The 72,089-nt window shown below is 35.4% G+C and overlaps 1 protein-coding gene, 1 long non-coding RNA gene and 1 other non-coding gene across 3 annotated transcripts; all 3 read right to left on the minus strand.

Moving 5' to 3' along the window:
• Positions 1-22,160: 22,160 nt before the first annotated feature.
• Positions 22,161-24,219, minus strand: LOC133779777 (uncharacterized). The gene is made up of 2 exons (XM_062219690.1): positions 22,359-24,219; positions 22,161-22,171 (listed from the first exon to the last, which is right to left on the minus strand). The coding sequence occupies exons 1-2, from the start codon at positions 24,217-24,219 to the stop codon at positions 22,161-22,163; spliced, it is 1,872 nt and encodes a 623-aa protein (XP_062075674.1).
• Positions 24,220-28,927: 4,708 nt separating this feature from the next.
• LOC133777950 (uncharacterized) lies at positions 28,928-32,875 on the minus strand. Its single transcript, XR_009868926.1, has 3 exons — positions 32,264-32,875; positions 30,767-30,836; positions 28,928-29,196 (listed from the first exon to the last, which is right to left on the minus strand). It is a non-coding gene; the product is annotated as an uncharacterized LOC133777950 (long non-coding RNA).
• A 6,766-nt stretch (positions 32,876-39,641) lies between these two features.
• LOC133781171 (small nucleolar RNA R71) lies at positions 39,642-39,748 on the minus strand. Its single transcript, XR_009869964.1, has one exon. It is a non-coding gene; the product is annotated as a small nucleolar RNA R71 (small nucleolar RNA).
• Positions 39,749-72,089: the final 32,341 nt, after the last annotated feature.

Here is a 72,089-nt window from a genome sequence, read left to right on the forward strand (position 1 = left end):
ATACTCATTGTACCAATAAATGACCATAGAGTCACACAAGTATGTGTCACACTCCCATTCATTCATATGGCATCCGAGCCAATCAAGTGCATAATGCACTCCTAGGGTGGCTTAGCCATAACAGCTTGCGCTCAGCACACATAATGTCGATCACGACTGATAAGTCGAGCCTTGCAAACTCTTGACTCATAAGTCTAGCCTTGTGAACCCTTCAACTTATAATTGGGCCTTGTAATCCCTCAACTTATAAGCCGACCCGGTAAATCCTCGACTTATAACCTGACTTTGTAAATCCTTAACTTATAAGCCGATCTTGTGATTCCTCGACTAATAAGTCGAGCCTCATGAACCCCTTTACTCATAAGTCGAGCCTTGTAAAACCCTTGACTCATAAGTCGAGCCCTTTTAGTCGCTCTGCTTATAAGTCGAGCCCTTTTTGAATCAAATATACCCTCGACTAGCAGGCCGAGCTTTAATCAAATGCAACAAACAAATTCTCAGCTTATAAACCGAGCTTCCTAGAAAGAACAAACATCCACATAATACATTCATCATACACACAGTTACAATGCATTACAGTATACTAAAGCATATATACCCAGGCATAATTATAATTATGCCCATTTGCTGGGCCTGAGCCCTAATCATGTTTACATTTACCAGTTGGCTCAATCCCCAATCATATTACATTTAACAATTGGGTCGAGCCCCATTAATATTACATTTAACAGTTGGTCCGAGGCATAATCATATTAAATTTAACAGTTGGGTCGAGCCCTAATCATAATACATACAACAACGGGGTCAAGCCCTAATCATAATACACTTAACAATTTGGCCAAGCCCCAATCATACTACATTCAACATTTGGGCCAAGACCTAATCATAATACACTTGACAGCGGGGCCGAGCCCTAATCACATATCTCATGCATCGAGTGTAGTTTTCTTACCTCGATCCTCGTGCGAATAATGAAACAACCCCGAGCGCTAATCCTGACCTGAGCCTAGCAGATACCCTAGTCACAACATGAATATATGCTCATCAGGACTTAACCTCAGAACTTGAGTTCCAAACCGAACTCTAAATCTTAAAACCATGGTTCCAGTTAACAGGGCGCTAAAGATGTCCTACGAGCCCCCAAGCGGGCTCCCAAGTCAGATTCCCCGAACCCCCCAGCCTAGCCCTAAAATCAACATTTCATCATTTCGGGGCCCTTGGCGAAGTCGTCCCTACCCTTGGCACAGTCGCGCCCACATAAATATTGGGACTTCTGGGACGTAGGCGCGGTTGCGCCGCACAACTCGAGCCCCTAAATTGGAACCCAATTTCCCCTTTCTGGGACACTAGCGCGGTCGCGCTAGGTCTCCAGAACCTGAAAATACTCCCAAAATAAATGTTCTTCCCCAAATTGCAAACCCAGCAATTTCCAACAATTTCAAACCCTAATTTCAACCAATCAAGATGGTTTTAACAGAATTCAAGCCATAGAAACTATTTACTAAGTCTAGGCAATAAAACCCACTAATCAAACCACCCCAAACACCCCTAGACACTAAACTAGGAATCAAAATCATAAAAAAATCAAGAACACCATTGAATACCAAAACAGGGGAAACCTCACCTCTGATTTCGAATTCCTTGAGGTAGATGACAGCCCTAGTAGTCCCTAGACCCGAACCTCAGCTGCTACTCCACACAAATTGGCTCCAACTTTCACCAAAAATCCAAAGCTTGATTAAGTCTTAGATTGCCTTATGTGCTCTTCAAAGGAAAGGGCTCTCAAACCAAAGAGAAGAGTGTTGTACGTGAGTGAGCTAGGTACCCAACTGCTGGCCTAGTCTATTGACCCATGTGGTCAAATGACCACAATGCCCCTTGCCCCATTCAACCTCAAAGGTTACCCCTAAGGGCAAAATTGTCATTTTCCATAATTCCCGCTAATCTCAAATTATCTCATACAATCCCAAACAATATATCAAACCAATATTTAACTAATTAATTCCCGTTACTCTATAATTCCCTATAATTTTTCCAAACTACCAAAATACCCCTAAGCTCTCCCCGAGCCAGGTATTTTACCCCGTTGTGACTTTTTTGCTAACTAGCTCCCTGGGATTGCCTCATGCCGAGTAACTTAAATATATCCACATAATAATGTGGTCGCAATCATATATCACACATATTTACAATTTTACCCTCAACAGGTAAAAATTATGAAAATGCTCTTCTAATAAGAAACGGGCCCACATGCATATTTAATACACTTAAACATGCAAGCATAATCATATCGTAATACTATTAACATAATAAGATGCTCATAACTCCTAAGCATCTAATTAATTCAATTATTTCCTCTTGACCCCCTAATTCAGACACTAAGCCATATTAGGGAAATTGGGGCGTTACAATTATCCCCTCCTTACATGAATTTCGTCCTCAAAATTTTACCTGAACAGCTCGAGATATTAATCCCGCCCGTTGGATTCTCACTCCCAGGTCGTCTCCTGGACCTTGCTGTTCCTCCATAATACCTTAATTAAAGGTATGGTTTTGTTTCTCGGAACCATGTCCTTCCTGTCTAGTGTCTGGACTAGTTGTTCCTCATAGGAGGGATCTGCCTGAAGCTCTAGACCCTCGTAACTCGATACATGAGTCATGTCTGATACATACTTCCAAGGTGTCAAAACATAAAGTACGTTGTGTACAGCCGACAGCGCCGAAGGTAAGGCCAATCTATAGGCCTCTTAACCGATCCCCTCCAGGATCTCATATGGTCTCACAATTCTAGGGCTCCGCTCGCCCTTCATCCCAAATCTCCTCACCCCTTACCATGGTGAGACTCTAAGGAAGACATAGTCTCCCACTTGGAACTCCATATTCCTGCGTTTCATATCAGCATAACTTTTCTGCCTAATTTGAGAAGCGAGCATCCAAGATTTGATCTTCTCGTTAGCCTCATTGGTCCTGTATACTGCCTTAGGACCCAAGTTTCTACGTTCACTCATCTCATCCCAGTGAATGGGTGATATGCATTTCCTTCCATACAGCATCTCGTAAGGAGCCATTCCTATGGTCACCTGGTAACTATTGTTGTAGGAAAACTCTATCAGAGGCAAATACTTACTCCAGGACCCTTCAAGGTCCAGCACACATGCTCACAGCATGTCTTCTAATATCTGTATCGTCCTCTCAGATTGTCCATCTTTCCGAGGATGATAAGCTGTACCAAACTTCAACTGCATGCCCATCACCTTCTGCAGACTTCCCAAAAACTTGGAAGTAAATGTGGGGTCCCAATCTGACACGATCGACATCAAAGCTCCATGAAGGTGTACTATCTCTCTTGCATAGGGATCTACATGTTGGTCAACTATATAAGTCATCCTCACTGGTAAAAAAGTGAGCTGAATTGGTGTATCGATCTATGATATCCCACATCGAATCGCGTTGACCCACCGTCCTGGGAAATCCCACCACAAAATCTATGGTGATGTCTTCCCATTTTCACTTTGGGATATCCAAGGGCTGTAATACCCCTGCTGTTCTCTGATGTTCATCCTTGTCTTGCTGACATATCAGACACTTGGCCACATACTTGGTTACATCCATCTTCATCCCCAGCCACCACTATAAAGTCCTCCAGTCCTGCCACACCTTTGTGGTGCCAGGATGCAAGGAGTATGGAGTAGTGTGAGATTCATCCAAAATCTCTCGTCTAATAACAATATCCATCGGAACACAGATCCAACCTTTATATCTCAATAAACCTATATCTAATACTGTATAGTCTCTAGCTACCCCAACTAGGACATACCCTTTGATCCTCATTAGCTGTGAATCACCCAACTTACCTTCCTTTATTTCTCCAATAGTGTAGACTGTAGCGTAATGTTGGCCAACTGGCCCACTAGCAACTCTATTCCATGTAATTGATCAAACAGATCATCTATCCTTAACAAAGGAGACATATTCGTAATGATCAACTTATTTAGTTCTCTATAGTCTATGTACATCCTCAGACCCATCCTCTTTCATTACAAATAGAATTTGGCGTACCCCATGGCGAGAAACTGGGTATGATAAAACCCAAGTCTAACAACTGCTACAATTTTATCTTCGGTTCTTTCAACTATATTGGGGCCATTCTGTAAGGTGCCCTAAACACTGGCCCTATTCCAGGTGTCAGTTCAATAACAAATTATGTCTCTCTATGCGGCGGCAACCCTGGTAATTTCTTTGGAAACACATCTAGGAATTCACAAACTAACCTAGTCTCTTCTGGTACCACTGTCACAACCTGAGTGGTATCCACCACACTGGCCAGGAATCCTATGCAATCTCCTCACAATAGGTCTCTAGCCCTCAATGCCGAAAGCATAGGTACTCGGGGTTCATGCACAGTGCCAACAAATACAAAGGAGTCCTCACCCTCGGGCTCAAAGGTTACCATCCTTTTCTTGCAATATTTGGTTGCCCCTTACTTCTCTTAACCAATCCATACCCAGAAATCATGTCAAAGTCGGTCATAACCAACTCTACTAGGTCAACTGAAACCTCTCTATCATCTACTATCACTGACAGTGATCTAACCTGTCTCCTGGATACTACCAACTCCCTCAGATGACGTCTTCTACATCTGGTGCACTCTAGATATGTCCTCTAGTTCTCGTTGTAGCTCTAGCGGCCAGTCTGTACACCCCGTGGCCTCTTATCAGGACCAGAAGCCAACACAGTATCTAAGGTATTCCTTTTTTGGTGACTAGGGCCTCCACCCCTACCAGATCATGTAAAGGGAGTTCCCATTCTCCCGGTATCCCTTATGGTCGCACTTTCGCGCCAGATCTTGCTGTTAGTGCCCTCTACAGTTAGGGTTCCTTTTACTACCTGAGCGTATATCGACACTTCGGGTGCTGTTGTAATTCTGACATCCCGAGATATCATAGACTATAGCCCCTGAAGGAATCTTTTCTTCCTTGTCCCATCAGTGGGCACCAAGTCTGCAACGAACTTGGCTAATCTATCAAACCTCAGTACATACTTTGTTACTGCCATATTGCCTTGCAACCATTTACTGAACTCTTTAGCTTTTGCCGCTCTAACTGCCTCATTATAATACTTTTCATTAAACTGAGTTCTAAACTCTTCCCAATCCAAGGTATTAATGTTCCCAGTCAGGGATACTACCTCCCACCAAATTCGGGCATCCTCTCGAAACATATAAGTGGCCCAGGCCATTCTCTTGTCACCCACAATCCTCATAATGTCTAGGATGGATATAATGATACTCATAGACTCAAAACCGAAGGGTGCTGTTTCCTGAACCGTTCACATAACAACTCCCAACGGTTCTCTATCTCAGACCGCTGCTATACGACTGGTACTGTAGCAACAAGTGGTGCCACTGAGGCAGTGTTCCCTGTCAGAACCTACTGTTGTCCCAACTGGAAAATCTCTTCTTCCTGCCTTTGTAGCCTAGCTTGCATATCAGCAAGCACCTATTGTCAGTTTCCAGGAGCTGGCAGAGGGGTCTGGCCCTAATTATCATTTTCAACCTGTATTCCCTAGGCAACTCGTAGATCTGACTACCCTGGAAGCATACTTCCAAACGTGTATCTTGCTCCAGTAATCAATTCGGCTAGTTAGGTAGTAATTACTACACCTCTTTCCGCCCTATGACCCAAGACCGAACAAACAGATGTTCACACTCAACAATCATGCTAATAAGCATGTTAATTCATATTCATATCCAAACATGGTGCTAACAAGCACTTCCTAACATTTATAAACAAGTAATGATGCTAATAAGCATTTCTTGGCACTTATAGACAAATAGCAATGATAATAGGCCTTTCTTTAACATTTAACAGTGCTATTAAGCATTTCCTAGCATACATGTATCTATAACAGCGCTAGTGAGCGTGTCCTGACCTACATGTCCATATAACAATACTAATAAGTACTTCCTTTTGCATTCACAAGCAATGTCAATGCTAATAAGCATCCCTATATTCTCACACATAAACAGTCATGCTAATAAGCATGGTGATTCATAATCATGCTCAAACAAAGTGCTAATAAGCACGTTCTTAACATTAACAAGCATTAACAATGCTAATAAGCACGTTCCTGGCATTCATATACATAACATAATGCTATTAGGCATTTCTAACATTCAAGAGTAATAATGATGCTAATAAGCATTTTCTGGCATGCATAGGCAAATAGCAATGCTAATAAGCATTCCTTTTAACATTTTAATGGTGCTAATAAGCATCTCCTGGCATATATGCACATATAGCAGCGCTAATAAGCATTTCTGACATTTAAGAGCAATAATGATGCTTATAAGCAATCCTACAACATTCACAAGTCACTATTGTGATAATAAGCACATCTTTAATATGCATACAGCAGTCAAGGGTCAGACCCTATCAGAATAGCTCATGCTTTCTATTTTAACAAGCAGGTAAGGCATACATATTTCATTTAATCAATTGCACACATAACTATATTAATAGTTACCGAACCCTGAGTCGAGCTTGTCTTTAGCGGCGAGTGTACATGCCCAGTCCATCATCAGGAACCCTTAAACCTAGGTAGCTCTGATACCAAGTTGTAACGCCATACTAATTAGGTTTTGTTACCACGTGTATTTAAAATTAGTGCTGGACTCGCTAAACAAGTCATTTGGACTAAAACATGTGACTAAGCCACTACGAGTTCATGTATTAAAAATCTTAGTCAACGAATAAACATTTCCATTAAAATAAAACTTTAGTCTTTACATGGGATCCAAAAATACAAGTTTAAAATTTTTGTTTAAAACTCAGGGATTACAAAATAAGTCGACCTAAACGACAAAACAGGATCCAACCCTAGTTCCCCTGTGATACCTCGGCTGTGGCAGTTGAGCAGACTGCATATGTAAACATTGCGGCTAATGCTCTCCAACTCATGGATGGCCAAGTTTCTCCTTGCCCTTACCTGCACCACAAAGCACCCGTGAGCCAAAAGACTTAGCAAGAAGTCATACTAACAAAATTAGATAGCCAACAGAATATAACAACATGCTTGACAATGATAACTGAAACCAAGCATACACACTATACCAGTAAGTGAACATAGGAGTACAAGAGTGTGTGTCGCACTCCCATTCATTCATATGGCATCCGAGTCGATCAAGTTCATAATGCACTCCCAAGGTGGCCTAGCCATAACAGCCTGGGCTCAGTGCGCATAATGCCGATCACGATTGATAAGTCGAGCCCCGCAAACCCTCGAATCATAAGTCGAGCCTTGTGAACCCCTCAAATTATAAGCCAGTCATGTAATCCCTCGACTTATAAGCCAACTGGGTAAACCCTCGACTTATAAGCTAACCTTGTAAATCCTCGACTTGTAAATCCTCGACTTATAAACCAATCATGTAATTCCTCGACTTATAAGTCGAGCCTCATGAACCCCTTGACTCATAAATGAAGCCTTGTAAACTCCTCGACTCATAAGTCGAGCCCTTTTAGTCCCTCTGCTTATAAGCCGAGCCCTTTTTGAATCAACTATGCCCTCAATGTAATGCCCCGAATTCTCCGATGTGGTTTAATGGCGGGATTAGTAGGCCGGGAGGGCCATACTTGCTTAATTATGCCATTAAATGATATTATGCATGTATATGTGAATTGTATTATAATATGATGTTAAATGCATGCATGTGGGTCGACATTTTAATTACAGGGGTGTGATGGTAATTTGGCCCGTTGAGGGTATAATTGTATGCATGTCAACGATATGTGTTGGGACTACATTATAATGTGGGTTGGTTCGAGCCATTCGGCATGAGACGATCTTAGAATATTGATTAGCAGTTTAGTCACAACAGGTTTAAGTGCCGGGGCTTGGGTTGAGTCTCGGGGTGATTTTTATGATTAGAGTGTTACCGGGTATTAAAGGGTAACGGGATGTGAATTATTGGTATTGAGATTAACGAGATAAGAGGGAAGTACCAAATATGCCCTTGGGAGCCTTTAGAAACAATTAATTGACCTAGGGGTAAAATGGACATTTCACCCCTAGGATAGATATACTTAGTGTTGGCTGAAGAAGATAGTGAAAAACAGAGCATGTTTAAGAGTTCTCCTGTACCTTCTTCTCCTCACCTTTCTTTGTGATTTTTGAACCAATTTTGAGGATTCAAGCTTGGGAAGCAAGCCTTGGGAGTTAGGGAGTGTGTTCTACCATTGAAGAGCATCATAAGCTGAGCTTTGGGTAAGTTTCTAACCATAGATTTCTCTGGTTTACTCTGTTTTGGTTTGGTTTTGCAGCTAAGATTTCTAGGGTGAATTCTTGGTTTTGTTGGGAGTTTTGGCTAGGGTTCCCATGCTTGTGATGTTTTGGGTGTGTTAGGATGGTCTTTGGGTTCATTTGGCATCAAGAATGGGATTTGGAAGCTTGGGAATCAGGTTAGAATCGAAGGAGTTGAAGAAGGTCGGTTCAGGGGAGTGCTAGTCTGGAGGTAGTGCTATAGCGCCCACCCTAGGGCGCTACAGCGCTCCTCGGGAGGCTTTTTGGCATGTTGGTGGTTCTGAGTATAGCGCTGGGGCGCTAGGGGTTGAGCGCTGTAGCGCTACCCTGTTCCTTCTAAGTCCCGTTTTGAGTGTTTTTAAGGGTTTTTGACTTGAGGTTTCAATCCTTAAGGCCCGGGATCGAATCTACTCACCGTGTGGGCATGTTTCGAGGTCCCAAGAGTGGTGCTTAGGTTAAGACCCTATTCATGTGGATTCTCATTAATGGGGGTTACAATTGGTTGTGATTAGGTAACCGCTAAGGAACTAAAAGATCGATCGTTATCAAGGGTCGTCCTTATTATACTTCTCGCTCGAACCTGAGGTAAGAAAACTGCACTCTGTGTATATATGACATGCGTGTTGGCTATTGAGGCATGTTGATTGATGTATGTGGACATGGATTGCATATTAAATTCTAGTGAATGTTGATTACTTGTATATGGCACTGACTAGTCAAGGACACTGACCTAAGAGTCAGAAACGGCATGAGCGTCCTGAACGCAAGGCCGAATGAAGATTAGATCTAATCGATATTAGTGCTGAATGGCTCTAAGGCATTAACACTGGATCGACCCTAAGGTTGATGAACTTATAAGCGCTTGGCTAGTCTGAAACTAGTTATACAGAGCCAGGGCATATGGCCCCAGTGACTGCTTGTCACATGGCTAGGGAACGCTGTTCCATAGATATGACTCTAGAGTCAAGAGGAAGGTTATGTTGGTGACTAATCACCATGCACCTATCCTGTTAAAGCTAGTGAGATACTCACTTATCTGCTAAGCCCTGGTGATCCTATCATCACATGGTTAAAGGGTGTTGTTCCCATACTAGTGACTTTTGCGACTGTCACCTATTTGTTTGGACTGTTGGTCCTGAATGATTATTACGGTCATTGTTGATATTATATCATGCTTTATTATGATTTTCTTGCTGGGCCTTGGCTCATGGGTGATATGTGGTGCAGGTAAAGGGAAAGAGAAGCTCAGCTAGCCTTGAGTGGAGAGCTTAGGTGGTGATGTGTACATATGCGGCCGCTTGACCACCACGGCCAAGGCGTTCTCAAAGGAACTAGGGGGTTTACCCTATTTTGCCACCTAGGTCGGCGGGATTGTAAATTTGAAACTGTAATGAGTATTTTGTACTGAGAACAACTTGTAAATGTTTTGATTAGCTCTGCAGAGCAGTTTGTAATGAAAATATCCATTCCCTTTTTTATAAGTTTTCCACCTTAACCTGTTAATCATACTTAGAGCACGTTTTTGACCAAAGGACTCGGGTGGCGGGTAGAATTTTCGGTCCACCGTTCACCGTAACTGTTCTGGGGTAACCAGGGCATTACACTCAACTAGCAAGTTGATCTTCAATCAGATGCAATAGACAAATTTACGGTATATAAATCGAGCTTCATAGCAAGAACAAACATCCACATAATACATTCATCATACACACAGTTCCAATGCATTGCAGTATGCTAAAGCATATATACCCAGGCATAATTATAATCATGCTCATTATCTGGGCCCGAGCCCTAATCATGTTTACATTTACCAGTTGGGTCAAGCCCCAATCATATTACATTTAACAATTGGGTCGAGCCCTATTCATATTACATCTAAGTTGGTCTGAGCCATAATCATATTACATTTAACAGTTGGGTCGAGCCCTAATCATAATGTATTCAACAACGAGGCCAAGCCCTAATCATAATACACTTAACAATTGGGCCATGCCCCAGTCATATTAGATTTAACGTTTGGGCCAAGCCCTAATCATAATACACTTGACAGCGGGGTCGAGCCCTAATCACATATCTCACGCATCGGGGGCAGTTTTCTTACCTCGATCCTCATGCAAATAATGAAACGACCTCGAGCGCTAATCCTGACCTGAGCCTGGTGGATACCCTAGTCACAACACAAATATATGTTCATCAAGACTTAACCCCAAAACCTAAGTTCCAAACCGAACTCTAACTCTTAAAACCATGGTTTCCAGTTAACGGGGCGCTAAAGATGTCCCCCGAGCCCCTAAGTGGGCTCCCAAGTCAGATTCCACGAGCCCCTCGGTCTAGCCCTAAAATCAACATTTCATCATTTTGGGGCCCCTGGCGCGGTCGTGCCTACCTTTGGCGTGGTCCCGCCCACAGAAATATTGGGACTTTTGGGACGTTGGCGCGGTCACACCCCACAACTCGAGCCCCTAAATTGGAATCCAATTTCCCCTTTCTGGGACACTAGCGCAGTCGCGCTAGGTCCCCAGAACCTGAAAATATTCCCAGAATTGATGTTCTTTCCCAAATCGCAAACCCAACAATTTCCAACCATTTCAGACCCTATTTTCAACCAATCCAAATGGTTTTAACAGAATTCCAGCCATAGAAACTATTTACTAAGTCCATGCAATAAAACCCACTAATCAAAACACCCCTAGACACTAAATTAGGAATCAGAATCATAAAAATCTCAAGAACACCATTGAATACCGAAACAGGATAAACCTTACCTCTGATTTTGAATTCCTTGAGGTAGGACAGCCCTAGAAGTCCCCAGACCCGAACCTCAGCTGCTACTCCACAAGATTTGGCTCCAACTTTCACCAAAAATCCAAAGCTTGATTAAATCTTAGATTGCCTTATGTGCTCTTCAAAGGAAAGTGCTCTCAAACCAAAGAGAAGAGTGTTGTATGTGAGTGAGCTAAAGACCTAGTTGTTGGCCTAGTCAATTGACCCATGTGGTCAAATGACCACAATGCCCCTTGCCCTATTTAACCTCAAAGGTTACCCCTAAGGGTAAAATTGTCATTTGGCATAATTCCCGCTAGTCTCAAATTATCTCATACAATCCCAAATAATATATCAAACTAATATTTAGCCAATTAATTCTTGTTACTCTATAATTCCCAGTAATTTACCAAATTACCAAAATACCCCTAAGCTCGCCCCGAGCCAGGTATTTTACCCCGTTGTGACTTTTCTGCTAACTAGCTCCCTGGGATCGCCTCGTGCCGAGTAACTTAAATATATTTACCTAACGGCATTTAAGACCCCCATTGGCATGTCACCTCATGCAAGTAGCTAATTCTCTCCACTAAGGTAACTCAGCTTACCTTCAAGTGGATTTTTGGGATAAAATTCAAGACTCCATAAAAGAAATAAATCAGGGTCAAACACATAATCGCATCATGAATATTTATGCTCACTCAGAGTTTTATGGCTCTTAACATTATCATAAGCATATACTTAAATTAAACAAAGCTCTTACATACTAACCATTCGTGTGTGGCTTGTCTTGTGGCGAAACTTAGTAGTGTATCTTGTCACTAAAACATATTCTTCTAGAGTCTACAGAACCAGCTAAACTCTAGCTCTCATATCACTTGTAACGACCCACTACGTCGGGTACATCTGTCGAACACTTATAGGACAAATCCTACAAATATGCCAGGCATCTAATACTAAAAACCATAACTTAAAGTCTATAAAAATGCGAAAATTTTAAATTTCTAAACTTTAATAACACTTGGTTATTTACAAAGTCGAATTACAAACTAATCTTATACAATAATACTGGACTTCTGAAAATCTTATTCATCAAAGTCTTTGCTACTAAGTTCGAAGCCCACAAAATGTCCAAGTATCAAGCCACGCCTGAAAAGGGGGAAACAACAAAATAATGAGCTAACGCCCAGTAAGTAAATCTCGAGCAATGCATGAATGCATACACAATTAATTGCAATAAAAGATGCATGACAGAATACAATCATAATCACAATGTGAAAGGACAACTATAAAAGTCCACATTTCGTCAACATTGTCTTAGACAGTCAAGTGCTTGCACGATAAGTCAGTGTATTCTCATATTAGCTACTAAATAACATAATCTCCTGATTATCTCTCTATCACAAAACTAAGTTCAAATTAAGCTGTAAAACGCCCTTAACTATTACTTAAAAAACATTCACATTTTCATTGGTCTATAAAAGAAAGCCACTTATTATAAAGGTTTCAGTGGGGTCTTGCTTAAAAACATGCAAGTTGGGCCCAATAGTTTTTAAAAGAAAATATCAGTTTTTATGCAAAGTTCTAAAACAACCAATAATTCAAGTCCCACTGATAAGTTAAAAAAAGTCTTATAAAACATAACATTATTAAAAATGGTGTTTTTTTTTAATTGATCGTTTTATGTCCATAGGATGCCCCCACGCCATACACACCAGGACGATAGAACTTCCCACATCACCACGCGTGCCACAGAGAAAACCTATTTGCTACCTGGAAGGGAAAGTAAGGGGGTGAGCTAAAAGCCCAGTAAGGAAGTACAAACAACAAGCAAGTAAGATACAACAATTTACAAACATTATCATTCGTTTTATACATCATAGCATCATTATAAAATTGGCATCAATATCATAAACATAAACATAATGCCACCATCATATCATAAACATCATGACATCTTAACAAAATCATAAACATCATAACAAAATCATAAACATCACCAAACATCATAACACATTCATAAACATCACCAAACATCATAACACATTCATAAACAATTCCTTGTGAACATGGCCCGCTAACTTGTCCATGCCACCCTTTGAGGTAAACAAGAGTCTCTGGTCCTTGAATAACCTCGGCACGTCTGCCCATGGAGTTACGTCTTCATATCCTTAGTAACTCGGGTTACGTCTTCTTATCCTTAGAAACCCATTTTGATGTGTCGCGTACATCATGCTAACATGCATTCATATCATACAACATTCATACAGGCCATCATATCATCACATTATGGCATTCATAATTCATAACATTTCATTCACACAACAGTCTTACCATTCATAATATAACATTCATAAATTCAATCTAACTTCCTTACCTCAAGTCCAAGCTAAGTAAAACCACAACTTCTCAACGAGCCTATACCATAATCAAAACGACATTTCTTAGCTTCATATAATTACTATTTTGCCCTTTCATACAACTCATGTGTGCATGGGCCATGCACACATGGTGAGAGTTACACACAACATACAAATATGCTTAGTTACACATAAGGTCATAAAAAGAATAATGTTCATTCTACCTATATTGCATGCATGATCCTTCTATAAAAACTACATGATTGCATAATAGACATAATTTTGGACGTAAAAGTGAATTTGCATGTAACATGCATACGTGGGAACGTTGCGTAATTGTGGCGTTTAAAACGATAATTCTATGCATCTTACTTCTATCGTTTTAAAAATAAAAGACTTGTAGCATGTGTTGTTTACCATTGTTCATCTTCTAAAAATTACTAGATTGATTAAATCTCCCAAAACATTCTTTTTATTTCATAAAAACAATTTTATTTAGCCATTAAGAAAATATAAAAGACTCGTTTATTATTTTCAAATTACAAAGAAAGCAAAGGCATTGGAAATTATTTTAAAAAGAAAAAAACACCTATGATTACCATGTTGCCTTAGAAAAATAACAATTTAATTTAAGTTAATAAAATTTCATAATTTGATGTGAGAAAAATAATAATATTAAGTTTGGAAAAAATATATTTTATTTGAGTTATTTTTAATACTTAATTTTATGGAACACAAATTCATATGTGAAAATTAAATAACTATTTAAAACTTTTTAAACTAAACTTTCAGCCATTATTTAAAAATCACAAGTGAATTAAATCCAACATTTTTCTTAATCCAATTAAAGAAAATCATAACTTGTAAAATAACCACTCATATTATATTAAAAACATCACTTTTAAATTTTACCATTGTTTAGGTTATTTATTTATTTCAAAATACCAATCAAATTCATGTTATTAAAACACACTTTACATTTTTAAACAAAAATTCCAGCAATCAAATTTATCATTAAAATCATCATCCTTATTTTTAAAACTCATATTTTCTCAAAAATATAACAAAATATTTGTAAGTAATTATTTGTGCAAAAACATCATTTTAATTGTGAATTAATATATCATTTTATTTTCACAAACACCACTTATCATTAGAGTCATTATTATGCATACATATCCTTATTTCATCAATCTTTTCACCATTTATTCACAAAATCAGCAAGCATAAATTACCATGAATTTTATCTATTACCTCATACCTCATAAAATTCATACAAGATCATTCAGGTTTCATTAACACAATAATTCACAAATCCTAACATGCTCTTATTATACAAATAATTCAAAGAACATATCTAACACATATTCATATTCAACCTTATAAAACCTTATTCTTTTTTTCTAATGAGTTCATGCATGTAACCCAACAAAATAATAATACAACATGCATGAATATCATAACACAAATCCTCATATATGCTTTTATATTAAACCTAACATGTTCCTATTATTTTTCATGCATACCATAATATATTGCTACATAATCTCATATACACCCTATCATGTTTCTAGATTCACAATTGATCTAAAACATATAAGAAAAACAATCATGCTTGAACATCACCCCTAGGCTGAAACACCTAGGATATCCAACAATAATTTACACAAAAATCCTCATCTATAAACACATGAAACCTAGCATGTTTCTAACATGTAAATGTGACACAAAATAAAACAACCCAATATGCCCAAACCACATAGGCCGAAACATACATACATAAAATCATAGAATATCATCAACATCATATTTCAATAGTCATCTCATTACACATATTATGAACATACAACAAAATCAAACCAACCCATAAACTGATAAGTATATTTTTGTATAAAGTTTATCTTTCTACTTATCAGATTTTGTGTTCATAAGTAGTGTGTTTGGGGATAGCTAGAAGGGATAGCTAGAATCGTTTTGTTAATTTGATTCATTTAATCTAAATTATTATTTTTAACGATAATTGTATATTTTTGATGATTTTTGGTTGAATGATGATTTTGTAGGATTCTAACCATTGGAGTAAAGTGTTAAAGAGGAGAAAAATCGAGAAAAGAACAAAAGTACAGAAATCTGAAAGCTTGCCGCTACAGGGAAAAGTCCCTGCCGCTACGAGGGAAATCAGAAAGGTCCTTGCCGCTACAGAGAAAAGTCCCTGCCGCTACAAGAGAAACAGAGAGTCTCGTGCCGCGGCAAGGAAAGTTGCATACCGCGGCACGCAAAGCCCATATCGCATATCTGAAGCCTCGTGCCGCGGCAAGGAAATATGGATGCCGCGGCACGCGTTAAAATTCAAATCCAAATTCGATTTTTCTTAATTTTTAGACGGGAAATAAAAGGGGGATTAGGTCATATTCGTGAATTAAGTTTTAGATACACGATTTTAGAGAGAGGAACACAGAGAGAGCGGAGGAGACGAAGGAGGATCGCATTCAACCTTTTCAATAGTTTTCTTCTTCTCTAAACTCTTTTATTCTTTGATTCTGGTTATGTTTTTAATCATGATTGTTGGCTAAGTTTCTTTTAGGTTAAGGGTTATTCAAAACCCAGACATGAATGTTTGAATTGAGATGTGAATATTGTTCTTGATTTCCATAATGTTAAATTGCTTCTATTCTTCTATGCCTATTGTATGAAATATTGTGATTCCTTGTTAGGGTGTACAACTAATTAGGGCTTGCATTATTTACTGTCATCTTAGAATTTCTATTCACCTAATAGTTTAGGATTCTAAGTGTTTGTGATAAATTGCAATTGATGATGTGGTCAAAAACATTGTTGATTGTGATGAAGAATAGAACCTAGGTTAAATGAATTAAATGCTTCATTGATTTATTGCCTAGATTAACCTATCTCCACTGTTGTTAATGCTTTTACTAAATTAAATGAATCGTATGCTTAATAGGTTTGTTGTTTGGTAAAAAGAATTAATTATTGAGCGCTTAGCCGTAATTGATTGTGATAGGGAGATTGAGATAATTGACTGCTTAAGCGTTATCTGTAGGGTTAATAGTTTAATTGGGAATCGGAATAATATTCATTATTGATATAATTGCATGACTGTCTGAGGTGGAGAATAATTCTTAACCATCTTTAAAATCGTTGTTAATCTCTTCTTGCTATCAATTGTTTTCTTAATTTTTGCTTTTACTTTTACTTTCCAAAACCACCCTTTCCAATTTAACTTTGTTAAGCTTTTGTGAATAATAAACTGAATATAGTTCCCTTGGGTTCGACCTCTATTTGCCGTTATACTAAATAATTGGTTTGAGAGTAAATAAAATATTTCTTAAATTTGGTACGCAATACGACACGCATCAAATTTTTGGCGCCGTTGCCGGGGAACTATTTAATTCTTTTTATTATTCATATTGGTTTACGCTTACTAACTTGATTTCTCTTGGCATCTCAGAGTTATATGTCTGGCGAAGACACTCAGAATAGGTTGGAGGCAATCAAACAGTATCTTGCTACTTCATCTTCTTCTCGGACTTCGCGGACTATTACTGATAATCCACTCTTTCAACGTCTTGCTCATCAAGTGGATCCTGTGAAAGTGCCCTTACCATCTCACGACTCAGATTCAGACGATTCTATTACATCTTACAGAGATATGGCACAAAATAGGACGTTGAAAGAGTTGGCTGCGCCAGATATTGATCAACAACCGCTTTGCATTCAATATGCACCTCTTGATGTGAATTTTGAGCTTAAGTCGGGCCTCATTCATCTATTGCCATCATTTCATGGGCTGCCTGGTGAGGATCCGAATAATCATCTCAAGGAGTTCCATATTGTATGCTCCAGTATGAAGCCAGCCTCAGTGACAGAAGAACAAATAAAACTCCGAGCTTTTCCTTTCTCTCTAAAGGATTCAGCAAAGGAGTGGCTGTATTATCTCCCCCCTGGTACTGTTGAGACCTGGAACACTATGAAGACCTTGTTTTTGGAGCGGTATTTTCCAGCGTCTAAAGTGGGGAGTATAAGGAAAGAAATTTGTGGCATCAGGCAGGCTGTGGGAGAATCACTCTACGATTACTGGGAGCGCTTTAAGCGGTTGTGTGCTAGTTGTCCTCACCATCAGATCAGTGAGCAACTATTGATTCAATATTTCTATGAGGGATTACTGCCGTTGGACAGAAGTATGATTGATGCAGCCAGTGGAGGGGCACTAGTGGACAAGACTCCTGCAGCAGCCAGGAGCTTGATTTCTAATATGGCAGCTAATTCCCAACAGTTTGGTATTCGCCAGGAGCATATGTCAACTTCAAGAAGGGTTAACGAGGTGCAAACTACTGTTGATAATCAACTTGGTCAACAGATAGCTCAACTGACTTCAGTGGTACAACAACTAGCTTTGGGCCAACAGGTGCGACCATGTGGAATCTGTCAAGTAGTGGGGCACCCTACTGATACGTGCCCCACTCTAGTAGAGGGAGAAACTGAGGGTGTTAACGCTGTAGGAAATTTTCCTGGTCAATTACGTCAGATGTATTATGAACCATTTTCACAAACCTATAATCCTGGCTGGCGTGATCATCCAAACCTTCGATATGGGAATCAACAACAACTAGCTCCACAACCAACAGCAGCAAGACCACCTGGTTTCACTACACAACAGAGGTCTCAAAATAATTATGCACCTAGACCATCACAACCACCACAGGCTGCTCCACCACCAAATGCTAAACCTTCTACTGAGGATTTAATCAATGCTCTTGCCACAAATACTCTTCAATTTCAGCAAACCACCCAAGCTTCCATCAAGAGTTTGGAGAATCAGGTGGGACAATTAGCGGCATCATATAACCGGTTGGAGGCTCATCTGTCAAATAAATTACCTTCACAACCTGAGATGAATCCCAAAGAGAATGCTAGTGCAGTGACTTTGCGTAGTGGGACGCAATATGATCCACCTAATCCTCCAGTACCCAGTACATTGTCATCCAAGCCACAAGTTGATTGCTCAGTCAATGATGATGTTCCACCAAAGCCAACCACCCCTACACAACTCAGCCCTAAGCCTACTATTGTCATTCCACCTCCTTTCCCAAGCAGACTGAAAAAGACTAAAAAGGAAGAGGTTGACAAGGAGATTCTTGATACATTCCGAAAGGTAGAAGTGAATATTCCTCTTCTTGACGCTATTAAACAAGTGCCACGCTATGCCAAGTTTCTAAAAGAGTTGTGCACTAATAAGCGTAAGTTGAGGGGTAATGAAAAAGTTAGTGTGGGGGAGAATGTTTCCGCAGTTCTACAAAAGAAGCTTCCACCAAAGTGTAAGGATCCTGGTACTTTTACTATCCCTTGCACTATTGGGAATAAAAGAATTGAGCGGTGTATGTTGGATTTGGGAGCCTCTATCAATGTCATGCCATTCTCCATTTATGCTTCATTGAATCTCGGTCCACTTGAAGAAACGGGGGTGATTATTCAACTTGCTGATAGGTCGAATGCTTATCCCAGGGGTGTCATAGAAGATGTTTTAGTTCAAGTTAATGAATTGGTGTTTCCAGCTGATTTTTATGTTCTTGATATGGAAGATGAATCTATTCCATGCTCCACTCCAATTTTGTTGGGAAGGCCATTCATGAAAACTGCGAGAACTAAAATTGATGTGCATGACGGTACGTTGACCATGGAATTTGATGGGGAAACTATTCGATTTAATATTTTTGAGGCTATGAGATATCCAAGTGATGTGCACGCTGTTTACTCTATTGATGTGTTGGATAGTCTTTCTCAACGAGTTTTAGATTTGCATAGTGAAGATGATTTGGAGGTTGTGTTGAGGGAGCATCTTGTGTTGACCGATGAAGATTTGTCTCATGAGATCATGGATGTCATAACCACACTCAATAGTGGTTTTGACAAGACTTTTAAGAAGGTTGCATTTCTTGATTTGCCGATTTCTAATGATAAATTGCAGCCATCAATTATTCAAGCTCCTACACTTGAATTGAAGCCTCTTCCGGAGCATCTCAAATATGTTTACTTGGGGAAGAACGAGACACTTCCTGTTATAATTGCAAGAAATCTTAACCAAGGCCAAGAAGACAAATTAATGAGAGTACTCCGAGAGTATAAAACAGCCATTGGTTGGTCTATAGCGGATATTAAGGGGATTAGCCCTTCCATGTGCATGCACCGAATCTTACTTGAAGAAGGGTTTAAGCCAACACGTGAGGCGCAACGGAGATTAAACCCACCAATGATGGAAGTTGTGAAGAAGGAGATTCTGAAGCTCCTTAGTGTGGGTGTGATTTACCCAATCTCTGACAGTAAATGGGTGAGTCCAGTTCAAGTGGTACCCAAGAAGTCTGGCATTACTGTGGTGAAGAATAATGAGAATGAGTTGGTTCCAACTCGAGTTCAAACAGGGTGGCGGGTGTGTATTGATTACCGCAAGCTAAATTCGACAACTCGAAAGGATCACTTCCCCCTACCATTCATTGATCAGATGCTCGAGAGATTGGCTGGCCACCCCTATTACTGTTTCTTAGATGGTTATTCGGGGTATAATCAGATTGTCATAGCCCCAGAAGATCAGGAGAAGACGACTTTCACATGTCCCTTTGGCACATTTGCTTTTCGGAGAATGCCATTCGGTTTATGCAACGCTCCTGCTACATTTCAGAGATGTATGGTTAGTATCTTTTCAGATTACATTGAGAGCATTATTGAGGTATTCATGGATGATTTCAGTGTATATGGCGATTCATTTGATAAATGCTTGCATAATCTTACTTTGGTTCTCAAACGCTGCATTGAGACCAATCTAGTTTTGAATTGGGAGAAATGCCATTTTATGGTACAGCAGGGGATTGTTTTGGGACATGTTATCTCAGAAAAAGGAATTGAAGTGGACAAGGCCAAAGTTGATCTCATTCGGTCTTTACCACCTCCATCTAGTGTCAAGGAAATACGGTCGTTTCTTGGTCATGCGGGTTTCTATCGACGATTTATAAAGGACTTCTCTAAAATCTCTACGCCACTGTGCAAGCTCCTCCAAAAAGATGTTAAGTTTGAGTTTGATGAGAAGTGTCTACTGGCCTTTAATATATTGAAAGAATCTTTGACTACAGCTCCTATTATCCAGCCACCGAATTGGGAGTTGCCTTTTGAGCTTATGTGTGACGCTAGTGATTATGCAGTGGGTGCAGTCCTAGGGCAGCGGGTTGGTAAGCTTCCTCATGTGATTTACTATGCTTCTAGAACTCTAAATGATGCACAGTTAAATTACTCTACCACTGAGAAGGAACTATTGGCGGTTATCTATGCTTTGGAGAAGTTCCGTTCTTATTTGATTGGGACGAAAGTAATCATATATACCGACCATGCTGCTCTTAAATATTTGCTAGCAAAGAAGGAGGCAAAACCAAGACTTATTCGGTGGATTTTATTGTTACAAGAGTTTGACTTGGAGATAAAAGATAAAAGCGGCTCGGAAAATCTAGTGGCTGATCACTTGAGTCGGTTGATTCGGGAGGAGGAGTTCTTACCATTGCATGAGCGGTTTCCAGATGAGCAACTCCTTGCCATGCAAGAAGTTATTCCTTGGTATGCCGACATTGTAAACTACCTTGCTTCAAAGGAGTTACCAAGTGATCTCACACAAGCACAACGGAACAAGATTAAGCATGATGCTCGCCACTATATATGGGATGAACCTTATCTTTGGAAGTATTGTACTGATCAAATCATTCGTAGATGTGTACCGGAATCTGAATTTCGTTCCATCCTTGCTTTTTGTCACGCTTATGCTTGTGGTGGACACTTTGGACCTAAGAGGACAGCTCGTAAGATATTTGACAGCGGTTTCTATTGGCCCACAATTTTCAAAGATGCTTATGCTTATTGTAAGGCATGTGATCGTTGTCAACGAGTGGGTAACATAACGGCCAAGGATCAAATGCCTCAAACTCCCATTTTAATTCTTGAAATCTTTGATGTTTGGGGTATGGATTTCATGGGACCATTCCCATCCTCTTTCGGCTATGAATATATTTTATTGGCGGTAGACTATGTGTCTAAATGGGTGGAAGCGATTGCAACTAGAACGGACAATTCAAAAACAGTAGTGGATTTCATTCGCTCTAACATTTTTGTGCGTTTTGGTACACCTAAGGCTATACTTAGTGATCGAGGCACTCATTTTTGCAACAAGAGTATAGAAGCATTGTTTCGACGCTATAGTGTAACTCACAAGGTGACAGCTGCTTATCATCCACAAGCCAACGGGCAAGCGGAGGTTTCTAATCGTGAAATCAAATTGATCCTTGAGAAAACTGTAAATTCAAACCGGAAAGATTGGAGTACAAGGCTTGATGATGCCTTGTGGGCGTATCGAACGGCATATAAAACACCTATCGGTATGTCACCTTATCGGTTGGTGTATGGTAAACCTTGCCATCTACCGGTGGAGCTAGAGCATAAGGCGTGGTGGGCTGTAAAGAAGTGTAACTTGGACACGGTTGCTGTAGGACAACAAAGAATGCTTCAATTGCATGAGTTAGAAGAAATACGCAATGAAGCATATGAGAGCGCGAAAATCTATAAGGAGAAAACCAAAGCTTTTCATGACAAACATATTCTTCGGAAGAGCTTTGTGGAAGGTCAGAAAGTCCTCATGTATCACTCTCGCCTTAAACTCTTTCCTGGGAAGTTGAACTAAAACATCTTCTATGACACCCCTGGGATAAGCATTCGACCTATCAGCAAGTTGAATAATCACCCCCGTTTCTTCAAGTGGACCGAGATTCAATGAAGCATAAATGGAGAATGGCATGACATTGATAGAGGCTCCCAAATCCAACATACACCGCTCAATTCTTTTATTCCCAATAGTGCAAGGGATAGTAAAAGTACCAGGATCCTTACACTTTGGTGGAAGCTTCTTTTGTAGAACTGCGGAAACATTCTCCCCCACACTAACTTTTTCATTACCCCTCAACTTACGCTTATTAGTGCACAACTCTTTTAGAAACTTGGCATAGCGTGGCACTTGTTTAATAGCGTCAAGAAGAGGAATATTCACTTCTACCTTTCGGAATGTATCAAGAATCTCCTTGTCAACCTCTTCCTTTTTAGTCTTTTTCAGTCTGCTTGGGAAAGGAGGTGGAATGACAATAGTAGGCTTAGGGCTGAGTTGTGTAGGGGTGGTTGGCTTTGGTGGAACATCATCATTGACTGAGCAATCAACTTGTGGCTTGGATGACAATGTACTGGGTACTGGAGGATTAGGTGGATCATATTGCGTCCCACTACGCAAAGTCACTGCACTAGCATTCTCTTTGGGATTCATCTCAGGTTGTGAAGGTAATTTATTTGACAGATGAGCCTCCAACCGGTTATATGATGCCGCTAATTGTCCCACCTGATTCTCCAAACTCTTGATGGAAGCTTGGGTGGTTTGCTGAAATTGAAGAGTATTTGTGGCAAGAGCATTGATTAAATCCTCAGTAGAAGGTTTAGCATTTGGTGGTGGAGCAGCCTGTGGTGGTTGTGATGGTCTAGGTGCATAATTATTTTGAGACCTCTGTTGTGTAGTGAAACCAGGTGGTCTTGCTGCTGTTGGTTGTGGAGCTAGTTGTTGTTGATTCCCATATCGAAGGTTTGGATGATCACGCCAGCCAGGATTATAGGTTTGTGAAAATGGTTCATAATACATCTGACGTAATTGACCAGGAAAATTTCCTACAGCGTTAACACCCTCAGTTTCTCCCTCTACTAGAGTGGGGCACGTATCAGTAGGGTGCCCCACTACTTGACAGATTCCACATGGTCGCACCTGTTGGCCCAAAGCTAGTTGTTGTACCACTGAAGTCAGTTGAGCTATCTGTTGACCAAGTTGATTATCAACAGTAGTTTGCACCTCGTTAACCCTTCTTGAAGTTGACATATGCTCCTGGCGAATACCAAACTGTTGGGAATTAGCTGCCATATTAGAAATCAAGCTCCTGGCTGCTGCAGGAGTCTTGTCCACTAGTGCCCCTCCACTGGCTGCATCAATCATACTTCTGTCCAACGGCAGTAATCCCTCATAGAAATATTGAATCAATAGTTGCTCACTGATCTGATGGTGAGGACAACTAGCACACAACCGCTTAAAGCGCTCCCAGTAATCGTAGAGTGATTCTCCCACAGCCTGCCTGATGCCACAAATTTCTTTCCTTATACTCCCCACTTTAGACGCTGGAAAATACCGCTCCAAAAACAAGGTCTTCATAGTGTTCCAGGTCTCAACAGTACCAGGGGGGAGATAATACAGCCACTCCTTTGCTGAATCCTTTAGAGAGAAAGGAAAAGCTCGGAGTTTTATTTGTTCTTCTGTCACTGAGGCTGGCTTCATACTGGAGCATACAATATGGAACTCCTTGAGATGATTATTCGGATCCTCACCAGGCAGCCCATGAAATGATGGCAATAGATGAATGAGGCCCGACTTAAGCTCAAAATTCACATCAAGAGGTGCATATTGAATGCAAAGCGGTTGTTGATCAATATCTGGCGCAGCCAACTCTTTCAACGTCCTATTTTGTGCCATATCTCTGTAAGATGTAATAGAATCGTCTGAATCTGAGTCGTGAGATGGTAAGGGCACTTTCACAGGATCCACTTGATGAGCAAGACGTTGAAAGAGTGGATTATCAGTAATAGTCCGCGAAGTCCGAGAAGAAGATGAAGTAGCAAGATACTGTTTGATTGCCTCCAACCTATTCTGAGTGTCTTCGCCAGACATATAACTCTGAGATGCCAAGAGAAATCAAGTTAGTAAGCGTAAACCAATATGAATAATAAAAAGAATTAAATAGTTCCCCGGCAACGGCGCCAAAAATTTGATGCGTGTCGTATTGCGTACCAAATTTAAGAAATATTTTATTTACTCTCAAACCAATTATTTAGTATAACGGCAAATAGAGGTCGAACCCAAGGGAACTATATTCAGTTTATTATTCACAAAAGCTTAACAAAGTTAAATTGGAAAGGGTGGTTTTGGAAAGTAAAAGTAAAAGCAAAAATTAAGAAAACAATTGATAGCAAGAAGAGATTAACAACGATTTTAAAGATGGTTAAGAATTATTCTCCACCTCAGACAGTCATGCAATTATATCAATAATGAATATTATTCCGATTCCCAATTAAACTATTAACCCTACAGATAACGCTTAAGCAGTCAATTATCTCAATCTCCCTATCACAATCAATTACGGCTAAGCGCTCAATAATTAATTCTTTTTACCAAACAACAAACCTATTAAGCATACGATTCATTTAATTTAGTAAAAGCATTAACAACAGTGGAGATAGGTTAATCTAGGCAATAAATCAATGAAGCATTTAATTCATTTAACCTAGGTTCTATTCTTCATCACAATCAACAATGTTTTTGACCACATCATCAATTGCAATTTATCACAAACACTTAGAATCCTAAACTATTAGGTGAATAGAAATTCTAAGATGACAGTAAATAATGCAAGCCCTAATTAGTTGTACACCCTAACAAGGAATCACAATATTTCATACAATAGGCATAGAAGAATAGAAGCAATTTAACATTATGGAAATCAAGAACAATATTCACATCTCAATTCAAACATTCATGTCTGGGTTTTGAATAACCCTTAACCTAAAAGAAACTTAGCCAACAATCATGATTAAAAACATAACCAGAATCAAAGAATAAAAGAGTTTAGAGAAGAAGAAAACTATTGAAAAGGTTGAATGCGATCCTCCTTCGTCTCCTCCGCTCTCTCTGTGTTCCTCTCTCTAAAATCGTGTATCTAAAACTTAATTCACGAATATGACCTAATCCCCCTTTTATTTCCCGTCTAAAAATTAAGAAAAATCGAATTTGGATTTGAATTTTAACGCGTGCCGCGGCATCCATATTTCCTTGCCGCGGCACGAGGCTTCAGATATGCGATATGGGCTTTGCGTGCCGCGGTATGCAACTTTCCTTGCCGCGGCACGAGACTCTCTGTTTCTCTTGTAGCGGCAGGGACTTTTCTCTGTAGCGGCAAGGACCTTTCTGATTTCCCTCGTAGCGGCAGGGACTTTTCCCTGTAGCGGCAAGCTTTCAGATTTCTGTACTTTTGTTCTTTTCTCGATTTTTCTCCTCTTTAACACTTTACTCCAATGGTTAGAATCCTACAAAATCATCATTCAACCAAAAATCATCAAAAATATACAATTATCGTTAAAAATAATAATTTAGATTAAATGAATCAAATTAACAAAACGATTCTAGCTATCCCTTCTAGCTATCCCCAAACACACTACTTATGAACACAAAATCTGATAAGTAGAAAGATAAACTTTATACAAAAATATACTTATCATAAACCCATGCATCAAAATATAAGAAAAATCATTCCATCAACACCACATATTATCGTATTACAAACAAACAACTTTCAGCCATAGTCTCTCCAAAACATCATTCATCAAATACCAATAACCAAAAGATTGAGGGGGAAAATTCAATATCTCTCTTGATTGTAAAATCAAGAACACAAGTTGATCAACACCCAAACTTTACCACCCCTTGTTCAAGCCTAGGGTTTTTTTATGAAAACCACCATGAGGAGAAGAAAGAATCCAACCACACACAACAATAAAACAAAGTCAATATCATATAATCAAGAGAAGAGATTAGACAAACAAATTCACAAGGAAAATATACTCTAGACTTGGTTCCTCATCTTCTTCTTCTTCTTCTTTCTTTCCTCCTTCTCTCTAGAAAATGGCAGCCCTTCCCCTTTCTCTCTCTAGCTCGCCACACTCTCTCTCTCTCTATTCTCTCTCTAGGTCACGACAGCCAAGAGCAAATGGCCTTCCCAACCTTTCCTTCCCCCTTTATCTTAATTCTCTCAATAAAGCCTCACCAAAATAAAATGGTAAGTTTCCTTTTCTCTTTTTATTTTCTTTTAATTCCCTATTATTTTCTTTTAACACAATTGATTGGAAAATAAAATGGTGATCACATTCCTTTCCAAAAATTGCTAGCTTCTTCAAATTTTGACCTTATTGCCTTAGAAAATAAATGGAAAATTCAATCCCTTTCCCACTACATGCTACACGTCCACCATCACTTACCCTATCTTTTACTCTTTTTTTATTTCAATTAAATCAATTAAAAGAAAATATAAGGTGTGTAGAAAATCTACACATGTGTACCATGCTACCATGCACTAGCACACACTAAATCACTAGGGTACAACACTATCTACCATGCACCTTAGTGCATTCAACCAAATCTCACATAATCACATTTTTTTTAAATAAAATAAATATATATCATTTAACAAATAATTTCACAAAAATATTCTACAAACCATTCTAACAATTAAATAAAATAACAAACAATTAAATAAAACAAACAACTAAATAAAATAAACAACATTTAAATAAACATTTCACCACACTTAACACTTAAATAAAATAAAACACAAAAATTTAAATAAACTAAAAAAACAATTTGCTGCACTACATAAGCCATCACCTAGGGTCCAACTACAGTCTTTCTCTAAGGCATGTCGACAAGTTTAGAAATTACGTAATGTCATATTCTCAAGACCTCCACGATCGAGACATTACTCTATGCCAATGCTATGGTTTATGATAATCTCAGGAGCTTCTATTTACATAAACCCTAACTGAGAACTTTTACCTTCTTACCCCACTAATAATAATTTTGTGGCTATCATATAACTATAATTTCACATAACGAGCCTTGTTGATCGTGTCTTTCTTCATACTGATCCTAACCTCTAATCTTAACGACTCACCACTAGGTGTTGGTCTTGTACAGTGAAAATTACGTTTTTCACGCAACAACAAGCTTGACCTCTTTCTCAAACCTACCCCATACTTTACCTGAATCATAAACCTAGTTTTTAATCCCCTGATATATTTAGTATGTTTTCATTTAAATGCTTAGGTTCACTTAGACCCGTCACATGTTAATTGGTTTTGGAATTTACCTTGTTCTCCCTCGGGTTTTTCCTTTATCTTAAATAAAAATAACTGGCACCCCTTACCCCTACTTACTCTTTATTACCCTAGACACATTTATTGTGAAGTTGTGCTAGGTGGTCGGATAATGCATCAGAACCTTAGATTCAACATTATGTTTCTAGTGTAACTTATAACAACTAGTTGAAGCCTTTAACTATTCTATATAACATATCTTTTATAAAGGCTCGGGAATTAACACTCAAACCAACATACATAATGTTAGCCTTGTATACTAAACTTGAGGCCAGAGAAAGGGATGCCTAATTAGGTCACAAGGATAACTGGACAACGATAACTTATGTGTACTCTTTCACATGTTAAGATTGGTCACGGACTATGATCAAACTCTTACAAGTCCTTCTTGACACAATTTCCTAAATTGGGTTCACTAATCACACCCTTTGACTGATCACCTCGAGCATTTAATTCAAATTGTTCATGACTTGCACCAATTCTAATGATACAATGACAATTCAACTCATAGAGATAATAACCAATAATATTATCAACCTGCAAGGTAGCTAACAATACACCAAAGTTAACCCTAGAAGTCAACTTAGGAGGTACCAAAATAATATGGGGATAACAGGTACCCCTAAACATGCATACCATTAAAATGGGGAACCGAGCATCAACATTATCCATTCTAAACATACAATCCTACCAAGGGTAAGCATCAGTTCCCAAAGCACAGATATTATTACGGGTGTAAATATGTTTACATCGATTTACAAAGACTTCTAGTTAATATTGGGCTACTTGTCTAAGGAAACTTGTCGTGGACTTGAACCAGAACTAATAGTAATTGTCACGGACTTGAACCGGACCGATAATAGTTGTCACAGACTTAAATCGGACTGAATAATGGCCAAATGTCACGAACTTGTATCGGACTAATAATAATTGTCACAGACTTGAATCAAACAGATAATAATTGTGAGTGGGTCATACCGCATCACGATGAGCACCCACTAGGTAACAGTCACTATGTAAACTTTCTATGATAAGTGCATGCGTGTACATGTGTTCCTATAATAATGTATATAACACGAGCTATTTCATCTCATAGTCATACCAACTACACAGTGTCGCGGAGACGCGAAACTCATTCATCAACAAAGTACCCATAGATATAAAATCAAACCATGCTAGCATAATCATAAATTTTTTCATTCTTAATTACTTAGACAAAGCAAGTACAAGTACAAAATCAATTATATTCTAAATTGCCTACAAATGCACTTATATCACCATATCAATCTTTCTCAATTATTGAAACACCTCATATCACATAACCAGGAAACACGTACACAGTCATAGAGTTTGAGTCTTAATAATATCTAAGTGTACATATGTAATGACCCACCTACTCTAGACTTTTGGACCATTAACGAAACTATACATACAAATCCTTAATAAAACTTACATTTGCGAAAATACCATAACTTTATTAAAAACTTGTAGAAATAAGAGTTACTTTCATAAAATATCAAGTAGGATATGGGATCCCATTGTCTTAAAAACAAGACATAATTTAAAATAAAAGGAGTTACATAGCAAGTGCGGAAAAATACATGTAAAACCATAAAACAAGACTACATCCTCGAAAATCGAACTCTTGACTCCTTGACTCCATTCACCACCGATACACATTCCCCAAGCATCCACGAACCTTACCGCCACTATAGCTATTTTCCTGCACATATAAACAAAAAGGAATGAGCCTAATGCCTAGCAAGGAAAATCTAACACATAGTTCATATACATAAATTTCATAAGAAACATAATAACATAACATAACATTATACTTATATCATACACATACTATAATGGCCATTATTACTTGGGGTCCCATAGACCAAACAAGTCATATGCCCATTAGATTAGTGGGGTCCTACTAGCTAAGTAGGTCATATGCCCAAGCCTACATACATAACATAACACATTTTATAACATAAAAACATAAGATAACATAAACATATAATATATGAATTCTATTCTATTTTCCTTACCAAAGTTACCGGGATAAGAGGACAGCGTTGGGACTTTGGAACACTCCTAATAACCATTATGAAAGGGTGAGTCTATAGAAGAAAAAGAGAAATGAAAGGAATGGAATGACTAAACCTTTGAGAAACATACTTACCAAAAACTTATGTGCAAGTTCTTAGATTTCCTAACCAAAATAAAGATTAAGGTTAGAGGCTGAGTAGAAGACTATGAGAACTTAAAATAAAATAATACCAAAGAACTAAGGTGTAGAAATACCTTGAAGACTTGTAGACCAATCTAAACCTCGAACCGAAATACTATAGAACCTTACTTCCCAAGTGTTTGATAAGCTTATGATGATCAAGCTTATGAGTTTCCCCACCCAAGTGTTTAACTCTCACACTCACCTAGCAACTTGCAGCCTCTGAACTTAGAGTAAAAGGTGAATAATGGCTGGGTACTAGGTCCTATTTATAGAGTTTAGGAATGAAAGGATCTTAATTTCACTTGAATAAAAATAATGGCTTTTTAGGTGAAAATAATTTGAATAATCGTTCAGCAGAGGCTGAAGACTCGTTCAAAAAGGTGCTGGACTTATCAAGAGGTTGAATGGCTGAATGGAAAAATAATTCAAAAACTTTCAAAATAATCTGAGAGGGGCGATATATCGCCCCAGTAGGCGATATATCGCCTGGGCCAGTATGCCCGAGGCAGTCGTGCATCGTTTCGTGTTTTCCGTATCTACGTGCTGCGATATATCGGCACACGCTGATTATTTAAACACAAAATTACACATTTTTAGCTAAGTTTGAATGGAGTAAACAGCCTTGACTAAGCCCTTAAATGTATTCAAAGCTGCTGACTGACCTTAGAGCATTCAAACTTTACCCTTATTAAATTAAATCCTCAAAATACTTAATCCTTATCACCCATTCATAACATGTGCTTAAAATCCTATTGGTTGTTATCTAAACCTTATAGTATAATAAATATTATCCTTAATATCAGTCATATTTATCAAACCTTAGGTTAAAATTAATATTCTTAAACTATAGGTTAAACTTAGAAAATCTACAAGTACTACTATGAGTGTCCAAATAATTCCTGGTCTGAACCAAAAATCCACAGTCATAAAGATAATACTATAAATACTATAATACTACTATCTAATTAGCTAAGTAAAGTTCTTGGACTCTACAACATAAGTCATGAATTTATATACAGCCATTTAATCAAATATATGAGAAAGTAAACATATGGTGAGATTTACTTACCTCGTGTCCTTAGATATATAAGATTACTCAGCAAGAGCTATCAACCAAGCTTTTCCCATAGTCTTTAATCCTATCCAAGGATCGTAATTAAGTTAATTAATAACTCACCAAATCATACACTATTAAACTTAGTGCATACCCAAGAGTGATAAAGTTAGGAAATGATAATATTAGTTATCATCTAATAATGGCCCTGACCTCAAAGTCGTGACCGCTTAATAAGAACAATCACAGAAACCCTTATGATTATTAGTATTGACCCAAGTCATACTAATATTCATATTGATAAAACAATAATAAAACAACTCACGTAAAATATCAAAGTGGCGTAAGTATAGCTGATTTAAAATGGGGTACTTAGTTATGGATAGATTCCCTTTGTCCTTAACATGTTAACTTAATTCAAGTGTTTAAAACAAATAGCTCAAGTCTCAAGCTTCTAAATCTTGAACTTGTTTGTCTGGAAACCACTAGCTTTTTCTTTTAGAAATCCATAATAAGCCAAGACAAATTATTCCTTTAATTGGAAATTCTTGCCTTTATTCTAAATATTAGAATAATCAAATCATGATGACAATAAAATTCAATGGTTTGCTCTATATAAATTATTGTCGTTAAAATGGTCCAAGGCCTTTTGTTTAAAAGGATTGAAATTAAACAATTTTAAAGCCACTTGCTTCTTTCTTTTTAATCCACCCAAAATTGTGAGTTAACCATTTTCCTTTTTATAATAATTTCAATTTTATCTTGAAAATCACATTGACAAAATCATAACAAAACCTTATTTAAACACAAGAAATCCTTACTAATATAATTATTAATAACAATAATTATCCTCAAAATGGTAAGCTTCCTTTCACAATCCCTTTACAAAAAATCCATCTAGACATTATTTTATTTTCAATTATATAATTGTTCTTCATAATTTGCCTTTTAGGCTCTAGATGATTTCCCATTAAAGTGCTCAGTTTCTTAAATCAACAATATTAGGAATAAACCGCGTATTAATACATAACTTATGGTAGTTAGAAATATAAATTCTTTTTAATAATATAACGACCTTATTAAGAAAATTCTATCACTGATTTTAAAATCATAAATTGCATAGGATATTAACTTGACTCTATCATGGAAGATACATCAATGGCTCCTAATACTATGTCGCTTATAGTAGTTCTTAATAGGGTACTGCATCAATGGCTCCACATGTTTTTTATAAAATCGAGCAGCATAACGGTTGCAAATCAGACATCCCCAAATTTTAAAAACCTATAAACAAGGCATATAATAGTCCAGAGTAGTACAATAAAATCATCATTCAACTAAGTACACTAATTAACTCTTAATATACTATGAACATACACAATTGCATTTTTTTTCCTAACTCACAAATAATTTTAAAACTCAAAACAATTAAAAATTTGAGTTAGGAATTTATATCATAGCGCTCGAGACAGTCAATGGGGTTGAGGATGATGTTGGAATCTCGAGACAAACCTCAAAACACCCAAAAGTGGCTGATGGTCGAGACCCTCACTGAAGCTCCGGCAACGGCGGCAGCGCCACCACCCCACGGTCGTGATTCGAGAAAACAGTGGCTGGGCTTCAAAGCCCAAAGCTCAGGGAGTCTCATGGTGGTGACGGTTTAGCTTAGAATGACCTAGAATGGTCAGATTAGAGCCATGCATTCTCGGATTTTCATGGATTCCGACGAACGTCAACTTCAATTTCCGACGACCTTTGAGCCCGATCCTTTAGTGGGTTTTGAAGCTCAAAGCACTAGGAATACGGTGGTGGTCTTCGTTTGGCTTAGAGTGGCTTGAGGCGGTCGAAAAATGCCCAAGAAGCTTTGAAGTTCATGGAATCGATGCAACTTCAAAGGCTCTGTTGGAGATCTTAGGGCGCACGTGAGGGGTTGGGCTTGTGGTGGTCGAAGGTTGGCGACCTCTTGCGTCGCCTGGTCCGACACGTGTCGTTGGTGGACGACGGCGCGGTGACTGTCGAACCTCACAGAGACGCAGGCGGGAGAGAAATAGGGAAAGAGAGAGAATCGGGTAAGGAGGAGAGAGAGAGCTTGCGAGTTTTTAAAATAATGGGTTTCATTTCAGTTTTTTCTTTTATTTTAATATTTTACTTTCTTAATTCTTTCTTTTAAATTGCAAGAATCCTACTAATAATAAAACTGATTGTATTTGTTTAATAATGATAACAAAATTTGATTTCTTTCATTAAAATTTAAATCAAATTTCATTTTAAATGTCTAATTAAATTAACAATCTTACCAATTTATATTTAAGTCCCAAAATTATAAATTAACTTTTAAGTCATAATTATTTTCATTCTCCTAATTTCTTTTTAATTTAAATCTCACAATTTAAAATGTAAATATACAAATCTTGTTAAATCTCATTTATTAATTTATTACCCAATAAATAATAATAATTTAAATTAAAGGACAAAACTCTTTTAAAATCAATTTATTTTCCAATTATAAACTTTGATGTCTATAATTATTTATTTCAAAGAATATTACATAATTTAGGACATAAAAATCCATTTATCATCCCAATATATAATCAAATCAATACTGATTTAATTTTCATAATGTAGCAACTAAATCACCTTTTTAATTAAATATTATTTTTATTTTAAAAAAAATTCTTAATGTGGAATTTGCAGGATGTTACAGATTTGACGTCGATAATGGGCACTTATGTCTTAGCGCTTTATTCACTCTTCGTATTCTCATATGAGCCTTTGGTTCTGAGTAAATGGAGTTTGATAGGGTATGGCGTAGACAGGCCCCCACCAATTCTTCTCGGAAGACTGGGACATCTAACAATAAAGAAAAAGGTGAGAGCCCATCACTTAAAAAAATGGAACAATCTCTCTCAAAATTCGAGCCATGATAGGCTCAAAATAATGAGGTGTTTATCTCAAAGAGAATTAAGCCAAGATAGGCTCAAAGTAATTAGGTGAGCCCACTTGTGGTTGGTGGTTAATTTCCTTTTTGGGTTAACGCAATTTTCTAGGAAAATGGGCAGTTACCTAGAAAATGGGTTATCATCGGTTTTCGTGAAAGAGAAACCCTAATTCTAATACTTGAAAAGAAACCATTTTTATGGGAGATATTTTATAAAAATCAAATCAAAACACCCTTCTTATCAACGTTTTTAAGAACACCTCAAGAACAACAATATCAAACAACAACAACAACAGATGACAAGTTTTTTTTACCAAAGCAAGAAAATGGTGGAGAAAGTTACACGAAGGCAATTGATGGTGGAATTGCAATGAGGATTGAAAAATCTTGTATAAGGAGATCCTTGGAAATTCATTGTTGAAGAGATGGTAATCAGGGAATGGTGTGAGGTTTGGTTTTTTCTTTGAAGAAAACATGCAAAAATTTTAAAAGTAGTGAATATGAAGAAGACGGTGAAAGGGGTCTAAATAGGCAAAACGGTGATAACAATTGAGCAATCAAGGCGCTTAAATTGTATTTGTTTTTAATCCAATGGATCACGTTCAATCTCAAAAAATGGAAATAATTGAGTAGAAAAGACATGGGCAGAGAGTATAGTACTTGAGTACCATATTTACCCATTCCCAAGCTGACACATATACCTACTCAAGTGTGGTAAGTGGGCACATTTCCCAAAAAAGAATTTTAAAAGTTTCTCTCTCAGGGATCGAGCGGATACTTTTGAGGGGGCAAATTGTTATACCCCAAATTTTGAGACGGATTAAGATTGCCTCAAAATGTAGGCTCAGGAGATAGTCGAGTTAAGATCAAATATATATTATTAATGTTAAAGCCACGTAACCATTTCAGCTCGAAATGGAGAAACTTCTCAAAAAGGTTTTGTAACGCCTTAATTTCTCATAAATTACCGAGAACACAGCACTGGATCATAATCATAAATATTGCTCTTTTATTGAATAAAAACTTGAAAATAAATACATGGATCCATGGTTTTACAAAAATAAAATAATTGTCTTTAATATAAAAATGAGCAACATTTAATAAAAATTTAAAATGAACATGTTTTAATAAAAATAGACCCGCTTGATCTTCCTCGACTATATGCTCCCTCACGAGTACATCACGAAACTCCTAGGTCCCACTCGCCACCGGCCTTTTCTATCATCAATTTTCTGTACACCAACATCATAAGGAGTGAGCTTCTAAGCCCAGTAAGGAAAATACAAACAAGAGTTAGTCATATAATCATTTAATCAACATATCCTAAATTACATAAAAGTCGTGACAAAAACTTATTTATACTAATCATATCACATCACAAAACCATAGGTCATATCATAGCCTAAGTCATAATCATAAATCATAATCTAAGTCATAATCATAGTCAAAAATCATAGGTCATAAGTCATAATTGTAAATATAGGTCATAGATCATAATAACAAGTTAGATATAATAAAAAGATAAGTGCTTATATAAGGGGTGGCAATTAAGCCCCGGACAAAAGTCTGTCATACACCAGACATCAACTTAGGTCCATCATAAAGTTTCGGCAACCGAGCCCACCGGACATAAGTCCGTCATACATCATTGGACACCTTTGGTCCAGACACACTTACCCCTTCATTATACCTTAAATGTTAGGTCATACAAAACATAAAATAGATCATAAACTAAACTACCTAATTTTCCTTACCAAAAACCAGAATATTGGAGACAAAAGCGGGATTGGAAACTCCTAAAACCAAACATAGGAAACCATAAGTCCTCTAGAGAAAAGAAGATGAAGAAAAGATCTAAACCATCAGAAAAATACTTACCAAAATCCTTAAGTTTGAACACCTAACCAAAAGTCATTACAACAAGTTAGGTTTTAAAAATAAAAGGAAAGAATAAGACGAATGGAAATGGACTAAACCTGAAGATTAACGGTACCTTAGATAGCTTAGAGCTTTGATCTATACCTCAAACACCAAAATCACACAAAAACTTACTTCCCAAGTGTTTATAAAAGCTTTGATTTGAAATCTTTTAATCCCAAAACCCTAGTGTTTCTCTCTAGAACGAACTTAGCAGTTTTGAGGCTCTGAAATTTGCATGAATGATGAATAAAATGGCTGAGTGAATGGTCCTATTTATAGAGTTCAAGAAGTGAAACTAACTCCCATTTCAATGAATAAATAAATGATTAAAAATAACATTTTTTGCTCAACAGATACCCAGAACTCGGTCAAAACGTTCAGGAACGAGTCAAAGTTGTTGAGGGTTGTTTCTTGTTCAGGATTCTATGAAAATTCAAAAATGGCCACTGGAGCCAATATATCGCCTACACTATAATCTCGAGGGTTCGTGGTTTCGTTCGTGTGAAGTCGACGTAGTTTCCGTATCAACCATAGGTAATATATCGGCCCCTATAGCTGCGATATATTGGCATACGCTGATATTTCAAACATGTTTTTGCACACTTTCAACACACTTGAATTTGTTAAAACCACCTTGACTGAGTAAAACGTGATCCTAACAGCTGATGGAAGGTTCTAGACTTTCCTAGACTTATCCATGATTATTTTTATTCATCAAAAACCTTAAATCCTTAATAATCATACATGTGACAAGTGTCACATTCTTAATTATTCTATCTAAACCTTAGGTTATAATAAATAATATTTCTAGAACCAGCTATATTAATCAAACCTTATGTTAAAATTAATATTTCTAAACCATAGGTTAAACTTATAAAATCCATAACTATTTCTACGAGTTTCTAACTAAATCCCGACTTTGACCAATATCCACAAAAACTAAAATTCTACAGCTACTACTACTACTACTACTATCTAGCTAAATAAAATTTTGAGACGCTATAGGTTTAGACTGTGGTCAGAGGTTGACTTTGAAAGATTGACAGTCGACCTCTCGGACAACATTTTAAGTGTCAACTCGAAGACTATGGTGTAGGCTCGAAAGCGTATCTTCAAAAGATACCAAGCAGTTACGTTTGAGTAACTTATGCCTACATTTGTGGAGTTGTTTGTATATTAGTTAAGTCCGCCCGAATCTTAAGGATTCAATATATTTCAAATTTAAAATGTATATTGTTGTAAGTTTCATGAAAATATGGGAAAGAATATCTAAACCCAGTCCATTAATACTGGGATTGTTCACTTGTAAGGGGAACGCTCAATTCTTGTACTCAAAACTTCTGAGAAATTGCTTTCAAAGTTAATGGAGAGACATTAATAATAGTGACTCATGAACTAGGTAGATTTAACTACTGAATCACGTAAAAAATCTCTCTTCTTCTTTTCTTCCTAATTTGTTTATTGAAGCTTAACTACTCTTGTTGTTAGTTAACGAAAAACGTTGTCAACAAATATCATTATTAAAATAATATATAATACAAAATTAGATATTTAATAATTATATTAATCTAAATTAAAATATTATAAAATATCATTATTATAATAATATATAATACATAATCTTAATGTTTATTAAAAAAATTATCATTTATATTTAAAAAGAAAAACATGTTTTTTCTATTACTTAATCTGACTTACATAAATTTATATTCATATTAAATAACAACAAATATTATAAATAAGTGTTGTCTTTGCAAATAATATGACTGTGTAACCACATAAGAATTTAGAATAATATTTCTCTTCTATCAAGAATAAAAAAGCTTATCCTTCAATCATTAAGGTGTGAATTGAATAATATCATGAATATTTTGTACCTTAAATATGATAGTTTGTGATATAAAAGGTTATCATATTTTTTTTAATATGTTTATGTCATTCTTTTATATATATAATATTATTTATGTATTTAAAATTTATATGACGAGCATAAAAACTTAATAAAAATAATTAATAAATTTTCTAAATAAAATTAAGCAAACGTGCATTACTGATAAACGAGTTTTAGGCTCGTTATGGCCTAGTTTTTAGGGTGTTTTTCGTTAGTTTAGGATTATTGTATTGCGAAATTATGCTCGTTTGTTCATGTTTTAGGTTTTCCATGCTAAATTGGTTAAAAGAGTGAAAAGGAGTGAAAGTGGAAGAAAATCGGGTTTTTCGGGATTGATATGTGCGAGTTTCGATGATGTTAATAGCGCTATCAAAGGAGCATCGTAGCGCTAAGAAGGACCTTGAAAGCATGATTGATTCTGGAAGTAGCGCCCCAGCGCTACAACAAGGGCGCTACAGCGCTAGTAAACAATTTTTTATGTATTTTGGTTCTGACTATAGCGCTCAAGAAGCGGCGCTACAGCGCTGGTTACGCGTTTTTCAGATTTTAAACCACTTTTTGAAGGGCAATCTGGTCTTTTCACTTGGGAACCTTGGAAGACTATTTAAAGAACATTATTCAACGATTTTGGGGAGCAGTCTCAGTTTTTAAAAAACCCTAGATTAGAAGAGGCTGCTGTAATTATTTTCTCTGTTTTCATCTGAATTCTTTAGGTTGATTTTATGAACAATTATTTGCAATTTAATCCATCATGTTATTTATGAATTAATTTCTTTTATCTAGGAATTAATATAGTCACTGGGATTTCTATTTAATTTTATTGTGATTTTCTATTGATACTTCTTTTCTATTCTAATCTATATGATATTTGTTTAATGCTAGTAAATACTTTATCACTATTTACTTGATTTAATGGTTTTGATTCAAAATTCGAAATATGAGAATTGAATATGCTATCATTGTATAGACATAGGTTGCATATTTGACGAAAGTACCTGTATGACTTGTGTAGTAATTAGGTTTCCATGTTTAATGCCTTCTATATGTTCAAGTTTATCACAGAAATGTAGAAAACTTGCATATAGATTGAGATCTTATATCTTGAAAAAGAATAGGAATCGATTATATTAACCTGCTATTAGAATAGAAAGAAGAGATTTAGAATTGATTATTAAAATTAATAGAATGAACAGTTGATGAAATTAATTCCTAGGCTTTTTATTATTGATTTTTAATTAGTTGATTCATTGTTTTGTTTCCAGTTCTTTAATTTTTGTTCATAGTTTATAGTATTCCTTTTACTTTTCATTATTCAATTAAATTGTAATTCACCAAATAGAATTTGAAAATCAATTAGTGGTAATTGGAAATCAGTCCTCGTGGGATCGACACTCTATTTATCAAATATTACTTGATTCGACCACATATACTTGCGTGTATAGATTTTCACGATCAAGTTTTTGGCGCCGTTGTCGGGGACTTATATTCCAATATCATAGCTAATTGTTATTTGTTCTAATTTGGTTATTTTATTTTATTTTATTTTATTTCTGTTAACATTTATTTGGATCTAGGTTTTATTGTGTTTCAGGAATTGTTGGTATATGCGAAGCGATAGGCAAAAGGAGATTATACCAATAGATCGGGAAAATGAAAGAATGTGCAGACAGAACCGGAAAACAAAGAGGAGATTAGAGTTTACCATGGCTGACAATTTGGGAAATGGTGCTAATAATGGTCAAGGGGCTGCAGAAGTTCCTAGGGAGCAAGGACCAAGAACTTTGAGAGATTATGTACTTCTTACTGTTACAGGAGTGCATTCATGCATTAAACCTCCCACCATTGCAACAAAAAAATTTGAGATTAAGCCCGCAATTCTTCGAATGGTTCAGTCAACTATTCAGTTTGGAGGTATGCCAATGGAGGACCCCAATTTACACATAGCTAATTTTCTGGAGTTATGTGCAACGTTCAAGATGAATGGGGTGAGTGATGATGCTATAAGACTGAGGTTATTCCCATTTTCACTAAGGGATAGGGCGAAGAGTTGGTTGATATCTTTACAGGCGAATTCTATTACTACATGGGAGGAGTTAGCTTAGAAGTTCCTTGCCAAGTTCTTTCCTCCAGCAAAGGCTGCAAAACTAAGGGGAGAGATTAATAACTTTTATCAGATGGAAGGAGAGTCACTGTATGATTCTTGGGAGCGCTTTAAGGAGTTGTTGAGGAAGTGTCCACACCATGGAATAGAAAAGTGGATGCTAGTGCATAATTTTTATAATGGGTTGAATGGAACGACTAGAACAATTATAGATGCTGCAGCGGGAGGTGCCTTTATGAGTAAGAGTGCTAATGAGGCATATGAGCTATTAGAGGAGATGGCAATCAATAATTATCAATGGCCAACTGAAAGGGGACAACCAAAGAAGGTGGCTGGAATGATGGAATTGGATGCTATATCCATGCTTACAGCTCAAGTAGCAGCCTTGACAAAGCAATTATAAAAGACTACATGTAAATGTGGAAATTTTTCCCTTGTGAATTTTATTTACAAGCGAAGCTCTATGCTACAAGGCATCCTACATGCTACTTATTGCACGCACAAGGGGACAAGGATATCACACGGCGTTGAAGGAATCGGGCTAAGAGAGCCACCCTCGCTATGCGAGGGCCCTTGGCCGCTTGCCAACCTGAATGCCACCCTCGCTATGCGAGGGTCCTCGGATGGCCATCTGCGTACGCCTTGTCCCTTCAGGCATCGGGCCTCGCCTTGCCTGCACGCGGGAGAAGAAGACCAGCCTCGCTATGCGAGGGTGTGGCCTTGTTGCGACGCCCGAGCCATGCCTACACCCGAGGGAAGAGGGCCAGCCTCGCTACGCGAGGGTGAGACCTTGTTGTGGTGCCCATGCCCCAAGCCTCGCCACGCCTGCGCCCGGGGGGAAGAGGGGCAGCCTCGCTATGCGGGGGTGCTGCCATGTTGCGCCGCCCGTGTCTTCAGCCTTGCTTTCATGTGACCTATGTAGGCCAGCCTCGACTCCTAGCGCCTTGGCTTCACATGGCACCTATAGGTTGAAGCCTCCTTGGCATTGGCAAGAGGAGTACTTAGAGACACTTAATGGGAATGTCAAGTTAGCATTGGGTATCAAATGGGGATTGATGAGGACGACCGGGTACAGGACACGTGTACTGACACGGGGCGTACGGTTGTGGAGAGAATAGAGGCACGGCCCTGTGATCTGCGTCTGAGAAGTAGTGGCGGTACGGACCTGTACGAAGAGTAGTGGTACCACTTGGACACCCCCGACCATACGCCAAAGCCGACAGTACTATGTCCTAGGCCACGACTCTGGCATCATCAGGGTAGACACCACTACGCCCTGAGCCACTACACTATCAGAGTACCTGTGTACGTCCCTGTCGTCTGGGACTTGTTTGTATCCAGGGCCAATAGAGCCCCCCTATAAATAGGCCCCAACCCCTCAGGTTAAGGGGTTGGGAAAACTGAATGTATGAAAGAGACTTAAGAAATATATGATCCTGATTGTTTCTTTGGTTTTCTTCTGCTGATTCAAGTTCTTTCCATCTGATTCAAAGCTTTCTGTAGTATAGAGATTAAAGTTTTCTAACCATCAATCGTTGATGAGTTCTTACCGTCAACACTACACTCCCATCTCAAGCTATGCAAGTTCAAAACATTTGTGAAGTGTGTGGTACAACCCATCAACCCAACCAATGCCCTGCTATAGATATGAATAACATGCCCGTGGAAGAAGTACAAGCTATAGGAAATTACCAAAGACAACCCAATAATCCCAATTCCATGTCCTACAACCCAGGTTAGAAGAATCATCCTAATTTTTCCTGGTCTAATAATCAAAATACTTTACAACCCTATCCTCCACCTCAGCCACAATATCAACCTGCCCAAAATAGACCACCATATCCACAGCAACATGCCCACCAAAACCCTCCACCCGGATATTATCAACCACAAAATAGAACACTTCACCCAATGCCAATGAAACCAGCTGAACCTCAACCTGATGTACTTAACCAATTCATGACTGAAACTAGGGCGTCCATAAGGAGTTTGGAGACTCAAATAGGGCAGTTGGCTACTTTAATGTCTAATAGAGCTCAAGGAAATTTTCCTAGCAATACAGAAGTTAATCCTAAAGAATAGTGCCAAGCTATTACTTTGAGGAGTGGAACAAGGTATGAAAGGCCGAAGAAGAATCAGTCAGAAAAAGAAGGTCAGAAGGGAAATACACAAGGTAAAGAAGAAAAGAAGTTTAATGATGAAAAGGTTACTGAAGACCTTAAGAAAGAAGAGGAGACACCACCTGTAAGTATTGAGCACCATGTGAGAATTCCATATCCACAAAGGCTTCGTAAGCATAATTTAGATAAACAGTTTGCAAAGATTTTAGAGGTGTTCAAGAAGCTACATATAAATATACCGTTTGCAAAAGCATTAGAACAGATGCCCAGCTATGTAAAGTTTATAAAGGATATTTTGTCTAATAAGAGAAAGATGGATGATTATGAAACAGTGGCATTAACGGAAGATTGTAGTGCGATTTTGCAAAGGAAACTTCCTCAAAAGTTACAAGATCCTAGGAGTTTTACTATTCCATGCACGATTGGGGAGTTTGAATGTAAACATGCACTTTGCGATTTGGGGGCCAGTATTAATTTAATGCCTTTGTCAGTGTTTCGTAGACTTGGTTTGGGTGAAGCTAGGCCAACTACAATAACATTGTAGTTGGCTGATAGATCTGTGAAGCATCCACGTGGTATTATAGAAGATGTATTGGTAAAGATAGATAAGTTTATATTTCCAGCTGATTTTATAATTCTTGATATGGAGGAGGATGAGAATGTTCCTATTATTTTGGGGAGACCATTTTTAGCAACTGGCCAAGCATTGATAGATGTACAAAAGGGAGAGTTAAAGCTAAGAGTTCAAGGGGAAGAAGTAGTATTTAATGTGTTTAAGGCTATGACTTATCCTAAAGCAAGTGATAGCTGTTTCTCAGTTGATGTGGTAGAAGAAGTAGTAGGAAGAAAAAATTAATTGAGGATCCTCTTGAATTAAGTCTTATAGTTGATGATGTAGATGGTGAGGAAAATGAAGAAGCGGTGATTTATTTGAAGTGGATAAAATCATCTAAGCCGTGGAAGCATAAAAAGTTTGAAGAATTGGGTGAGGGACCGGAAAGACCATTACCATCGATTCTGAAGCCACCTGTTTTAGAACTGAAAGTTTTACCAGAATATCTCCGCTATGCTTATCTTGGGGAAAAGACTCTTTCGGTTATAGTTTCATCATTTCTTTCAGAAGTATAGGAGGAGAAGTTGTTGAGGGTGTTAAGGGCTCGTAAAACTGCTATAGGGTGGACTCTGGCTGATATAAGAGGAATTAGCCCATCATAGTTATGCATAGAATTCTCATGGAAGACGATGCAAGACCAATTATTGATGCTCAACGAAGACTTAATCAGACAATGAAAGAAGTGGTGAGGAAAGAGATTTTGAAATGGTTAGATGTTGGAGTGATTTACCCTATTTCTGATAGTGCTTGGGTGAGTCCAGTACAAGTGATACCTAAAAAGGGTGGCATGACCGTGGTGAAGAATGAAAGTAATGAACTGATTCCAACAAGGACTGTGACGGGTTGGAGGATATGTATAGATTATCGGAAGTTGAATAAGGCAACTAGGAAAGATCATTTTCCTTTGCCTTTTATTGATCAAATGTTGGATAGGTTGGCAGGGCATAACTACTATTGCTTTCTAGATGGGTACTCAGGCTGTCATCAGATTGTAATTGCACCAGAGGATCAAGAGAAGACAACGTTTACATGTCCTTATGGGACTTTTGCTTTTAGAAGGATGCCATTTGGGGTATGTAATGCACCAGCCACATTTCAACGATGTATGATGGCAATATTTTCTGACATGGTTGAGAAGGGGATTGAGATTTTTATGGATGATTTTTCGGTTTATGGGCCCTCTTTTGACACATGTTTGACTAATTTGAAGATGGTTTTGAGGAGGTGTGAAGAGTCACATTTGGTGCTTAGTTAGGAAAAGTGCCACTTTATGGTAAATGAAGGAATTGTATTGGGGCACAAGATTTCTAAGAAAGGCATTGAAGTGGATAGGGCTAAGATTTCTACGATAGAGAACTTTCCACCACCGGTTTCAGTAAAAGGAGTACAGAGTTTCTTAGGTCATGCAGGATTTTATAGGAGGTTTATCAAAGATTTCTCCAAGGTTTTGAAGCCACTGTCCACTTTGTTAATGAATGGGGTTACGTTCGATTTTGATGAGAAGTGTCAACAAGCTTTTAGGATACTTAAGGAGAAATTGATTTCGGCACCTATAGTTATTGCACCTCAATGGGATTTGCCATTCGAATTGATGTGTGACGTCAGTGATTTTGCGGTTGGGGCAGTATTTGGACAAAGAGTTGACAAGGTATTCAGAACGATTTATTATGCAAGTCATACCTTGAATGATGCTCAAATAAATTACGCAACTACAGAAAAGGAGTTGTTGGCCATAGTGTTTGCTTTTGATAAATTTAGGCCATACTTGATTGGGAATAAGGTGGTTGTTTACATAGATCATTCTGCGATAATGTATCTTATGACCAAGAAGGATTCCAAGCCTCGTCTTATTCGGTGGATTTTGTTGTTACAAGAATTTGATGTGGAAATTAAAGATAAGAAAGGTACTGAGAATTTGGTGGCTGATCACTTGTCTATATTGGAGGTTGATGAAGATTCTCTTGACAAAGGAATTCAGATTAATGATGCTTTTCCTGATGAGCAGTTCTTTGAAGTGAGTGTTTGTAAAGATGTTCCATGGTTTGCAGACTATGTTAATTATTTGGCTGCAAAGGTTATACCTCCTGAGATGACAAGGCAACAACTAAAGAAATTTTATTCGGAGGTGAAGCATTATTATTGGGAGGAGCCTATTCTGTATAAACATTTCCCTGATCAAGTTATTAGGAGATGTGTGCCTGAAGAGGAGATGTTGTCAATCTTGACTCACTGTCATAGTTTGCATTGCGACGGTCATTTTGGAGGAACAAGAACAACAACAAAAGTTTTGCAAAGTGGGTTTTACTGGCCTACATTATTTAAAGATGCTAATGATTTTGTCAAAAGTTATGATCGTTGTCAACGGACTGGGAACATATCAAAAAGAGATCAAATGCCAATGATTGGTATTTTGGAAGTTGAGTTGTTTGACGTATGGGGAATAGACTTTATGGGACCTTTCCCATCATCGTATAATAATAAGTATATTTTGCTTGCGGTGGATTATGTTTCTAAATGGGTAGAAGCTGCAGCAACTCCTACTTGTGATGGGAAAGAGGTACTTAGATTCCTTCATAAAAATATCTTTACTCGATTCGGCACCCCTAGAGCAATTATTAGTGATCGGGGAAGTCATTTTTGTAATAAGTGGTTCACTGCTCTTTGTGCTTGCTACGGTGTTCATCATCGAAAGGCATTATTTTATCATCCAATTGCAAATGGCCAAGCTGAAGTGTCAAACAAAAGGTATCTTAGAAAAGACAGTAAATACGTCAAGGAAGGATTGGTCGAAGAAGCTCGATGATTCACTTTGGGCTTATCGCACTGCATTTAAAACTCTGATTAGTATGTCACCAAATCGATTGGTGTTTGGTAAGGTCTGTCATTTACAGGTGGAACTGGAGCATATAGCTTATTGGGTTGTGAAAAAGTTAAATATTGATCTCTTTATGGCGGGACAGAATAGGCTGATGGAGTTAAATGAGCTTGAAGAATTCTGAAACGAAGCTTATGAGAATGCAAGGATTTATAAAGAGAAGTCGAAGGCCTTTCATGATAAGTGAATACTGAGGAAGGATTTTCAACCAGGAGATAAAGTCCTGCTATTTGATTCCAGACTTAAACTTTTTCCTGGTAAATTGAAATCGAGATGGTCAGGACCATACACGATGGTTGCGTCATTTCCTTATGGAGCAGTTCAAGTTCATAGTGACAGGGCATTTTAAGGTGAACGGTCAGAGGTTGAAGCATTATTTGGAGGGTCCAGTGGAAAAATGCAAGTCTATGGTGATGTTGGAACCAATTTGATCTTAATATAAACAAGAGTCCGGCTAAAAGACGTTAAAGACAGCGCTCTTAGGAGGCATTCCTAAGTTTATTTTTATTTCTTTTACATTTTAAATTTATGATTTTGTTTTTATTTGGTTTGGAACAATGTTTAGGGAATTTGTTTTAGTGATTATTTTTAGTTTTAATTAGAAAATTTTGATGTATTGAATTAACCGTGAAATACGTGAAAAAACGCAAGGGTTTGCAAGAAAAAGGTTAGAAAAATGATAAATTGTAATGCAGTAGCGCTACAGCGCTGTATTCATAGCGCTACAGCACATCTTCCAGAGAGGAAGGGTTTTTGAACTGTTCATTAGCGCTACAGCGCTGGTCTGGTGGCGCTATGGCGCTCTTTCCAGAGCCGAAATGCCCAGAAATCCCCTTGTAGCGCTACGGCACTGGGTCACAAATTTTTTTTTAAAAGGGGCTGAATTTTGAAATTTTTTCCAAAACCCTCATTTTTCATTCTCTTTCCATGTTCTCTCTATCCCAACACCCCAAAGCCTCCATAGATCTTCCATTTTAGTCTATTACCCAGAAAATTTCACCATACATTCTCCCATTTTCCTTCATTTTCTCTTCTGTCTTAGTTTTTTTTATCCTTTACTTAATTTCTTTCTTCTCAAACACATTCCAATTTCCCAATTCACTTTTGAAACCCTAAAAATTCAGAGTTTTAATTTCTTGAAGAAGATAAAAAATTTCAAGGGGCTATACTCACTCAAGCACAAAGGAGTTCATTTCAAGGGTTAGTAAGTATTTTCATTCCCTCTTATTCTAAGATTTTTGCTGCATTTAGGATTGGGTTTCATAGTTGATTGTTTTTGGTGGATTGATTTTTGTGTTGTGCTTGGGGAGAATTTGGATATTGTGCTTTGTGAAATTGAATATATAGGGTGGTTGTGAAGATGAAAAGTGTTTAATTTATGGGGAGGTGCTGTAAAAAAAATTTATGGGTTGGTGTTATTGAGAGTGTCATTAATGGCTCCTAAAAGTAGAGCGGGTAGGAATAAGGATAAGGGGAAAGGTCAAGCATCTGCTTCCCAACCAAGGGATGATAGTTCAGAGCAAGAGTATGATGAAACTAGGTTTATAACTTTCCAGGCTCAAGAGCATTATGAGAAATTTGTTAGAAAGCCCTTGATTCCTGAGCGTGAGGTGGAATATCAGTTTGACCCTTTTAATCATCAGACTTTTGAGTTAGATAAAGCAAATCTTGCGGCTAGGAAGTGGGAAAATTTTGTGACAAAATTGGCGCAGGCAAACGTATCATTGGTGTATGAGTTTTATGCTAATTTAAGAAATAAACATAATGATACAGTTTTTGTTCGAGGTAAGCAAGTGTCTTTTATTGCAGAGTCCATTAATAAGGTTTTCAAGGTCCCGCACATAAAAGAACAGGAGGAGGAATACACTAAATTTTTGAAGGGATATATAGATTATACTGTTGTGGCTGACAAATTATGTTTTGAAGGTGCTCCTTGGACCTTATCTGGCTCTTTACCTAAAAGTATAGCTTCTTGTCAACTGAATATTGAAGCCAGATTTTGGGCTTTCTTTGTTTGTGCTCGATTCATGCCAGTAAGTCATGTGTCTGACATGACTAAGGATTAAGTACTTCTGATGTATGCATTGATGACAGGGATGACTATTAATATGGGTTCATGGCTTAAGAAAAACATTGAGTTCATTGAAAAGGGCCATACCACTGGAGGTTTGGGCCATGGATCTATCATCACCATGTTATGTTATAAGGCTGGAGTTTCGGAGTTTGTGACTGATATTTATCAGTCGTTGCAGCAGCCTTTATCGATTATTCTAATGAAAGATTATCCCAAGCCTGCTTTATATGTGCCGCAAACTAGGAAAAAGGGTAAGCGCCGTGTCAAAACTGAGGTGGAAGAAGAGGCTGATCCAGTGCTGCAGGGAGGTAGTAGTGATCAGCGCATGCAACATGTCAATGATAAGTTGGATTATCTTATCCAACAAAATCAATATATGGTTCAACAACAGCACATGATGAACCAGTATATGGGCCAACAGTACGAATATGAGGTGAATCATGTGGCTCGTTTAAAAAATCTGGTGAGTCGGTGGTCTTTAAATGAATCGGATCAAACTTATTTTGCTCCACCACCACCATATTCGTTGTATTCTCCATTCTACTCTCCGCCTCGGCCTCTGTCCTTTGCTGGTTTTCCAGGGCCTCAGCCTCCGCAGTCTCAACAGTTTGAGGGACCTTCGTCTCAGCCGCCATAACTGCCATACTGACATGGCTGGTCAAGTAAGTCTCTATTCTCATTATTTGAGTACTTAACATTGGGGACAATGTTTGGTGTTAAGTTTGGGGGAGAGATTTATTTCTTGTGCGTTTTTGTTTGTTTTACAGTTTGTTTGTTTTTTATTTTCATTAGTTGTCCATTTTGAGTCATGTTTTATTTTATAAATTAAGTTGATAATTATTGCCATTTGAATATGGTTGACTGTTGTGTAATATAATCCAAAGGAAAAATTGATGTGCTTCTAAAAACAATCTGTGTGCTTGGTTAGATTACTTTGTTTTTCACTGTGATTTGTTGATATTAGAGATCTATTGCTCATACATTGCAAATGTTATACTTGAGTTATTTTATGCATGTCAAATTTGGATTGTGGATTGAAAAGTTTGAAAAAATTATAGAACTTGCTTGCTTACTATTTGAGATGAAATTTGAAACAGTGCACATTTAGGAAAATGATATAGGCAATTTTTGGACTGGTTGTGCCTTTCAAGCTAACCCTATTAAATTTTATCTTTAGTTAACCCTTTTGAGCCTTATAACCATTTTCTTGATTAACACATTCTTTTGAGCCTAACTGTGAAATAAATTACCATTTACTCTTTTTGACCCATACCATGAGCATGAAAATTACTATATGAGGGGAGTGAATGTGTAATGGGATGTTTGTATTATGTGTTATTCAGAAATTTACTTATGATTGAGAAAGAAAAAAAAAGAAAGAAAGTGAAAAATAATTATGCTCCCAAATACTTATTTATTGAAAAATCAAAGTTTGGAGGAGTGTATTGAAAATATATATATATATATATATTCTCAATCATTGCAGAGAAAAAGGGGTAACAAGGGATGAGATGTGTGAAATGTCTAGGAAAGTTTGTTTAGTTGGAATGCTTGTAGTATGCTTAAGCCTAAAAAAATTGTCTCTTTATCTACCTATACCTAAGTCTTCTATTACAACCCTTATAAAGTCCTACTGATTCTTATTTGTGCATTTGTTTATATTAATGGAGAATAATAAGTAATATGTATTTGTGCAGGCATATGGAAATATTTGGTTATGTGGTTAGTTGGTGAGAATTTGATGTGCATAAAGTGGTTCAATTATTTTATTTGCGAGTTATGAGTAAATGAGCTTTGGTGTTGATAGATTGCAGTGAAAGGGTGAAGTGATTGAGACTGAAAATCTAGATTAATGTTTTACAAAGTATGATTGTTTTTTCCTGCGGATTATATATGCATAGCATTATTGGGTGTTTGAATTGGTTAGATATGTCAACTTGATTTATTTAGGTATGAGTTTAGTTAGATTCTTTACTCGAGGGCGAGTAAATGTTTAGTTTGGGGGAGTTTGATAAATGAGTTTTAGGCTCGTTTATGGTCTAGTTTTTAGGGTATTTTTCGTTAGTTTAGGATTATTGTATTGCGGAATTATGCTCGTTTGTTCATGTCTCAAGTTTTCCATGCTAAATTGGTGAAAAGGAGTGAAAGTGGAAGAAAATCTAGTTAAGTTGAAGAAAATTGGGTTTTTCGGGATTGATATGTGCGAGTTTCGATGCTGTTAATAGCGCTATTAAAGGAGCGTCGTAGTGCTAGGAAGGACCTTGAAAGCATGAATGATTCTGGAAGTAGCGCCCCAGTGCTACAAATGCAGCGCCACAGCTCTATCACGAACAGCCAAGCAGCGCCCCAGCGCTACAACAAGGGCGCTACAGTGCTAGTAAACAATTTTTTATGTATTTTGGTTCTGACTATAGCGCTCAAGAAACAGCGCTACAACGCTGGTTACGCATTTTTCAGATTTTAAACCACTTTTTGAAGGGCAATCTGATCTTTTCACTTCGGAACCTTGGAAGACTATTTAAAGAACATTATTCTGTGATTCTGGGGAGGAGTCTCAGTTTTTAAAAAACCCTAGATTAGAAGAGGCTACCGTAATTATTTTCTCTGTTTTCATCTGAATTCTTTAGGTTTATTTTATGAACAATTATTTGCAATTTATTTCCATCATGTTATTTATGAATTAATTTTTTTATCTAGGAATTGATATTGTCACTGGGATTTCTATTTAATTTTATTGTGATTTTCTATTGATACTTCTTTTCTATTCTAATCTATATGATGTTTGTTTAATGCTAGTAAATACTTGATCACTATTTACTTGATTTAATGGTTTTGATTCAAAATTCGAAAGATGAGAATTGAATATGCTATCATTGTATAGACATAGGTTGCATATTGGACGAAAGTACCTCTATGACTTGTGTAGTAATTAGGTTTTCATATTTAATGCCTTCTATATGTTCAAGTTTATCACAGAAATGTAGAAAACCTGCATATAGATTGAGATCTTATATCTTGAAAAAGAATAGGAATCGATTATATTAACCTACTATTAGAATAGAAAGAAGAGATTTAGAATTGATTATTAAAATTAATAGAATGAACAATTGATGAAATTAATTCCTAGGCTTTTTATTATTGATTTTTAATTAGTTGATTCATTGTTTTGTTTCTAGTTCTTTAATTTGTGTTCATAGTTTATAGTATTCCTTTTACTTTTAATTATTCAATTAAATTTTAATTCACCAAATAGAATTTGAAAATCAATTAATGGTATTTGGAAATCAGTCCTCGTGGGATCGACACTCTATTTATCATATATTACTTTATTCGACCATGTATACTTGCATGTATAGATTTCCACGATCAATTACACATTGCTTGCACCTAGTATAAGTTTTCCCAAATGAGTCCATTATTTTCTTATTAAAAAATAATTTAGTCAATTTTGATTATATTTTCTAGTTATATACAATACAAATTATAAGCAAACAACATAATACAAATTATAATTCCTATTTCTCTATACTTTATTTTTATTTTTTTCTTCACTAGAATTATTTCGATTTCAATTACAACTAGAAAACATAACCGCGCTTCGCGCAATTTTTTGTAATGATTAAAATATATATATTTTTAGATGATTTTGGGAGATTGTTTGGTAGGGATTCCTTATCACCCTATTCGGATAACATGCTCATTACATTGTTTTCATTGTATAGCGAACATTTTGCATGTGTTTCGAGAAATTCTGAATAATTAAAGTGTCGAAAACAAAGTTCAAACAACTTATTGTGCGTGTGCTTTTATTTAATACTATTTTTTATACGCTTGTGTGATTTTTTTTTAATAAAAAGTCTAAACTATGTATAAGAAAATTAATGTTGTGTGTAAGGGTTATTTTGGCCAATTACCCGTTTGAATCCTTTATTTTTAAAAATTAATTTTTAGACCTCGTGTTTTGTCAAAATGTTAAAAGAGGAATAGATAGATCGATTATTTGAACATTGTATTTTAGCTGATTACCCGTTTTGACCGTTTAGTTTTAAAAATTAACCCTTGGACTATGTATTTATTCAAAAGGTTAAAAATTCTTTATAAAAAGTAAACTATATATATTTATATAATTTATATTTTCTATAAGAGTTCCCACCATTTTAAATCTTGTATTTTTTAAAATTAACTTGTGGACCTTGTGTTTTGTCAAAAGGTTAAAAATAAAAATATATAGATAAATTATTTGAACCACGTGTATTTTGGTTAGTTACCTGTTTGGACCATTTATTGTTAAAAACTAACATTTGGATCCCGTGTTTTGTCAAAATGTTAAAAATGTAAATAGATAAATTATTTATTATTATATACATATTTTTAATTGACATCTATTATAATTAGGGTAAATATCATTTTGGTACTTGTATTGTGCCAAAGACAATACAATGGCCAAAATCAGGCTCAATGTATCATTTTGTTCTATTTTGCAAAACATAGGCTCTGAATTATTAGTTAACAAAACAGAGGGTCTGATCGATATATTTTGCACAACATAAAAGCCAAAATGGTATTTACCCTAATAATTATTATTAAAATAAATATAAAAAAAAAAGAAAATATATTGAGTTTTTCCTAAATTAATTAATAGCTATAAATTAGAAAAGTAGAATTTTAAAAAATGAAATTTATTATTATATTTATAGTTTTGTTAAAAAAAGTTGTTGTAATTAGATATCAATTCAAATTTGAATTCAAATTATATATCGTTTAAATAAAAAAATTTAATAAATGAAATTAGAATTTAAATTTAAACCATATATGTTATTAATATATATTTTGCAAAACTATTTAAGTTTAAATAATTAAATTATTGTAATATATTCATTATTATGAAAATTAATTTACTTCTATTATAAATTTTATAAATTATAATTAGAAATTTTAGTTTTTTTTCTTTAATTATTAACTAATAATCATAAATTAAAAAAAGAATTAAAAAATGTAAAAAAATGATAAAATAGAAAGAGTGCTTTTGAGTAATTTTAGAATGTCACATTACCTCCTTGAGACTCTCATTTATATAAATACTATAAAACATAGTCGTGCTTCGCGAAGTTTTTTGTAATGATTAAAAAATATATATTTTAAAATATTTTTGGGAGATTGTGTGTAAGTGATTCATTTTCACACTACCCATACAACATGCTCTTTATATGGATACGTAAGGACGCTTTGACCGTAATTTTTTTCATGATAATGTTCATTATATAGCGAGCATTTTGTAGGTTTTCAAAAAAAAATTAATAATTAAAATGTCGAAAATAAAATTCAAACTACTTGTTGTACGGCTGCTTTTATTTAATATTATTGTTATTATATACGCTTTGCATTATTTTATTATTATTATATAAATTTTTTAAGATTTTTATATTTTTAGGGTAGAAAATCTATAAATCATAACCTAAATCATTCATTTTTTAAATAAATAATTTTATTAATTTAATTAATAATGTTCTTAATTAAATTAATATCACATGTATACATGTTGATATTTTTAATTGTTAAGATATTTTGGTTTTGAATTTGAAATATCAAAACAATAAATCTTGAAGATAAATGTCAATTTATATATGATTCATTTATTATTATAATAATTAAAAAAATTAGTTATTCCTAAATATTTTATTTAATATAAATAAAAATATTTTAATTTTAAATTTGAAATATCAAAACAATAAAAAGATAAATACAAATGGAAAATTTTAAAAATAAGTGTCAATTATATATGATTATTTATTATTATAATTATTAAAAAATTAGTTATTTATAAATAAATTAATATAGTTTAAATTTTGAATTTTAAATATGAAACAATAAAAAGATTATCATGGAAAATCTTAAAGAGAAATGTGAATTTACATATGGTTGATTTATTATAATAATTATTAGAAAATTAGTTATTAATAAATATTAAGAAAAAGAGTTATGGAAGAAGTATTGCGTTATAGATGATTTTAGATATTTTATTTTTTTTAATTATTTAATAATCGTAAATTAAAGTAAATAAAATAAAAAAATGTAGAAAAATTAGAAATAGAATTGAGATTTTGACTTGAATTTTCCTTTTATTTAAAAAAAAAAAAGAGATTTTTTCATGGTTATGTGATTTTTAAGGTTGTTTTACAAAAATATGGACATTTAATTTTTCTACTTTTTTATGGTTTTTTTATTTGGAAATTCATATTTATAGGATTTTCTTTCCCATAAATTTTAAAATATATATATAATTATGCCACATTTTTTATCATAGTTATGTTTTATTTTTCTATTTTGAAGATAATTTTATTTTATTTTTTCCTTCATTTTTTAATTATTTGTTCAGTTTTTTATTCTTTTTTTTCATTACTTATTTTTTCTTCCATTTTTTCATTTTTCTTTTTTTTTTCTACCAATTTTTTCCTTCATCATTTTTTTTCTTTCCTTTTTTCCATTTTTCTTCTTCTTCTTATTCTTTTCATTTTTATTTATTTATCTATTTTTTTCTTTCATTTGTATTGTTTTGTTTTCTTTTCATAATTTTTTCAGTGTTCTTTCCTCTCTTTTTTTTTCCTTCTATTTTTTTCTTTCTTTTTTATCTTCTTCAATTTTTTCATTTTTTTCTACCAATTTTGTTATTCATATTTTTTTTTTCTTTCCATTTTTCCATTATTTTTATTCTTTTTCTTTTCATTTTTATTCATTCGCGTGTTTTTTTCCTTCATCATTTCTTTTGTTTTGTTTTGTTTTTTTCATATTTTTTTAGTTTTTTTCCTTCTTTTTTCTTCATTTTTTGTACTTATTCTTTTCTCATTCTATTTTTTTTCCTTTTTTTCAAACATATATTTTAATATTAGATAATTATTTTACTATTTTACTATTTTTTTTATTTGTTATCTTTTATTATTGTAATTTTTTTATACTTTTTTCTACTATATGTAAAAAAATTCAAATCAATTTTTTGAGCATTTTCTTTTTACTGTAACACTTATAAGAACACCCAAATTTGGAAAGAAAACTAATAAAAATATGAATGGGTAACCAGTTACCCTGATAGGAACATTCAAATAAAAAAAAAATTATATAAAAATTTGAATGGGTAACCAGTTATCCTAGTGGCAACATCCAAATCTGGAAAAAAAAAATGAAAAGGGTAACTAGTAAGCCTGATAGAAACATCCAAATTCGAAAATAAAAAAAAATAGATATGAAAACATGAATAGGTAACCAGTTACCTTGATGGGAACATTCAAATCCGAAGAACAAAATCTAATGAAAATGTGAATGAGTAACCAGTTACCCTAGTAGGAACATCCAAATTTGGAAAGAAAAAAAATAGATATAAAAAGTTGAATGGATAACCAGTAACCCTGATAGGAATATCCAAATTTGGAAAGAAAAAAATAGATGTAAAAAACATGAATGGGTAACTAGTTACCCTGATGTAAGAATTCAAATTTGAAAAGAAAAAAAAAACTTGTATGAAAACGTGAATGAGTACCTGGTTACCCTGATGGAAACATCCAAATTTAAAAAAAAAAAAACATATGGTAATTGGTTACCTGTGTTACTAAAATCATAGTAATTTTTTCTTCCTTATTTGATGAAGTGTTCTTCCTCTTTTTCCTTCAAATTTGATGTTTTTTTTTCATATTTAATATGAGTAACTTGTCACCCGTCTTATGGTAACTGGTCACCCCTATTATGGCAGAAGCTTACCCCTCTTAGGATAATTGGTTACCCTTCCTCGTACGTGTTATTTAACCTAGCTCTATGATTTTATTTTTACATAACTGTCAAAGATCAATCAGATAACTGATTACCTTACCCAGGATTTGAAAAAAGAAACGTACAATCTAAAAAAAATGTTTATAATAAATAAAAATAATAATAAACACAATTCATATTACAAAAAACAAATGCAAAACAACCAAAGAAAAATTTAATATAAAAATAATAATCAAATTACAAACATACACTTCCAAATTAATAAATCCCGATTAAGTAAAACTATGGTATAAACTAAATTTTATACAAAAATATGGGAAAATAAACCCATAAAGGTGAAAATTCTTAAAAAAAAAAAAAGCCATATATTAACTTTTTTCGAAGAAAATCATATTTTTGCATACTCGGTTAGAAATCTCATATAAAATGTAATTTCCTCTTAAAAAAAGCCTTGTGACATTTTTCAATTTTGACATTGTCATTTAAAATATATCTGATGACGAAATTTATATGTATTTTTATGTTTTTTCCAAATAAAATTGTTTCATTTGGCTTATCAAATTATTGTCAAGGCATTGACAGTATTCTAGATTTTGATTTGTTGATTATTTGAGCTTAAGAACAAATGGAACCTGAGTAGCTTAATTCTATAAAGTCAAGTTTTAAGGGCTTTTTGCTTTCTATTATTAAGGTGGCGTTTGATTGTAAAATAAAAATAGAATAGTAATAGTAATGGTAATGGTAATAGGAATGGAATTAAATAGAATTTTGATTCTTTTGTTTGGTATAAACTTTAGAATTAATAACTGATTAATGATTATTATGTTTGGTATAGTATGTAATAGAATGGAATATAATGAAAATTTTATTATATTGACCAAATATCCTTACTCTACTCTTATAATTTTTTTTAATTAAATTATCAATATTTTTTAATATTAGTTTTTATTATATATAAAATTATCATTTTTATTCTAAATCATATTTTTTTTATTAAATTACCATTGTATACAAATTAAACAAATATTTTATATATAATGTAATCTAAATATTTTGTAAAAAGAAGTATAATTAAAAAAAAAACTATTACCAGTCTTTACTTTGATACTTATCCATTTTATTTTATAAGGCAAATTAAAAATTCAAGAATAAATTACACACATCACCGTAAATCAACAAAAAAATTCAAAATATATGGTGTCTTTCTTTTATACGGTATTTTATTTGAAATATACATAATTTAAAAAAAGTCTTATACTGTTCTAATTTTTATTCTTTTAGCTCACGTGTTTTTCTTTTCTCATTTGTAAACCCTCACTCTCTCTCCACTGCTCTTTCTCAATCCCTTTCTCCTCTGTTCTCCCCCATTCTTTCCTCCTTTTTTTCTAGCCTCCCTTTTCAGGTTTCATCTCTGACACTCGCCATTTTTATTGGTTTGGTGTTTGAATTTTGATTTTCAAGTGTTTGGATTTTCCCTAAAATAGCAATCACACGATTGGGATATGGATACCCTTCTTCAAGTGGTGCTGAAAAAATGAAGAGGAAAGCTCTCCTCTCTAAAATGAAAAGTCCAAATTGGCTGCAAAAAGCCTAAGTCTACCATTGTTGCTGCTGGTAAGAGGATCGAAACTTAGAAATCATTACAGAGGAATGTCGCTCCATTGTTGAAACCGAAGATATTGTTTTATAATTTTGAATTTTGTTTTCTTTATTAATTTTTGATAAGTTTGCTATTCAATGATAGACTCTTAGCATGATTTGTTTCATTCTAGCGATGGTATTTGATTTTGTGTTTTAGAATATAGTAATTTCTCTGTTTTAGCTTCATGATTTTGCTAATTATATTTGAGTTTTTAAATTTTAGATTAATATGATCTCATTGTATACATAGGTCATTATGTGTTCAAAAAATTAGTGTTGGTATATATATATATAATGAATGATTAATGTATTTGAGGGAGGTCTGAACTTGAAGGTTCACTTTCGTAGAAAAAAGAAGGTTTTTATATGTTATTTTCTCGATCTGTAGCAACTTGTTAGAATAATTAATATATAAATATTGCTTACAAAATTGTAAAAATTATTTACAAAATATTGTCTTGTAAATCTTTGTTACAATCATGGTAAATAAATTTATAAATTATTTTGTAAATGTTAATTACAAAAATAAAAGTTTTAGTTGTGAAATTAGTTTTGTAAACCTTTATTACAAAATATTTTTTTTTCATTAAGAATTAGTTTGTAAAAGTTATTTATAAAAATAAAATATTGTATTTCACCACTCTGTAACTGCATTTTTCATATTTAATAAAGTGTTTTATATATAATGAATATTTAATTTTAAGTTTTATTATATAAATATGAGGATTTTCGTAACTTTTGGTTACAATATTGTAACAATATGGAAAAGTAATATTTTTTTGTAAACTTTGGTTACAATTTCGAAACTATACAGCAAAGTATTACTGTAAACTTTATATAATTTAAATATTTTTACAAGAAAGAGTTACTAATATTATAACAATGAGTTATGAGATCGTAAAAATAAGTTCCAAATTAATAACAACGAGTTTCCAATTTCGTAATAATAAATTATAAGTTTGTAACAATGAGTTACCAATTTGGTAACAATGAGTTAAGCTTGTAATAATGAGTTACCAAATGATTACTAAAATGTTAATTATGATTAGATTAGTTGCTAACAATTTTGTAAACATGAGTTATTAATAATTTTCAAGGGTTATTGAACTAATCACTAATAATTTTGTAACATATATTATAAATATATTGCTCAATTATAAGATTAATTACCAAAATTTTTGTAAATTTAGGTTAGTAATACTTTCAAAATTTTATAGGATTTATTATCAACAATTGTGTTATTGCTTGTTCATATTTTTATAACTACTTATTTATAATTTGATTTTTCATTCATTTTGTTATATTAATTTTTTGTTACAACTTATTTCCATTTTATTTTTTTTAATTATTATCTTACAAAGTTTTTATTACTTTATATATAAGAAAATATATTTTTTGTGATTGATGCTTGTTTGATAATAATCTAATAATGCATGAACAAGAAATGTTATATAAAATTATAATAATAAGTATGAATATATATTTTAAAAATGTTAAAAATTAAAAGTGTTTTTAATGATATTAAATTCATAGTAATTATACGTATCATGGATTATTTTTCTAGCTGAAAAACTTTGCAAGTTAGTTAATTTTTATTGTTTTTATTCATAACTTCAAATTTAAGTTAATTTTGTTAAAGAAATAAGTATTCAAAAAGATAATCCTAATCCTAATCATCATCAAATTATTATTTAATTAAAACAAATAAATTCATATCATTATATATCTATAAGATTTTTTTCTTACTATGTCTCATTTTTTTTATTAACATTAGTAATTATATTTTATTGAAAAACAAAACTCATTTTCTTTGTTTTTTTTTTATTTTGTGTAGAAGCTTGGAGTAATATATATTCTGTAGAATTATTTTTAGGCTGTGCTATTTTTCAGATTAACAGCTCCCGTACGTATTTATATAATTTTCTGCTGTATATATGTAAATACTTTAATTCACCGTATTTTTTGAATTTTTTGTCGTATTAAGTATATAGTTGTAAGTTTCCCAAAATTCAACATCTCCTATGTAAAGAAAACAACATATGCAAGGATATATATTGTCTTCGCTGTAAAGAAAAGGAACGTTCCAATAAAAAGGGCAAAAATTACATAATGTCAAAATATTGGAGAGGAATGAGTTTTCAACTCATTTAGTTTAGGAATAATGAATCCAACCTTTTAAATGAATTACAATTACCATTGGAATTACAATTCATGTGACAAACCAAACAGAGGAATGAGACTACTTTTGGAAAACCAATTTCATTCCACCAATGATTCCTTTAAACAAAACGTTACCTAAGTTCCTTTAAGCATAGGGACCGTTTACTTCATTTAGATTTGATGAATTAGATTTCCGGACATGATTATTGCTTACCTTGTATGGTAACTTCCTAAATGTGTGAATATGTTATTGAGCAATGACATTATTAATGTAATGCCCCGAATTTCCTAATAAGGGTTAGGACCTTGATTAGGAGGCCGGGGAGGGCCATAATTGAATTATGATGCTATTTAATGATCATATGCATGTTAATGTAAATTATATTATTATATGATGATAAATGCATGCATATGGGTGTATTTATAATGATAAGGGCATTTTGGTAATTTGGCATGTTGAGGGCATATTTGTAAATTGGGTGCATATTGTAATTTGTGAATGAGATCTTATTATTATGGAGATATATTCGAGTTATTCGGCATGAGACGATCCTAGATTATGAGTTAGTGGTTTTGTCATAACGGGGTCAAGTTTTGGGTAATAGAAATGTTTATTTGATGATAAATTGGGAGTATTTGAGATCAGGATGGAATTCTGGAAGTTTTGACTATAATGTCCCCAGGGGTGTTTTCGGGACCCCGAGCCTTAGGTTTTATTTGAGGTTACTTAAGCTTGAAGTAGCTTGTCAGATAAGAACGTACGTTAGAAATCTCTCTCTTCCTTCCCGATAGCCTATTTTACCGTTCAAAGCTTTCTTAAAGGAATTTCGAGTTCTAGGAGTCGGAATCAAGCGAGGGTCGAGGCATAGCGATTCTAGGAAAGATTAGAAGCTTCTTAACCGGAGGATTTGACGGAAAACAACTCAATCAAAGGTAATCTAAGTTTGAAGTTTTGAGTTTCTAAAGTTTTTAAGCTTTGAATTGGACTTTGTGAATTGTTGAGTTTTTGGTTGGTTTGAACCTTGGGTTTTGAGGGTTATGGAGCTTTGGGAAGCTTGAGAACTTTGTTTTGATGATTGGGATATGTTTGGGTATGATTTTGGAGGCTTTGGAGTGTTAAAATCAAGTTTGGGAATGGCCCAGGGTTGGGGGTCGCGGCCCTGTTCTTGGGGTACCGCGACCCTTGCATGAAGAAGCAAGTGGAGGAAGTGAACCTTCTGGGCGCCGCGGCCCTTGCTTCAGGAAATTCTGGGGGCCGCAGCCCTTGCACTGTTTTCACCCCGTTTGCTCGTTTTGACCCTGGGAACTTAGCTATAGGCCTCGGGAGTGTTCCTACTACTTGGATTAGTTTGGGTTATGTCCCGGAGGCTAGATTTTGGTTTGGTAACCTATGTTTATCATTTTATTGATGGTGTCCCATATTTGGTTATGATTAGGTGACTGATAAGTGAATTTTAGATTCACTTATTAGTGTCATTTTATATCTAATTTGTAGGTGTTTAGGGTGTTTTGTTTGGTTTTATGCTTGTGTTGTGTTTGTGTAGGGTCCAAGGAAAAGTGGCGCGAAATTTGTACAAAACGGAAGTGAAACGAAGAAAAATAAAAAATTCGCGAAATAGGGCTGCATCGCCATATTCAGGGGCTGCATCGCTATTTTTGGGCTGAATTAGGGCTGCAGCGCCATCCTTAAGGGCTACAGCGCCTGACTGAAACAGAGAGCTTGTTTTTGGCAATTGTGTAGCACAGCAGCGCCTGTTTAAGGGGCTGCAGCGCCGGGAGCTGTACGGAAATCGTAAATTGAGATTTTTGAAGGGCAAAAGAGGGCTTTTTGCAAGGGATATATAAGGAAAAGTTTAATTAGGGTCTAAGGACGTTTTGGAGGGGATTAGATAAGAGATTAGAGGCTTGGAGAAGAGGAGGAGGCTAGACATCATCAAGATCATCACCATTACATCTAGTTTATTTCTTCTTCCTTTCATTTTTAGTTTTTAATTATGAACAAATACATTGCTATTATGTTTATGTTTGTAATGGAGAACTAAACTCTTTTTGTGCTAGAGTATTAGATGAATCTATTTTGATTATTGAATTGTGGTTTTTATTATTATTTCTATGAAGTTCTTCTCGTTTGTTCATATCTTCTTGATTTAATTTTCTCATATTAATGTTTGGCCATTATTATTGTGAATTGAAATCTAGGGTTTATGCTTGAGAAAGATAAACGTAGATTGGACATAAGAAGATTTGACATAGAGTGATTGTGAGATTGAGAGATTCCTTGAACTCTATGAATTTGGCTTAGAATAATTATTGCTTAATGACGTCTTGATTAATTAATAGCGAATAGAGATATCATATTGATTAATTGAGATTAATTGCATATATGCTTGAGAGAGATAAATGCATTATATTAGAATTCTAGAAATTACAAATGAGGAGAATTGATTAGGATAATAAAGAAACCATGTTCATAATTGAATAGTGAAATCATTACTCTAGTACATTTATCTTTTATTTAATCACTTTCCAAGAGCATTAGAATTGATTATCTTGTTATTTCATATTCTTTATTTTATTGTTTGATTTATTTATTGACTTTTCTAATTAAAATTATAGACTTAACAGTAATAGTAATTAGTGAATTTAATATTTAATCTCTGTGGGTTCGACATCTTTTAATTTAAAACTATATTGTAATACACCGTACACTTGCGGTAAAAAAATCTGTATCAGTGACCGCTAAGGGCTTAAAGGTTGATCGTTCTCAAGGGTCGTTCTTATATTGGTTCTAGCTCGAATCTGAGGTAAGAAAACTGCACCCTGTGTATATGTGACATGCATGGCTATTCTTGATGCATAAGAAACATGTGAATAGGACATGCTTTACACATTGAGTATGATGTTGTTCAGAGCTTGAGCCTCTGTGTTCGTGCATAGTCCTAATTGTACTAGTACTTGTTAGGTAAGCATGTCGAATACCTTGTTATGGATATTTAATATGTGATACATGTTTGGTGGCATGGCTTACTTGTGTGTGGCACTGACTTACTAGTCAGAATCGACAATGGTGTTAGATCCATCTGTGAAGCTGTGATTTACTAGTCAAGTTCACAATGGGTTGAACACTGGTCGTGTTTTACTGACCTAAGAGTCAGAAATGGCATTGCGTTGTGAACGCCGAGCCAAATGAAGATTAGATCTAATCGATATCAGCATTGAATGACTCATATGGGGTATTAATGCTGGATCGACCGAAAGGTCAATGAAAATTATAAGTGCTTGGCTAGTCTGAGACTAGTTATTCAGAGCCAGGGCATATGGCCCCGGTGACTGTTTGTCACATGGCTAGGGAACGCTGTTCCATAGTTATGACTCTAGAGTCAGGAGGAATGTTATGTTGGTGACTAATCACCATGCACCTATCCTGCTAAATCTAGTGAGATGCTCACTTATTTGTTAAGCCCTGGTGATCCTATCATCACATGGCTAAAGGGTGTTGTCCCCATACTTGTGACTTTTGTGATAGTCACCTATTTGTTTGGACTGTTGGTCCTGAATAAGTAATACAATCCCTATTGAGATTATATCATGTTATATTGTGTTTTCTTGCTGGGCTTCGGCTCACGGGTGCTATGTGGTGCAGGTAAAGGCAAAAGAAAGCTGGATCATCCTTGAGTTGGAGAGCTTGGGTGATGAGGTGTACATATGCAGTTGCTCGTCCACCATGGCCGAGGTTGAGAAGGAACTAGGGTTAAACCCTGTTTTGCCGCATAGAACGGCCTGTTGTAAATATTTTCTTGTAATAGACTCTAAAATTATAATTTTGGGATCCCACCATATATATTAAACGTTCTAATGAAACGTTACATCTTATCCAAAGTTTTTAATCCCTAAACCGCTAATCATACTTAGTTACACAATTTTGGCCAAATGACTCGATTAGCGAGTTTAGCACTGTTTACAAGGCACACCGTAACGGTCCCTGGAGTTGGGACGTTACAATTAATACTTGTCAGTTTTCGAAGTTGGCAAGTGCGATAAGTTATTATATACTATTACTACTAAAAGATAATACAATACATATACATATATTAAATCTTCTATGTAGCAACAAATTTTGATGGGATGGTAAATTTAGGTTTTTTCCATTCCATTTACATGTATCTCTTCTGAAAAAAAAAATGAAGGATTATTTATAGAGATCATAGGTGTTAGATATATATATAGGACAATTCATCTATAGGGGCTTCACTTTAAGCCCTACCGATAGGACTTTCAGTGTTTCTCGACCCGTGAACAGTTTTCGGCGCGACTTTTTTTTATGACTGTGTATATTGTAGCAATTTAGAGCATCCTGCAAATTTTCAGAAAATTCCTAATAGTTTACAGTACCAAAAACTAGGTTCAAACATGTTGTTTTCCATGCGCATAAAAAAATTAGTCATGTGTGCAACAACATGTTTGAACCTAGTTTTCGGTACTGTAAATTATTTGAAATTTTCTGAAAATCTGCAGAATGCTCTAAATAGCTACAATATACACGGCCATAAAAAAATCGCGCCGAAAACTGCTCACGGGTTGTAAACACTGAGAGCCCTACCGGTGGGGCTTAAAGTAAAGCCCCTATAGGAGAATTCTCATATATATATATATTACCTCAATGGAAAATAAGAACTATTAAAACTCTAAGCGAAGGAATACAAAAGACATAGTGATTGCTTAAATAAGTTACAGCTCTATTGCAAAAATTACATGTAAATATAGAAAGATGTAGAAGAAATGAGTAAATAGAAAATACAACTCTATAACAAAATAATACAAAGAAACTAGAAGTAGTAGAGAAAATATGTAGACAAGATTACAACTCTAAAAGCAAAAGATACAAGCAAAAGTGTAAATAAAAAAATGAAAAGCAATAGTAGAAAAGAAGAACAATAACAAAAAAATAAACACTCTCACTCACACAACAAAAGTGAAGAGCACTAAAGATCACTAACTTGAACAAGGTTTACAACCTTTGTCCTAAAGCTTATTTCCCCTATCTCAAGCACTAAGAGAATCTCTCAAATGAAAATAGGTCTCTGGAATAAACAAGCCTCTAGGTGATTTTCTAGCCAAGTGCTCTAGTAGATAGAAAATAGTGTGTCAAACAAGTGAGCAATATGCTCCTATTATTAGAGTTTTGAGACACCCTTTGAATTTTAAATTCCACCAACCCCCATGGCTGTTACCAATGTTTAATTGGGTGTTTTATTGAATTAAAATAGAGATTTGGGAGTTACTTGGTTGTTTGAAACGTTCAAAATTGGATAAACTGAAGTTGGAAAAAAGGTTGTCAGCCTCTCTGGCCGCGGCCTGGGATATGCCTGGCTGTGGCTGCCGGCTTCTATTCCCCAGGCCACGGCCTGGGACAATCATTGGCCGCGGCCACAGAGCATTTCAGGCACCCAATTTTCCAAACTTTTCAAAACGTTCCAAACTCATTCCCACTTGATTTTGTAACTTCCATACACATTATGAGAGTTAAAATCACATCTCTAACAACCCATTTCACTTATGACTTTGTGATATTCAAACTCAAAAACATGTAACATATAATCTACACATTATTGGGTAATATTTGGGAGTTAAAATTTTTTAACTAATTTTGTAACCCCAAATATGTTACACATTTGGATATTCACACTATCAAAAAATGTAACTCTCATATATATTATGTTACAATATGTGACACACTTTATCCAATTATTTAATCTAAACATTATATTAAAAATAATATAACATTCCCCCACTAGATTAAATAGTTCACTATTATAACACTTATTTAATCAATCAACATTATATTTAAAATGTAACATTTTCCTCGACTTGATTAAATAATAACTCTCTCATATAGAAGCCATTGCATTGGTGCATAAAGTAAAGTGTTCTTCAACTTGAACTTTACTATAGTGTAATTATCACAAGGTTTTTTGAAAATTTAGTTGCATTAGGCATTGAACCAACTATCCACAATAACAAACCGGTGATAACACACACCTTTGCTATGTTCACTTGAGACCTCTTTGTCTTGGTTTGCACCGTTAATGACCATATGCACTTTCCATTCATGAACATTCTTGAGAATACTTCTGATTCTCATGAGAGGCGGCACCACCCCTAGGTCCATATAGGTAGAACTTTTACAGTATTTTGTTACCATAAAATACTTGTCTTCTCAAGACTAAGTTCTATTAAAAAACCTCTCAGTTTTAACCCTCAAATTGGTAACTCACAAGTACTCATATCTCAGATGGATTTTTTTGAGTACAGCTAATATTCACTTGATTGAATTGTTATTGCCTATTGAACCTAATACTAGTTGCTTTAAGATAGATTACCATCAATCGTGAATCTCTTTAGGGAGTTTAAGTCACATCCCTCGAGATGAGGTAGTCACTAAATCTCTCGTTAGTGTCTTAGTAAAGGATCTGCCAAGTTTTCGCTTGTTCTCACATAGGATATTGAGATGACTCCTCTTTGTATCAATTCTCTTACATATCCATATCTTAGACTAACGTGTCTAGACTTCCCATTATACACTCAATCGTATGCTCTAGCCAACGTTTCTTGGCTATCACAATGTATCAATATAGTGGATACATTCTCTTTGATTAGGGGTATCTCCATCAAAAGATCCCTTAACCATTCGACCTCTTTGCCAGTAGCATCTAGAGCTATGAACTTTGCTTCTATAGTGGAGTGAGATATGCAGGTTTGTTTCTTGAAACCCCAAGAAATCGCACCCCCACCAAGTGTAAATACCCAACTAGTGGTGGACAAATTGTCTCCTAGATTGGATATCCAACTTGCATCCGTATATCCTTCTAAGATTGAAGGAAATTTGGAGTAGTGAAGGCTTAGTCCTTTGGTTTTCTTAAGATAACCTAGGACTCTTCCAATAGCCTTCCAGTGATCCACACTTGGATTACTTGTAAACCTACTAAGTTTGTTCACTGCAAAAGCTATATTAGATCTAGTACACTGAGCTGTGTACATAAGACTCCCTATAGCACTTGCATACTCCAAATGAGCCACTGCTCTTCCTTCATTCTTCTCTAGTTTTACACTACGGTCGAATGGAGTTTTGGCATCTTTAACCTTGAGATGGTTAAATTTGTTAAATACTTTCTCAACATAGTGGGCTTGCCCCAACGCAAAACCCCCACTATTTTCTTCACTTTGATACCAAGTATGGTATCAACTTCTCCAAGATCTTTCATCTTGAAGGTTGATGATACAAACCTCTTCATTTCTACTATCCATTTCATGCTATCACTTAAGATAAGCATGTCATCCACATATAGACAAAAAATGATCACATATCTCTTACAAGTTTTGGAATACAAACGCTTGTCTCCATTGTTATGTCTAAACCCATTCAACATAATGGCTTGATCGAATTTCTCATGACATTGCTTTGGAGCTTGTTTCAATCCATGTAAGGATTTTACAAGTCTACAAACTTTATGTTCATACTTTCAAACCCATCAGGTTATTCCATATAGACCTCCTCATTGAGGTCACCATTAAGGAATGCCATCTTGACATCCATTTGATGAATATATAAGTTGTGTATGGAAGCCAAAGCAAACAAAATTCTTATAGAAGTTGTTCTTGCAACAGGCGCATAGGTGTCGAAATAATCAATACCCTCATTTTGCCTAAACCTTTTAGCTACTAATCTAGCTTTAAAGGTTTGGATAGTGCAATCAGTGTGGTATTTTCTCCTAAATGTAACATCTCATGTTTTCAACACCCGTTAGTAGCCAGTGAAGAATTATGTGACATATTATTTTGATAAATGATATTATATGAATTTATAATGATTAGTTAATTGTATAGCCGTTGTAATGATCTGGTAAAGGATCTAACTTTATGCAAAGAAAGATTGGTCTCGGACCAAGGAATAAAACCCTAATGGGAGAAAATCTCAGATTAAATAAAATAGGAAATACCATGGCATAAAAATATTAATTTTGTCTTGCAACTAGGACTTTATTGTCTAGCCAATAAGTTTAAGAAAAATTGATTGAGGTTTGAATTCTAATCAACCAAGCTTAAGAATGAGAATTTCTTGCTCGGGCCACTAAGGGCATTTTGATCAATTTGAATAAATTACCAAAATTATGTGATATGTGACAAATTTATATTTGGGTCACATTTAATTTAATTAATTAAGCTTGGAGATATTTAAAAAAAATAGGTTAAAAGTTAAGGAAAATTTAGAGCACAAAATTCCCAAACGGACCTTGGATCCCTTGAAAAGTATTTAATGCCTATTTCGGTCAACTCTCCATCATTTTTCTTTGGCTGAGTGGTATGTATTTCCACAGTACTCATTTTTCAAATTATGAAGCATGGCTAAGCGATCCTACTCACATTGGACCTAGCGCTCAGGTGGTTTGGCTGATAGTGGGTCAAGAAATATTGAATGGTGATGTAGGCGGGGGTTATCCCTTAAATGTGAGGTAAAATAAGCAAGGGCATAAAAATAATTTCCAAGGGTAGAGAGAGAGAGGAGTGGGCGGCAAGGCTAGGTCCTGGGGCTCTCAAGAGTTAGTACTCATACCCCAAAGAGAATAGGAAGAGTCTTACTCATTCACAAGCTAAGGGTTTAATCATTGTTTTGTTTTTTTCTCAAAACAATTTTCTCTACAACTTTTTCCCCCAAAACCGAGGCACCCTCTTCCCCTTCCCTTTTCATTTTTCTAACTCTGAAAAGAAAAAGCAAAGGCTCTCTCACTCCCTCTCATTTTTTTCCTCTCTCTTTCTCTCTCAAGGAGAGACTCCATTTGAAGCTAGTGTTTAACCCTAAGCAAACCGAGTTCAAGGTAAGTGAAACCCTCTCTTGTGATTCATTCTTCTCCTTCTTATTCAAACCCGAAACCCTAGGGTTCCTTTTGCATTCATGTAATCTAAAAGTCATGCATGGACTTTTTCTTGTGTTCTAGGGTTCAAGAGAAGCCTTACAAGTCGAATCTCCAAGTTGAGCACCTTTGTGATCAAATAAAGCAAGGCAAGAGGTTTTTGTGAGCTTGCATGTTCATGTCCCTCATCTATGTTTCTTTCTACCCTAATCCTTTTCTTAAAATATGAATGTGGAACTTGGGGCTCATTTTTGAGAGTTTAGAGCACCAAAGGAAGGTTTTGAAGAGCTAAGGAACACATCTCCAAGCTAGGGCTTCGAAAGGTAGAATCTATGGTTGAGTTCTTTATATTTTGTGGTGATTCTTGTAGATCTGGTTGTATAGGGTGTTTCAATAGTTTTTGAGCTTATTTTATGCATAAGGTTGAGATTTATGTGTGGTATGGTGATTTTCATGCATGCATGTGGCTAGGGTTATGCCAGAAGTGCTTATTGATGTTAGGTTGTACAAAAATGCATGCTGCCAAAATTTCGTGGTCTGGCTTCCAACGGGTCAAATCGCACTCTACTACCTCTGTCTGTGAAAAATATTTGTGTAGTTACATAGTTCTTTGTGAGTACTTGATGATAGGCTTCGGAAAATTGTAAAAAGGTATTTTTAAACCCAAGTTATGAACCTTTTTGCATTTTGATGTAAATCTGGAAAATTTCTGGGCAGCATGCACTACCCAGATTGTTTTGAATTTGGAATGGGTTTTACTAATAAAAAAGCTATGAAATTTGGTAGGATGTTAGTTTAAATATGTATAAGGATCACTGTACAATTTTAGAGGAAAATGTGTTAAGGTGTAAGAGATGTGATTTTTCAAAGTTTGCCCTAGAATCTGGAAACAAAACTTCTGGGAAGCAAGCACTGCCCAGATTGCTTTAAATATTTTTATGAGTTTTATTATTCCAAAAATTATGAAATTTTGAAGGACGATAATCTAGTCATGTATAAAGATCCTGTGAAATTTTAGGAAGAATTGGGCTACGGTGTAAGAGAAGTGAATTTTCAAAGTTACCTTAAAATTTGGGAAAAACATCTAGGCAGCAGACACTGCCCACATTGCTTTATAAATTTGAATGAGTTTTGTCATCCCAAAAATTATGAAATTTTGAGGAGAATTAGTTAAAATGTATATAAGTACTTCTGTAAATTTTTAGAGAAAAATGTGTCACGGTTTAAGAGAAATAATTTTTCTACATTTCCCTAAAAACTAAAAGGCAGTAATTTCGAACCTTAACGAAAAATGATGATTTTGGAAGGTTAATTCTCTTAACCTAAAACAAGTTTTGACGCAAGGCTCTTGCCTAGTTCCCGTCCTTATGACACAGAACACGTGAAAGATAGTTTAAGGGTTTTTTTTCCCAAAACTCAACTTAAGGCAAAATTTTAAAAAAGAGATTTTACCCCTTAAATTAAATAGTGGAAGTAAAGTTTTGGAAATAAGAAGAAATAATCCTTTGTAAAGATAACTAAGGATTTCGAGACTTAACCAATCCAAAATCAGCTAGAGTTAATTTAAAAGTTGATTTTTTTACCATTTTTAATTTAAGGGTCCAATTGTCATTCTTTTAAAAAATAACGTAAAAAGAGATCCTAGGTTATGGATAAAAATGGTAAGAATGAGAGCTGGGTTTTTGTAGAATATTTAAGAGAACGGGATAACATTGTCATATATTATTTGTAAAGGGTCAAAAAGCGGTATTTTGGCAAATGATAGAAACCGATAAACTTTTGTGAGAGGACGACAAGTTAGTATTTTTCTAAATATAGGAGTTGAGTAGAACTCATTTTTCCAAAAATCAAAATACGAGTTATCCGATAAGAGAGTTCTCTAGTTAAAGAATATTAAGATGCATGGCACGGAGAGCGTGTTGCGGTGAGGCCGATTTCCTCATGATACTGTAAAGACTAAAACAAAACCCGAACTTATTGGTGTATAAGAGGCTATAGTATAGAGTCTCTAAGTGAAAGTTATTGCCTGTAGCTATCATAGAATATTAGCTATAAGAGTATGCCATAGTTTAATCTGAGTGCACTGTATTAATTACAGTAACTGCAAAAGGGAAAACGAATAGTAGTATTGAAGATCAAGCTGGGAGCTAAGGACTCTAAGTAAGTTAGCATTTCTCTTTCTTGGCTACAACATGAATATACTAGTGTGTGCTTGTAGTAGTAGATTACACTAGTTTTGTTTAGGTCATTAAGACCAGGGTATGCTTAATGCCTACTCTTGCAATGCCTTGGAATTCTACGAATAAATGGTAAGTAGGTTCGTGTTGGAGCCAAAACCCTAACGTAAAATAGTCTGGGATGGAGCTAGGACATTGTAAGTATATAGTCCGGGTTTGAGCTAGGATATGGTAAGTATATAGTCTGGGTTGAAGATGGTAATATAGTTTGGGTTGGAGCCAGAACCCTAACGTAAAATAGTCTGGGTTGGAGCCAGGACATGGTAAGTATATAGTCCAGGTTGAAGCCATGACAATGGTAATATAGTCCGGGTTGAAGCCATGACAATGGTAATATAGTCCGGGTTGGAGCCAGTTTGGGTTGGAGCTAGGACATTAATGGTGGAACCGGGTTGAGGCCCAGATTTCTTGCTGATGATTTAATTTCTTAGTCATGATGTATGTTAAATATATCTTGAATATTCTGAGAATCTTCTGAGTGCAGGATATTATGATATGAGTGATATATTGTATGTTCTGGGAATATTCTTAGTGCATGTTATTGTAATATGTGTGAACTAGGTTGTTAGAAACAACCAGAGTATTTATTTCGGATATGTTTATATATCTTGAATGTCTAGGATTTTCTTAATGCAAGTGGTTTTGATATGTATGAACATTGGTTGTTGGGCGCAACCAATGTGCTTGATTTTCTGTTAGGACTATTATTAAGAATTGTATGATAGGAATGGAATTTATCCAATACCCTAGTGATCAATAGTGATATCTACCTTAGGGCAACCCATTACTGGGTTTAGTATATTTGTGTGCAAGGCTATTCTTACTAAGCATTTTCACTTACCTAGTTGTATCATGTTGTAGGTAAATGCAAAAAAAAAGTGGAGCATTGAGCTCTGGAGTCTGCTTATTGATATGTACATGTGGCCCGACCTAAGGAGGTTTTTGATGGAACACCATTTTTAAAAGAAACGCTGGGAACTTGTTATTTCTTTCATGAAATTTATTTTGCTTTAACTCTATAAATGAGTAGTTGTAATTCTGTTTGCTAAACTAAAAGTGTGCGCACACGATCTTTCAAAAGTTTTGTTTTCTATGGATTTTCGGTAGAATGAGTTAAAATTAAAAAGTTTTAAATTTCTGCATGATTTGGTCTTGTATATTTTGAGGGTCGTTACATTAAATACCCACTTACACCTTGTGACGTCCCTAAGGTAGGGTACGTCTGCCACATACTCGTAATTCCAGAGTTTACGAGTATGTTAAGCACTTGACCAAATTAATTAAATAAAATGATACTAAGAAATACAAAAAAAAATTAAAACTTTTATATAAACTTATTAATATAAATTATTACACGTATGAATACTTTAAATTTAAATGTAGCAATATGAAAAAAATTCCTAAACCACTATTGCATTGCTATTGAGTCCGTGCTCCACAAGTTGCTTAACATCTAAAGCCACGCCTAGAAAAATGTTGGAAAATAACATAATAAGCTAACGCTCAGTAAGTAAATCTCATGCATACACATACACATGAATGTCGTGAGTTTGAAGTGCACATATACCCATATGCTGACTTATAATACTTTTGCATTTCATTTATTGATCAAGCAATTTCAAACTATACTTATGTGCTTTTTCTCTTTTTAATTTCACATTGTTATGGGCCTATTATCTTTTGTGCACACTGTTCGATTTAGCCAATGCATGCAGGGCTTGTTACACATATAATATAAAATCCCATAGGTTCTCCTCCGGCTAGCCATCATCACAGGTGGGCTCATCGTATTACTCATTTCATCGTTGCCAAAGCTACCATACTTATTACACATAAATGGAGGAGAAAAATGGAAACATGGGAAACATATTTGAATGGTCAAACTCTGACCTAGCCCACACTAGTGGGCAGCCACTATAAGCCTTATATACCTCCGTCTTCTTTACTGAACTTACTTAATTGCTTCGTCAAAATAGTGGCACTATTTTTAAACATCTTATTTTCACTTTGCTTAAGCCTTGTGTCATTAAAATGTTTAACTTCACATAAGACTTTTCAAGGCATTTCATAACTTTTCTCATATTCTTATACATGGTCTCAT

This window comes from Humulus lupulus, chromosome 5 (assembly GCF_963169125.1).
Source record: "Humulus lupulus chromosome 5, drHumLupu1.1, whole genome shotgun sequence".
Classification (NCBI taxonomy): Eukaryota; Viridiplantae; Streptophyta; class Magnoliopsida; order Rosales; family Cannabaceae; genus Humulus; species Humulus lupulus.

What these genes read in the sequence shown, in the direction of transcription:
- LOC133779777 (XM_062219690.1), bottom strand. Translation starts at nt 24,219, where the DNA reads ATGTCTGGCGAAGACACTCAGAATAGGTTGGAGGCAATCAAACAGTAT.